Raw genomic sequence first — 72089 nt, 5'->3', positions numbered from 1 at the left:
GATGAAAAATGCTTTAGATTTACACAAAGCCAAATCTATAGGACGTGGGCCAATAAGTTACAAAAACAACCACTCAGGACAGGTTGCCTTAGCAACCTCATAGCAAAGTCCTATGACCCTGTAGCTATGCATCACCCTGTGCACTCTTATCCTTCAGGTAACCGAGGTGAAGGGACTGAGTTCTGTCCTGGTCGGCATGGTAACATGCAGGAGCGCTGATTTTTTCACATCGCGACCGCAGATGATGGTTGTCGACATTACAGAACTGGGAACCATTAAACTACAGCTAGAGGTGCTTTGGAAGTAAGTGCAGATGTGTTTGTGTTTAGAGGCCAATGAAGTATAAAGTAATGCAAATATTGATACTGTAGGTGTAACTACTTTAACATGTTGAGAAGAATGATGAATCATTTTGACTATGATTTATAGATATATCACAATGCATGTACCCCCAAAAACCTCTAGATCTCAGTCATTGTATCACAAAGAAAGAAAGAAAGCCAAGTCAATCCTTTAAAGGGGACATTTCACAAGACTTTTTTTTAAGATGTCAAATAAATCTTTGGTGTGCCCAGAGTATGTTTGTGAAGTTTTAGCTCAAAACATCATCTAGATAATTTATTACAGAATGTTAAAATTGCCCCATTTGTATGTGTGAGCAAATGTGTCGTTTTTGGGTGTGTCATTCATTTTAAATGCAAATGAGCTGATCTCTGCAATAAATGGCAGTGCAGTGGTTGGATAATGCAGATTAAGGGGCGGTATTGTCCCCTTCTGACATCACAAGGGGAGCCAAATTTCAATGACCTATTGCTTGTAGAGAATGGTTTACCAAAACTAAATTACTGGGTTGATCTTTTTCACATTTTCTAGATTGATAAAAGCACTGGGGACCCAATTATAGTACTTAAACATGGAAAAAGACAGATTTTCATGATATGTCCCCTCTTAATTCTGTCATTTACTTATCCTCTTACTAAACCTTAGGGACATTTGGGAGAAATAGTGAGAAACACTTGAGTTTGACAGCATTTGAAAAGAACAGCTAGGACTTCGTATCTTGTAAATCATATGAGTTTGAAACATGATGGTGAGTAAAATGATTTTAGGGTGAACCGTCTAGTGATGTAGTACTCGAGTCCGGACTTGTTTCTTCAAAAACTGGGTCTTGGACCACAGTGGGAGGAGAAAGACTCGTAATTTCAGACCGAGTCCTCGAGACCAACGCATTTTTTTATTTTCATATAAAAAAGCACACAACATAACAATAATAATAAAATGCAATGTTAACGGGCATTATTTGAAAATGACATCCCATGGTGCAATGCAAAGATACTGCCATCAGAGCCATTTATTTATTTCTAGAAAAATAGGCAGAAGATGATGCATGTGGTAGGGATTTTTTTAATGATAGTAAAAGCATAGTCCATATTAAGACGTTAAGACTGCTCCTTTAAACAATTCCCAATCTAGCTTAGTCTGTAGGCCTAACTGTTGATTATTAACTGGGGTGATATTAATCATGAATATGAAAACTGACATGTTTTTATGGTCTTGGTCTCGACTCCTAAAGGACTCAGTCTCGACTCAAACTTGCTTATCAAAGACTCGGTCTTGACCCTTCAAAGACGTTGTCTTGACCTGGACTCGGCATAGACGGTCTCGTCCCCATCACTAGAACCGTCCCTTTATTTTGCTTATTTTTGCATTAAATAAGAGATTTTGTGGATAGTTCAGAACATGCTTGCCTGTTAGGACTGTTAATGTTTCAACATCTGGAATGGACAGGCACATTTAAAAGGCTCTTTTTAAAACTCTTCACTGCATATTTGAAACCACTTTTCGTGTAATTGAGTAGAAACATTGAATAAACTACTATCAGCTCTATATCTCCCAAACACAACCCCCTGTGAGTGAGGCTCTGATATCAGCTAACACACACCAGCTGTGAGAGAGCAGCTGACTGAAGAGCGAGGGAGAGAGAGAGAGAGAGAGAGAGAGAGAGAGAGAGAGAGAGAGAGAGAGAGAGAGAGAGAAATGTCATATACTTTAGTATTTAGTCGAGTAAACTGTAGTAAAATTCTTTAAGACCATAGTGTTGTTAAACTTGCCTTACTTACTCACATTTACCATAGTAAATATTAAAGTATACTACAACATTTAGTCCAATTGTATATAGGTAATACTACAGAATAATATAGTATACTGTATATTGACAAACCCTACTGAAAAATCCATCTAAGACCAGCATAAGCTGGTAAGCTGGTGGTTTTAGCTAGTCTAGCTGTGTTTTGGTCACTTATTAAGCTGGTCTAGCTGGACTTAGCTGGTCAGGCTGAAAGACCAGCTGATCCACCAGCTTTGCCAGGCTGGGAGGACCAGCTTAGACCAGCTACTGCCACATTAAACCAGCTAAAACCAGCTAACAGCTTATACTGGTCTTTGCTGGATTTTTCAGTAGGGAAGTGTAGTAAACATAATAAACTACGGTATAATACAATTAACTGTGGTTTACTACAGTAAATGATTATACTATAGTACTATTTCATGTAGGGAGAGTGACAAAGAAAGTGTGACAGAAAGAAAAAGACACACACACACACACACACACACACACACACACACATAGGTAAGAGACAGAAAGTGGGCTATGAAATGTGTTTAATTTAGTGACGCTGTTAAACCAGGCAGTGAATAATCTTTTCCACCTGGACTGTGTAAAGACCAATGAAATATGATCTGTCTGTGTGTGCGTGCATGTGTGTGTTTCCTGTGGTTCTGTTAAACGTCTGATAGCAGCGTCGCTCTCTATTAACCAGTGACGAAAAACACAGACTGCCACTCGACACGTTGTGTTACTAAAGCCTGAGTGAGATTGTCACGTCATTTTTTACTACATGATGTAAACATTACAAACTACATGATTCACAAGGGCAAAACGAAACTACATTCAGATTTTCAGAAGGAATTGCAGTGCTTGCCTAATAATACAACAGCTTTGGTTTCGGTCTTGTTAGGTCATAAAGAGGATAATTCACCTAAAAAAGACAGACTGATCTCACGGAAAGTCGTGTTATAGTCAAGAAAAGTTGGATTAATTTATTGTTATCCATGACACGAAATTCAGCTTTGAATGTCTTTTTCGTGTCACGTGCACGAATTTCTATAAAAAAATTGTGTTTGTTGTACGACTTTCTTTTTTGTTTTTATTTTATGTATTGTTTTTTCCTATTTTCTTACCAATGTCCCTTGGGGTTGGGGATAAAATCACTTTCTCTAACCCCAACTCAAAACGAGTTTTAAAGGAACAGTACAGTATGTAAGAAATTTATATCAATTAATCATAAAATGGCCCTGATATGTCACTAGACATTAAGAAATCATTTTCATTTCAAATACTTATATCACTGGCAACAGCAGTCCGGCCAGGATATTGTCATTTAAAAAGTGGAGTTGCAGCCCTCAACTGATGTTTATGTTGTCATGTTGTGGATTGGCCACTAGTTGGGTGATTGCAGTACCAGTTTTAGCCACAAGTTTTGTTGTTGCAATACCAGTTTTGGCCACAATCCTACATACTGTTCCTTTAAAAGCGGAAGAAAAACATGTAGAAACCAATACATAAAAGTACATCCAAACCAAGCGACAATGATTTAAAAATGGGGGGCGGGTGAGAAAATAATACATAAAATGACACAAAAAGAAAGTCGTGCCATGGACGAAAGGCACGAAAAAAGCTGAATTTTCATGCCATGGACACGAAAAAATTAATCAAATTTTTCGTGACTATAACATGACTTTCCGTGAGATCATGTCGAAAACGAACAGCGTCAATGGTTTTGTGTCCATACAATGGAAGTCAGTCTCTTACGAAAATTAACCATGTTTTTTTTGGTAAAAGTGTAGTAACCGTGTTTTTTTGTTTGAACTGTAGTAAAACCATGGTTACATTTTCTTAAGGGTGTGGGCCATTGTTGTTTTGTTACAAGCGAACTATCTTCTTTTGCGTTCTGCAGCCAAAAAGAAACTTGTACATTGCAAAAAATTATTTTCAAGAAAAAAAATTCTTAGTATTTTTGTCTTGTTTTCAGTAAAAGTAAATTCTTAAATTAAGATGCTTTTTCTTGATGAGCAAAACGACCCAAGAAAATAAGTCTAGTTTCTAGATCAAAAATATCAAATTTAAGTGATTTTTTTCTTGAATTTAGTGTTTAAGAAAAATGTTCAAGATTTTTTTGATTACCCCATTGGCAGATTGTTTTGCTTGTTTTATGCACAAAATCACTTAAATTTGATATTTTTGGTCTATAAACTAGACTTATTTTCTTGGGTCGTTTTGCTTATCAAGAGAAAGCATCTTAATTTAAGATTTTTTTAGACATTTTTATTGAAAAAAAGACAAAAATACTAAGATTTTTTTTCTTGAAAATCATTTTTTTGCAGTGTATACAAGGAATGGCATGAAGGTCAATAAATGATGAAAGAATTTTTGGTTAATCGATTCCTTTAACTCGTGTCTTGTTTTATGTAATATAATGGGAATCTTGTCATAATGTTACGTCTTTGAAGGTGTAAAAGTTAAAGTAAATTAAATTAGTGTCAAAAATAATATTTAAAACACAAATGTTACTATTGGCGATGCCATTGAGAGTGAACTTCCTCCACACCCATGTCATGATGCCGCTGCAAAAGTTGGCGTGGTTTCTGAAAGGGCTTCGCCCATTACAATCCACAGACCAGACATTTTGAATATGTGAATATGAGTATGTGGATCGCCAAAGATATTAGATATAACAAGACTTAGCACAACTATTACTATAAATAGGGGACAATGCAACGCTCAATATGGCCGCTCTGGAGACAAAGTCCCGCCTTCCAGTTCAAGTGTGAAGTCATTTCAGAGAATTGTTTCTAAACACATTATAAATATTAGAAATGTATTGTTGACACACGCCAAGACTGTGAACTATCTAGTACAAAATTTTGAAGTTACAGTACACCGTTAAACAGTTTTTTCCCCACATTTCTGTCTTCAGAATTATTTGGAGCTAAAACAGTGGCTCGATGTCACACTGGAGCCACTGAGCATGGCCTCGCCTCTAACACAATGGCAAGCATCTAGGTTGATGGCTACCGAGTGGTGCGACTCTCCTAAAAGGACTTTGGCATTGCCCACTTTAGATATAACACAAAAAAAGGTCACCATTCAATATGCAAAAAGCAAGAAGACATTTACATTCACAATGTATACTAAATGTTTAGGGAGGTGTTAGGGTAAGGTTATGTTTAGGGTTGTGGGTGGAGTTATGTTTAGTTAAAGGTGGGGTTACACCTACTGTGTGGACTTTAGCTAAATCTAGGCGTTGTAGTTAAATCCAAACACAATGCATGATTTTATTGCTGACATCTCAAGGCAGTGTTTTTCAGATGTTTGTCTGTCATTCCCATACACAGTCTATCTTTCTCTTCCTTCAGTCCATTCGATAGCAGCGAGGTGAGGCCGATCGCAGCATCTGCCAGTCGCCAGTCCATACAGAGGAAAGGATCTGTATATAGCTGGACACCTCCCAACACACCCAGTTTCACAGAGAAATACTTCCTGGTAAGTACACACCCATACACTAAACAAAATACTTTAAAGCTGAAGTGTGTCATTTGTGAAAATAAACTCTGCAATTTGGTAAAAACAACTATTCCCAAAGAAATGAACCCATCTCATTGTTAGTATAAACAGTTCAGCCGTAAAATTACAGATTTGTCCAGTCTTTGTTAGTGTTTGACACTACACTATTCAGAAATTAAACTTAAGCTTATAGTTTATAGTTGCCATATTAAAATAAATATGTGTTTTAAATATTCAGGGTTGGATTTCCAGAAAACACACATATTGATGATAAAATGTATACCTTGAATGCACCATAAGTCATAAAAGTGTCTGTCAAATCAGCTTGATCTCACGGGAGTTTGTACGTATTTTACGAAGTGGCTAATTCGTATTAATTCTTACGAAGGGAATCGTACGAAAAAAACATATGATTATCAAAAACGAAAACAATAACGAAATCCCACCCTAACCCCAACATCACGGGCAAAAGCAAATTGTACAAAAATGTCGAACAAATTAGCCACCTCGTAAAAATACGTACGAATTGTCGTGAGATAGCGTTGGTCAAACGCATAAATGCAAAAAGGCAATTTCTTACTTAGTATTTTTGTCTTGTTTTCAGTAAAAATATCAAAAATTCTTAAATTGAGATGTATTAAGATGTATGCAAAATAACCTAAATAAGTTTAGTTTTTAGACAAAAAGATAAACTTTAAGTAAATTAGTGCTTAAAACAAGCACAAAATTTGCCAATGGAATAAGAAAATCTTTCTTTACATATTTTTGCTTGTTTTAAGCACTTAATTTTTATATTTTTTGTTTAAAAACTAGACTTATTTTCCGAGGTCATTTTGCTCATCAAGAAAATACATCTTAATTTAAGATTTTAAGATATTTTTACTGAAAACAAGACAAAAAACTAAGTAGGAAAGTGATTGTCAAGAAAAAAAAATCTTAGTATTTTTGTCTGGTTTTCGGTAAAAATATCTAAAAATCTTAAATTAAGATGTATTTTCTTGATGAGCAAAACGACCCAAGAAAATAAGTCTATTTTTTAGACCAACAATATCAAATTTAAGTGATTTTGTTTTGTGGATAAAGTAAGCAAAAAATCTACCAATGGGGTAAACAAAAAAAATCTTGAACATTTTTCTTAAACACTGAATTCACGAAAAACTCATGAAAAATTTGCTTACCCCATTGGCAGATTTTTTTGCTTGTTTTATGCACAAAATAACTTAAATTTTAAATTTTTGGTCTAAAAACTAAACTTATTTTCTTGAGTCGTTTTCCTCATCAAGAAAAAGCTATAATTTTTTAGATATTTTTACTGAAAACAAGACAAAAAATTTTTGCAGTGTGTTAACGTTTTGTTACTTTTTTTACTTTCTATCTGAAATGACATCACATGTTTCCATCTTTCTTTCATTCTAGTCTATGATGCGGCAGCTGCAGGATGCAGATGGCTCTTTCTCCATCGGCTCACGTGAATCTAGGGGCGTGTCTTTACTCAGTTACCTGGCTGACTCCACCCAGGCTCTCACACCTCCGGCTTACGAGAAGACAAACCACCTACCGCTCACGCCCCGCCAAGATACCAAGTTACAGGATCACTATCTACTGAAGACACCGCCTGAAGATGTACGAAATACAAAGTATTACGTCTATAATGTGATATATTTATGAAATAGGATATTGGCGAGGGAAAGGGTTAAAACATGTGTTGGTGACTTCATCAAAAAAAAAAATCAGTTTAGAGGTTGGGGCAAGTTATTACATTATTTGATTCAATATTTTCAATTTTTTTCTTTTGAAATAACTAATGAATGATTTATAATAAGATCAGGAACTTGCATTAAGAATAATCTGTATTGGTAGAGCATTGCATTAATAAAAGGTCATGGGTTCGATCCCCAGAGAACTTACATACTGATGAAATGTATACCTTAAATGTATTGTTTTGGATAAAAGTGACATTTTGCAATGTCAAAAATGTCTATACTTAATATCATAGAAAGAAAAAACATATTTCTGATGATACTTGTAGGCAGAGGAGAGCGTGGAATGGCCCTCGGAGACCGACACTGCTTCTGCCAGCCCTGCGGAGAGCAAGCGAGACTCCATCTTTCTCTTCCAGCGCTACAGCACGCCTGACATCCTCAGAAAAAACAAAGATGTTACCCCCAGTGCAAGTGAAGGAGACGCACCCTCGGCCCCGGATGAGACCGCAGAAGAGGAGACCTCTTTCAAACAGGAATCTGAGGAGAGACCCGTGGTGCAGGACAAAAGTTTAAGCAGAGCTCAGAGACGAGCTGTGACATTGAGAATTCGTTCACTGTTAGAAGATCTCGATTCAGTACTGCAGGATATGAGCGGTGAAGATACAGAGTTAAAGAAACTCGACCTGCAGCTACACCAGTTAAATAAGGTGTTAAAGGTAAGATATTGGCACTTTGAAAGTGTGCATTTTGAAAGCCATGACACTGCTATTAAATCTTTGTCTACTTGCCCCTTGTTTGTATTTTTGCTGGTGACAGAAGGACCTTGAACCTCCACTGATGCCCTCATGTGAAACACTAGCAGTAGAAGAAGAGGAAGTGCTGGGCAGTTTTGACTTCCTCTCAACAGATTTTAATGAAGATGAAGTCTCATGCATGGGGAGCGTCAGGCTCGGACACACCGGGTACGTCAGGAGTATGCAAATATCCATGCAATACATGCAATATTCATGCAATGTTAAATTACATGAAGGGGCGGCACAGTGGCTCATGGGTAGCATGGTTGCCCCACAGCAAGAAGGTCCCTGGTTTTGAGCCCCGGCTAGGGCAGAGGTGGCCTTTCTGTGTGTAGTTTGAATGTTTTTCTTCCTGTGTCAGCATGGGTTTACTCCAGGTCTTCTGGTTTCCTCCCACGGGCCAAAAAATGCAAGTTAGGGGAATTGGAGATACCAAATTGTCCCTCCCCAACCTGTGTATGGATTAACCGGTTCTCGCCATGAATATAGCCATAGATGCTGAAATGGTGTAAAGAATAAATAAAGAAGAAATTACATGAAGAGTCTGTGCGCCCTCTAGTGAATGAAATGAGATATTACAAATTAACTGCAAACGACACACCATAAGAGACAAAGATGAAATGATAAATGTTTTAATAATAATATATCACATAGCTGTGTACAACAAGCTGGACGAAGCATTGGGCAAATATTAAGTCAATGTACGATATTTTTTATTATTATTGCTCGTAATTGTTGAAACAAATTGTATCTACAAAGGTATATAAAGCCATTATTTGTTCATTGTTTTTCAGAATTAGTTCATTCAATGAGAGACGTATGGGTCTGCTATCACAAGAAAACATCTCACCTTTATCAGAAGACGTTAATGAAGGACGGATCAAACACACAGAGTATAATGTAGTAAAGTCATCACTCAGTACAGGAGTCTTTAGTTTAGATCAAGCCCTTGAAACCCACCTTAACATCTGTAAAGTGTTACTGGAGGTGAGGAATCTCTCAATCTTAAAGGGACCATAACGTGTAAATCTGACTTTTTTGGGTCCCAGTGCTTCTATAAACCTAGAAAACGTGAAAAAGATCAACCCAAATGTGAAAAAGTAGGTAGTTCAGATTTCGTCCTGTTTTGTGAGGTAGGCCAATTATAATAATACTGCCCCTTAATCTGCACTATCCAACCACGTCATTGCGATTTAGTGTAGAGAGAAAGAGAGAAAATAATTGACAGCACAAGTCCGTTTCAATTGCAACAAACCACCATCATTGCGATCAGTGTTTGCAGTTCATCAGCTCATTTGCATTTTTGAAGGACACAACCAAAAACGGCACATTTTTGCTCTGACCTACAAAATGGGAATTTTAACATGCTTTAATAAATTATCTTTGTGGTATTTTGAGCTAAAACTTCACATATGCACTCTGGGGACACCAAATATTTATTTTACATCTCATAACATGACCCATTTAAAAGAATGGAAATCTAGTGGTGCTTTATTAGGAAACTACAGATTTAAATCACTCTCCTATGTCCTAAAAGTATGTAATGTTTTTGTTATGGGAAAGTATGGACATTTGAGTACTGTAACACAGGTGGCACATACTAAATCTAATTTTGACAAGCATTTAGTACTGATAGTATTCGAATTGGGATGGAAACTCAGGGCCGTGCACAGACATTTTGGCCCAAACCAAAAAGGGGCACTAAAGGGGTGGCACAATTAAAATGGTTTTAATAAAATATTATAAATATGATGTGTTATAGACTGGTATCAACTAAGATAAGTGATTATGATGGAAAATGTACTTAATACGCTGTAAAAAAAAAAATCTGTAGAAATTACAGTGTTACTTGCAGCTGGTTGCCGGTAACTTAGCGTAGATTTAAATTTATGTTATTTACTGGCAACATTTTGTAAAGTTAAATGAACATTAGACATTTACAAGCCTTTGTCTTTACAGAGTAAAATTAAAATTACAGCATCAAGCAAAGCATTCTGGGAAACAAAATCTGAAGCAGAAAAAGGTTGATGATGATTTCTGGTTCCCAGAATGCTTTGCATGAGGCTGTTATTGTATAGTTTTATTCTGTAAAGATAAAGACTTGTTAAAATTAAATATTTATTTAACTTTGAACAAACTCTTGCCAGTAAATAACAAATTTAAATCTACGGTAAATTACCTGCAACCAGCTGCAAGAAACACTGTAATTTCTACAGAATTTTTTTACAGTGTAACAAAACACAAAATGGCATTGTTTAATAGAACGATCCCACAAACCAATATGTTATGATGCTTGTTCATGTTTGAATGCTCAAAAAATAATGTATACGCTGTTCAAAATAAATACCAAGCATATGTGGACAATTTTTGGTTATGAAACATTAGTGGTACATGGATATAAAAATGTACTACCTGTTTACATTGCTGTTTACACCTGTGCAAACTTGAGAGAAACTGTTTGAGACAAAATGACAAAATTGGTGCTTTTCGAGACGGTCTATCATTAGTTGCCATTTGGTTTAATGTTCACAATTTAAACGGGACATTTCACAAGACATTTTTAACATGTAATATAAATCTTTGGTGTCCCCAGAGTACATATGTGAAGTTTTAGCTCAAAATATCATATAGATAATTTATTATAACATGTTAAAATGGCCACTTTGTAGGTGCGAGCAAACATGTGCCATTTTTCGGTGTGTCCTTTAAAATGCAAATGAGCTGATCTCTGCACTAAATGGCAGTGCCGTGGTTGGATAGTGCAGATTAAGGGGCGGTATTATCCCCTTCTGACATCACAAGAGGAGCCATATTTCAATTATCTATTTTTTCACATGCTTGCAGAGAATGGTTTACCAAAACTAAGTTACTGGATTGTTATTTTTCACATTTTCTAGGTTTATAGAGGCACTGGGGACCAAATTATAGCCTTTAAACATGGAAAAAGTCAGATTTTCATGATGTGTCCCATTTAAAACATTCATACATTACATATGTGAAAGCACAATATGGCTTAATTCATTCTTCTGAATATAATTTCCTTAAAAATTGCATTTATTCACCAAACCATGTACTCTTTGTGTTCATAATTAGCGCTGACTATGTTATGTTCACATACAGGCACTGAAGTGCTCAAACTCTGATCTTGTGCACAAACATATCATGAAAGAGATGTCACGTCAAGTCGACATGCTGGAAAAAATCAGCAGTCTGTCTCAGGAGAAGACAGATGAGATTTCAGCAACCCAGTGTAGGTATCACAACAATCTGGGCATTCAATGAGCAGATCCAGTGTGGGTCCTAATAACTGAGATTTATAGAATGTGTTAATAACCACCCATGTATGTGTGTGGTTGTGTGTCAGTGTTATGCAGATCTATTAAGGGGATGGAGGTGTTTTGGCAGGAGTGTTGTGAGAATGATTCGCATTTCTGCTGCTCCGCTGATGATTTTATCAGGGCGCTGCGCAAACTTTACATCCACAAAGTCAAAGCCAAACAACCTGGACAGACAGATGCAGGTTTGTATTTTCTGTATAGTTTTCTGAGAAAACTGTAATTTACTGTAACTCAGTGTTATCCTGTTGTTTGTTAGTGTTCCTGTAGCCCAGTGGTACAGGATTGCATTAGCAGCGCAAAAGGTTTGTCAGCGTAATCCCAGTTAAAAACACACATAATGATAAAATGTACACCTTGCACCTTATAAATAGATTCGGATAAAACATTTTCCACAAATGCATAAATGTAAATGTTATCAACTTTTTAATGCAAGGTTTTTTCAAGGTTTAATGGAAGTTTTATAAAATAAAAGTAAAACTGATCCATAAAACTACTTAAACTCTCTTCATGAAGGTAGTTGTTTATTAAAACTTGTGCATATTAGCTAACACATAATACAAATTTTCCCAGATAATACACATACTGATAATTTTTTAGTTTTTAAATGTACTTTAAGTCACTTTAAATAAATGTGTCTTTCAAAAAAAAGTAAATTAGAGAAATTTTGAGAAATTTTCCCACCGATACGACAACCGATTATTCATGATATCTGCCGATAAAGATGGTTTGGTGGTTATATTAACTTGAATTAACAATACAATATTTTCTGAATGTTATTCATTCATTAATAGTATTAAACATAATTAACACCTTAACAGTCACACCCCTTATTGAGTGATGTGCACCTTTAAATGAATATAATTCTGGTATTTTTTTGTCTAGAAGTCTAATCTTGGTCTTGTTTTAAAGAAGACAATTTAAGCTTTATCACTAAAGTGTCTGGAGATGAAATTATTAACAGAAGAAAATAATAAATAAAAATAATGCAATAAATAATAAATAGAAATAATGCAATAACATATTAATTTGTAAAAATGTAAATGTTGCACGACAGAAATTAGGCTGCCTAATTATTAGTCACGACTATTCGTTTGCAGAATAAAAGTTTTGTTTAGATAATTATAATACACAGTGATAAACATCAACAGATATTATGTATCAATAAATACAAACACATGTATGTATAATTTTAAGGAAAAACATATATTGATATAATAAATATTTATATTTATATATGATATAAATTATCTATAATATACAAATGTTTATACATATGCAAATATTTCTTAAATATATACATGCATGTGCGTGCATTTATATACAGTATAGGCTACATAATTATTATACAAATTACGCACACATTTAATATGTAAACAAAAACTTTTATTCTGCAAACAATTAGTCGTGCCTAATCGTTAGGCAGCTCTAACAGAAATGCTGTCATGTTTCAATAAAATGTACATACAAAATATTACACAGTTAAGGCTACACTAGTGAATAATGATTATTATTAACATCATTAAACTTGTGATGAGTCTTTACATTATCTACTGAGCTCAAATTCATTGCATTTTCCTGTGCTCTTTTGATTGAGAGGATATTTGATTTTAAACAATCAAATAGCCGATACCGATTATGTGCCGATATATCGGTGCATCTCTAATGTCAATATAATATTCTGTTGAGTTATTGTTCAGTAATGTTGTTATTGTTTCTCTTGTAGTTTTCGGTCAGTTGCTTCATCAGGTTCAGTGCAGTTGTATGATGGTATCTGTAAACCTGTGCACTACAGACCGAGTGTCTGTGTTTCAGCTGCTAGTTTACCTCAACCGATGGAATATAACTGACTTTGGAGAGCACATCTCTCATCTCTCAAAAGAAGGTAACAACACAAACACTTCCTCTATCACAGATTACATAACCAACGTGAGATTTTTTAAGATAAGGTTCATGTCTTCTCTGATTGGTTTGCTTCAGTGTATCTCATAGCCTGTCTGGAGAGTCCCAAGAGGAGGCGAGCCCTAAAAAAGCTGAAGGGGAGGCGGATCTCCGAACTGCAGCCGACGAATCGCACCCTGCACCTTTTAGCCAAACTACAGACAGACGCCAATCACAAGGTTTCCTCAGCAGCTGCTTCTTGTCTCAGCAAGGCATCGCGATCCAAATCTTTTAAGACAAAGGTAAAGACAAAACCCACACATCCTGAGCATTATCTCATAACTAAATATAAGGAATTGTACAAATATCGAACTCGAAACTGTTTTATAGGCAGTGGTTCACTACACAGATCTGCTGAGAAACAGTGACACGCAGGTGCGGCGTGAGGCCTGTCTTGCTTTGAAATGTCTAAAGGTAAGAATAGGTTTTTATTGACGTGATTTTTCACCTTACACAACCATGGGTTTGTCAGCATCCTCAAATCCTAAAACTGTGATTTACAGCCTTAGAAAAGTGATCTCACTGATATCTGAGAATTGTTGAGAGGAAAAACATTAAAGGGGTCATGTGACGTTACTAAACATTATTTGTTCATTTGGTGTAATGTGTTTACACGGTTTAAGGTTCAAAAACGCATTATTTTTTTACATTACTACCCAGTCTCACAAGGTTTCGTGTCACGTAAATTTTTGATTATTTTTTCGTGATATTATCACAAATTTTCGCGTTTATTCGTGATCGTATAACAAATTCCTGTTTTCGTGTGATTATCACTTATTGGTTACTTAACTGCTTTTTCCTATTTTTAAACCATTGTCGCTTCGGTTTAGGGTTAGATTTGGTGCCTGCATTAGAATGTCACTTTATGTATTAGTTTATACTAATTTTTTTATATGTCGCCTGGCGTTAGGGTTAGAGACAGGTTTGGGTAGGGATGTCATTTTATGTAAATCTAACCCTAAACCGAAGCGACAATGGTAAGAAAATAGTACAAAACAGTACATGATAATCACACGAAAACAGGAATTTGTTATACGATCACAAAAAAAAACACGGATATTCGTGATAATATCACGAAAAAAGAATCAAAAATTTCGTGCGACTGGGCTGTACATTATTGTTGCTCCTCAATGCCCCTGACTTTTTAAAATGCGTCAATTTTTTTTTAAAGTTCATCGTTCTGAAAAGCGTGGCGGGCTCTGATTGGCCAGCTATCCAGTGCATTGTGATTGGCCGAATACCTCACGAAAATGTAACCATATTTGTAATATCAGTTTCCAAAGCAAATCGTCTCCACGAAATGCTTGCGGCTGCAACAATACTACATAATACTATAAAAGTTAGGTCTTCTTTCTTTACGAATTTATTTCAACGGTATTATGCAAATCTCACACAGTGAGGTAGATATGTGGGGGCGTGTTTAAATGAGGCATTTTTGGAAGGCATGGATGAGCCTTTTTTTGGGTTTAAAACTTTAATCTTTGCGACTTTACTGATCTTCTAAATGAACAAACAAAGGAAAACATGAAATCGCATCATACGACCCCTTAAATCCTACAGAATACATTTGTCCTATGGGCAGTATTTGTTTATCCTGTTTAACATTTAAATGCGGGGTCCATGATTTTTGAAAAACTTAGAAAAGACATTTTACCAAAACACACTTGTAGCCAATCGGCATTAAGGGGTGTGTCTACTAAACGACATCATTGCCTGGGTTGGGTATGGGGAGAGTCTATCAAATGAAGGTCCAGGTTCTATTGGGTTAGGGGCGTGTTTGTTTAGGTCATTTTAAATGTCAACATTGGCTTTCAGAGATCATGGACCCTGCCTTTAATACTGGATTCTTTCTAATCTTGCATTGCTTGACAAAATGTTATCCTGATATTGCTGTTGGCTTGATGTAGTGATGTTTTCATCCTACTTTTAAAGCAGTATAACAATAGCACTTTATAGTGAACAAATACAACAAACAAGTTGTAGTTTAAAAAAATACATCTAACGTTAGACCAATGACAGTGGATAAAAGTTTCATTCTGGTGTGAATTACTCCTTCAATCACAGCAAAATAACCTGCACCCAAGGTTTAATAAATCATGCTTTTGTGTTTATCTTTTATCTGATTCTTTGTTGGTTGAAATGAATGGTTTAGTTGAAATGGTTTGTCATTTGTATGTCTTAGGCTTCAGAGAGCGCAGAACAGGTGGCTGAACTGTGGCTGTCGACAGATGAAGACTTGAGAAACGCTGCTCGCGAGGCTGTGTTATCATTTGGTAACTGAATCTTAAACTATCACCAGATTCTATGCCACGTGATCACCATTAAAATGAGGCATCTTAATAATTTTACCTTCACTGCATTTCAATAAGTTGCACGAGAGTTCATTGTCAATTAAAGGCTCACTACGTAAGATTAATGTAAAAAAATATCCTAAATATATTAAGTTGTGTACTTTCATTATCCCAAAAGTTTCCAAGGATTTGTAAATCCAGAGAAATTCCTGTTTTAAATAATGTCTCGTCCCTTGTAATTGTCGCCTTGTAAAAGTAATTAGCCTTGTTGTTAAGCATTTTTGTTCCCCTAAGGAAAGTGGTCATGATCTAAAACTTACTCCAGATGTTAAAAATGTGATAAATCTGAGATTTTGAAGTTGTAGACATAAAACATTGATTTCAATGGTTACATTTTTGTGGAGCCCTCACAGACAGCAGAAGACTCTTGGCCGGATCTGCACCGAATCTGGGCCAATGTCACAACTAAATAACTCCCACTTGACGAAAGGTTTTAATTTAAACACGGTACTGACTAATCGCTTCTTCTCAGCCCTGTAATAACACATCAGCATACCGGTATTAGTAGAGATTCCAATACCTCAATTTGGTGCCAAAGCGACATGGGGGACTCTGCTAAATGACTCATTTCTTAATTTAATTTGATTCAGTGGGTATCATTATAGAACTTGTCTTTTCAAATTTACTTTTATGTGCTTATCTATTAAAATGTCTTAACTGTCATTTCTCATTTTTATTCTTACACTGTTTTTCATGTTTCTAAACAGGTAAGAAAGGCCACATTGCTTTCCAGCAAATGGACCGGATCTATGAGATACAGGAAGAGGCTTATAAGAATCTGGAAACTGAAATCACTATTTTATAGAAAGACAATAAGCTAAATTTCTATTAGCTGACTGCATAGCGTGGAGAGATGCAGGCCGATTTTGTTTGAACACATTTTCAGTGTCTACTCATATTGCTTGGTATTTAATGCATTATTATTATGATCATTTTGTGTATTTTTATGGGTGGAATATTTATAAAAAACTGTTTTGTATATTATATCTGTATCAAACCATTAAACATGTAAATATCACTTTAAGAGTATCTTATTGACAAAATATGATAACTACAATAGAAACCAGGTCAAATAACTTTACATCATTCACAGCTATTTCATCTTTACAGATTTTATTAGTTTGTATATTTCAGTGTCCCTCAATGTATTCATATTTCCTAAGTTAAAATTGAAAGCAATATTATAGGTTAAACAATAATTTAGAAAAAAGGTTTGTGAAGACTCATAGGGTTGGGAGTCGAAAATCAATTCCAATTCTGGAATCGGATCTGTACCATAAAGTTTAAATTCCTCATCAATTTCTGCATGCACATTTTAAGATAGCCTGGGTCTTTATAATTCACGTTATCTGTGAAGACCTTACCTGCAACAGTTTAATAAAAGATATTTGAATTTATTTTTTTATGTCACCTCTGCGTCACATAAGGCAAAAAAAAAATTATCCATGCAAAAATATTTTAAATATGTTTAAATATATGATAAATACATTTTGTAGAAAATTAAAGCTTAAATATTTTTTTACATTTGAAATATTTAGTTTAACCTTCATTTATTAACATACATTTCAAAATGTATTTCAAGGGCAACAAATACATTTCTAATTTTACAACCCATACAGCAAAAAATATATTTTCCTGGCCAAAGTGTAAAATTTTGTATAAAATGTGTATGTATAAAATGTAAAAAATATATTTTTGCAATTGAAAATATATTTCATTTTAACTTTTCAAACATGTTCTATTTACAGGTTTGTAGCATACAAAGTTTTACTTCCAATGCGATGTGAATATAAATGCTTCAAAATATATTTATTTTAAAAATATTTTTAAAAAATCAAGAAAATACATTGGTTAAAAATAAATTTTTGTAAACATATTTTTTTAATATATTTCAGCATTTTTTTGGGGGGGCAATTCTTTGCATATTTTGAAATTCATTTAAATTACGGTATATTTGAATTTTTTTTTTTTTTTATATATGGGGTTTACTCCTAGCTGATTTCTCATTTAGTTCTAATGAAAATTAACCATCGTTTAACTATGGTATTTGTAGCAAAACTACAGGAATCACAAATTTACAATTGTCTCATTATAGTAACCATAGTTTAACCATTATATTTGTAATAAAACTATGGTAACAAATGGTAATCAATCAGGGTTGTGTTTCCCAAAAACAATGTGAGCTAACTAAATTCATAAATTCCATTAAACTCTATTGGTAACTTGCGACTATAGTTGCTTTCGGGAAACATTGGTTACTACACTTTTAATATAGGCTAATAAAAAGGAAGTATTTCCCCAGTTATTTTCTTTGAAAAATACTGTTCATCAATATACTCTTGAATATTGATGACTTTTTACCAAATTGGTAAAAATCGAACAATACCCAACCCTAACCAACTTTCAAGTTAGTAACTATTATAATTTCCCAGCAAAAAAACAACCACCACCACCACTGGCTTCTTTAAAAGGGTTATATGACATTGCTAAAAAGAAAACTACTTTGTGATTTGGTGTAATGCATCAAGTTTAAGTGGTTTAGGGTTAAAAAAAAATTGTTTTCCATGTAATGCACATTATTGTTGCTCCTTTATGCCTCACCTTTTTTTTTACAAAGATAAGTTTTTCAGAAAAGTGAGTGTGCTCTGATTGGCCACCTATCCAGATGGAAATGATGTATCAGCTCCCAAAGCACAGCATCTCCACTGCTAGTTGTATCGTATCATACAAATTATGCACTTTTTGTGTTTTTCTCTGCTATTTCTCTCTAAAAAAATTCTTACACACACAGCAGAGCAGTTGAAATTTGATCATTAGAAACTTTATTGAATTAAAAGTTGTGACAGCATTTGAGCTAACGGTGCAATACAGATGCAAGAGATCATCAGACTTGACCGCCCTCTGCGGCATTAGCTCAATTAATATTTACCTCTGAGAAACGTTCATCTCACGTCTATCCTCTTAACACTTGAATTCATACTGATTATTGAAACATGAACAGAAACCCAAAATTGTAATATACAAATTTATACACACGCACACATTACCTCCTACCCTTTGGGGAAAAACAGCATCAAGAAATGAAAACAATTGTAGATAATAATTATGAAACCCTAAAGGCAACCCATGCAAACGTCAGATTCCTTAACCAAAGATGAGATACCACTGTGCCCCTGGCATTAGATTCAAGTCAGGGAATGAGGGTAGTTTGTTATGGGTTACAGCAGGACTGTGAAGCGGTTGTCAGCACGGATACAAAGAACTGAAATTTCCCAGCATTCCTGGTGGGTTTTCCCATTCACAGTCCAGATTGAGATCGCCCAGGGTCTGTGTATGAATGTCATTGGGGATTCTGAAGATCCAGTCTAAGTGCCCACAATATTCGGGTCGTGTGCGGAGTCGGGCAGTTGAGAATCGTGGCAGTGATACAGAAAGCAGTTTCCCCAGCAGCTGTAGCAGATGAGAAACAACGCCGCCAGGAAAACTAAGGCACAAATGGTACATGGCTTCCTCTCCAACAGGAAGCTAAGCAGGTAGAAGCCCATGAACATCGAGTGGTTAAACCACAGGGCTGGATTTAAGGGTTTGGGAATCAAGAGGACCGGGAGCAGCCACTGGAGGCAGTACATCGTCTCTGTGTGTGGGGTGGCCGGGATGAGCTCAGATAGAGGACAGGATGGCTGGTGTGACACTACACAATCACAAATCCCTTGTTTATCTGCAAGGGATTAGACTTGGTATTCAAATACCAGGGAAGGCCTTTAAAAACAAGATCAAGCATAGAGTCAGCTCATTAATAGTTTAAGCAGATAATTTCAAGTTTGACTTAAAAAAAAACTCGTAACCATATAAGGTGCCAGTTATTAAAGCAACAGGGTGTATTTTAGGAATTGTACGCAATGATGCTATTTTTAGTTCGTGGCCTCGAGTTCCAGATGACACGTAAAGCTGAACATTAAGCTAACCTGACAACCAATCCGACTTAAAAAAATAATACCATCACTTCAACTGATATACAACTGTTTTAAACACTAACAACTATTGACTGTTTGGTAGACCTTGAAGTAATTTTGGAAATATATACATATTTGTATTTGGTAAACATTGAAGTACCCAGGATGTAATAGGCATTATAAAATGCCACGTTTAACAAACATTAGACATACACAGTAGACAAACATTTATATTGCTGGCAACACTGTTTACACGATGCTTTGCCAATAAACTGCACAAATATCTACATATTTCATTATTTGGTAAGATATTGCCCTTAATTATAAACATAATAATGTAATTATATTTTAATTATATTACACCAAAATACAACACATAAACAATGATAACACAATACTTTTAGCCAATTGGCTGACCGGATATCTAGCATGCGTTAGCGTGTAGCTAAACGCTAGCAGCCAAATAAACATTCTGAGCGCAAATCTATAAACTTTTTAGTATGGCAAATATTTAAACATGACATTTTTAAAAATACTTGAATGAAATTGTTCCTACCTGCCATTATTTAAATTCAATCATGTTCACCCATATGTGCCATCGCCATTACTTGCTTTGCTTTAGGTGATTGCGTAGATTTCAGCAACTGTAAGGACCCCTTGTGCCCCGCGAATGCCTGATTAAAAATCTGAAACTTTTTTGCCGTCAAACATGTACATTTAATTAAAGATGTAAAGGACAATGTACATTAGTTGTATAAATATAAATATAATATAAATATAAAAAAATCCATACACAATATTGTTGATTATGCAACGTATGATTTTCTCATGAAAAATAGAGTCAGTCAAGTACTATCTCCTAAATTAGGCCTATTTAAGAAGTTTATTTCTAGGGAATTAATTTAGTTAGAAAATTTTTCACTAAGTGAAAGAGAGTACAAACTTTGTGAATTATATTCTTGGTGGCAAAATTAAGTTCAAAATAGGTTATATATATATTATAGGTTATATATTAAAAGTCCTTCAAAAATATTTCTGAATCCTCTTAAAAATTGCCACAACAGCATATGCTCAAAATAAATGTAAGATGCTTTCATTGGTTATATCAGTCTTGTTAAATATTTCATAATTTCATCAAGAATTAAAAACACAATGCACAAGGTTTAATGTACATGCACTGTAATGGTACTTTGTACTATTTAGATCTATAATGCCATTTAAAATGATTGAACAAGAATTTGTTGATTCTTTAAATTTCTCTTAATTTATTTGTTTTAATATAAAAGTAAAACACATTGAAGCTAATTGTTACATATCGAAGATCTTCCTGCATGGTCTCAACATTCGATACACAAACATTCTCTCATATGAATATGAATAAATGAATGATAAGGTAGTGTGAAATTTGCAAATATTAGTATTCCCTGTACAGATGGATGAAGAAACATAAATCTCTTGGCCTGAACCACTAAATAAATAATGCAGTCCATATGTTTCCATGGCAATCCCAATGCTTTATTAAACATTTCCAAGATTGTAATAATGCACTTTTGACTTCCAAAAACAATAAAGCCAGAGTGAATAAAGTCTGTTTTTGATTACAATTAAAACGTATTTCTGCACTTAAACTAGCATTTTAATGAATCATCTGATGGTGTTACCATAGCAACCATAAGCCAAGAAGGGCCACATGCATGGGCCAAAATCTGCATAGCATCTTTATAGCATTTTAGACTACATCTGGATTGTAATTGCATGCCATTTTCACCAAAAATGTAATATAGTTAACTAGATCTGCCAATAAAATACAAAGATGACACATAATGTAATCAGATTATATGTTAGGAGATCACTTTTAAACCTATAACCTATATGCCTCCATTTCTTTTATTTTTATCCATAATTTTTACTTGAATGGCACTGCTAATACATGATACATATTTTTACTATTAATATTGATGGATTACTATTAATTATATTTCCTAAGGATTTACTATTAAACATTCATTCATTTATTATTTATATAATATAATGCACACAGTAATGACACATTATTAAAAGGGTTTATCTATTTTTACTCTCTAATTATTTTTATTATACAAAACACATAATACAACAGTCAGCTAACCAATAAAACATCAGCATGAAGATCACATAGCCAGATCAATTCCTCAATGAGCAGTCTATGTTAACAGACACCAGTGTTTGTGAGGTTGATGTAGGGCAGTGGATTTTACAACTATACACAAACAAACTATACCATATGTGCACATGCAGCACTGGATTGTGTAGCTGAATTTATGACGAATAATCTGGCATGTGCGTTTGCGTTCAATGCTTAACATGAGTGTTTCGCGCATGGCTAAATCTTCCCCCGAGATCTCCGTGGAGAAGGTCTTCCTCCCAGCATCTCACCCTTACCATGATATCTGTGGAGCAATCGAGCCTGAAGGTAAGCAGCTCTTCTCTTGCTAATATTTATTGAACCTGTATCGATTCGTCTATTCTGCATTATTCGATTAAATCGCATCCTAAATGCCCCGGTTTACGTATTAGCCGACGCATGTTATGCATTATGCAAATTAAACCACAAAACGCTCGAGGTGTCGCAAGGTCAAAATAATAAAACAATTGGGTAGGTTACGCGTAAAAGTGTAACTAATATCGTCGATAGCGTAGGGTAGCAGTCTAGTTGCGCTCAGGCAATGAGATTTTACGCGTCTTGCTGACACGTTGATGTTATGCTGTATTCACAATTTCATCATTTCGGTTTAATATCTGTCTGATGAAATCAATTTTAGTTTTCAGATTTAACCCTAACTGAGCGCACAGCTGCCGCGCATTGACAATATGTGAAGTAAACGCGCGTATGGCATATGTAAATAAACACATTAATGCAGTATAAAACCCTCCTGAAAATACAACAGAAACCATCACAAAAAATCGAAGGGATTTAATGGTTATAATGGGAATTTGAAACTGTAATGGTGTTTTAACTGGTATGCTAATGTCTGGGTTCTGTTTGTGGGCTGTTATTAGATGGGAACCAACAGAATCCCACTGGTTGGCCCAAAGCATTACATACAGTACAAGACTGTTTTAATGGCTTAAATGGTAAATAGCTGATTTAAAAAGTAAACCAATGAAAGTTGTTGGTGTAGTTTTTTTTACCCATGGTTGAATAAAAGATGGAGAAACCCAACAGTTGGGTTTAAATTAACCTGCTGGGATGTTTAAAACCATGGTGGACATTTTCTAGGTGATTTGTGGCTGTGTCTATATTTTAACCAGCTGTGGATTCAAAATAACCCAGCAGGAACTGGCAATCTGACGAATAAATGTCCAATCTCTTCTCTTTCAGGTGAAACGAGAGCTATTTGATTCAAGATGAGTATACGCGCGCAGTGTCGATGGAGTTGAACGCCGTGGAGCTCCGTGATTTGGGGGATGGGAGCAGGAGAGAACCTCATCCGGACACTTCAGCACCGCGGACAGCGAACGGCATTGAAAACGCGTCGTTCGAGGATGAAGAACCCGGAACGAGGATCCGAGTCACGTCGGGAACATCCGGAGGAGATCCACCGCCTATACAGAGAGAAGTGCCATCCCCGCGCTCCGACGACGAACCCGAGCTCGAGTACAACGACCATTCGGTGGACTACGGTTTTATATGCGCGCTCGTGTTCCTCGTGAGCGGGATCATATTGGTCGTGATAGCCTACACGATCCCCAGAGAGGCCAAAGTGAACCCGGACCAAGTAACAGCGCGCCAGATGGAGAAGTTGGAGATGTATTACTCTCAGCTCGGTTCGCACCTCGACAAATGCATTATTGCTGGACTTGGCTTGCTGACTCTTGGAGGGATGCTTTTGTCTGTTTTGTTAATGGTGTCTATATGCAAGGGAGAACTGTATCGACGGAGAACGTTCGCCAGGAGACCCATGAAGTCGTATGGGTCCATCAATATGAGGATGAGGCAATTGGCGGAGGGTGATGGGAGGGACGCGCTCGTGGAGTGTGAACGAGGTGCTGACGCCGATGGCGCGCATGGTAACCGAGATCCTACGGGAGCGCAAAGCACGTAGCACAACACCGGATCACAAACGTAAGCTGTATTTCAGAAGGTAACATCAGTTCTTGCAAAGCAGCCAAGTTTGTTTGTGTTTAAGATATGTTTTGCAATGACTAAATTGTATTTTGGAAATTTTAGTCTTACGTTTCAAAGTAAAAAGTTTATAAAAACACTATTAAAATCAAGGTAACTTCTTTATTGGGATATACTAGTGGGCAAAAGTGATATGCAGGGGCCATATTTGTACAATATTTGCTTTAAATGTACCCTCAGTTATACTTTAGGATTTAGTAAAGTAAACTGTAGTACAATTCTTACTGTCATACTGTGGTGTTTTTGAAACTTAACATAGTAAATATTAAAGTAGGCCTATACTACAGTATTTACGAGTTCATCAGTTCTCTATAGTTAACCCTAGATAATATATATATACTTGTCAACATTTGAAGTGGACCAAAACCTTTCATAATAAAAGTTGTCTTTGTGTACCCGTTCTTGTCTTAGGACAACTTTTTGTGATCCACTTTAAAGGTGCAGTGTGTAATTTTTAGAAGGATCTCTTGACATAAATGCAAAATATTATACAAAACTATGATCAGAGGTGTATAAAGATCTTTCATAATGCACCGTTATGTTTTTATTACCTTAGATTGAGATGTTTTTAATCTACATACACTGAGGGTCCCCTTACATGGAAGTCGCCATTTTGTGCTGCCATGTTTCTACACAAGCCCTAAACGGACAAACTTTTTTACTAAGTTGTCTCCGACAATGACATGTTTGTCTGGTGGCGGCTAACGTAGCTCCTCTATGCGTTTCAAAAGCGAGGGGTGAGCAGTAGACTGAGCCGTTGGTTGCAATGTGCAACCTCACCACTAGATGCCGCAAAAATGTACACACTGCACCTTTAAATGTTGACCAGTGTAGTTAATAAATTATACAAATTGTATTATACAGTTTATTATAGTTAGGATGAAAAAGTATACTGCATATATCTTTAATGATATTTGAATAGGGCAAATATGTCAATTTTCCAAAGTTGGACATCACTTTTGGCCACTACTGGTCCCATAAAGAACTTTTGGATAAATAAGCAAGACAAAGTTCTTTGGGGGACCCAAATTCGTTCGTCTGTGTAAAGATTTTTTGAGCATCTTTATTTTAAGAAGTGTAAATAGCACATGAAGCTATAAGCAATGGTAAAGAAAAACACAAAGTATACTTATTACAATATTGCTGCCTTGCAAGGACTGATCATTTTAAAGGAAAACACCACCGTTTTTCAATATTTTACTATGTTCGTAACTCAACTTAGATGAATTAATACATACCTATCTTTTTTCAATGCGTGCACTTAATCTGTGTACACCGCGTCGTGAATGTGTTAGCATTTAGCCTAGCCCCATTCATTCCTTAGGATCCAAACAGGGATTCATTTAGAAGCCACCAAACACTTCCATGATTTCCATATTTTGCCACGTTTTATTTTGTGCCACCATACTTTGTGTAACTACTCATGTAACAGTCTTTAAATATGGAAAACATGGAAGTGTTTGGTGGCTTCTAATTTCATCCCTGTTTGGATCCTAAGGAATGAATGGGGCTAGGCTAAATGCTAACACATTCACAACGCGCTGTACAAAGATTAAGTGCATGCATTAAAAAAAGATAGGTATGTATTAATTCATCTAAGTTGAGGTAAGAACATAATAAAATATTAAAAAACTGTGGTGTTTTCCTTTAAGCTGTAGACAAACACTCAAAACAAAATGTGACAGAAAGCAAGCACAAAGGTCAGCCATCATAAAGCCGAACTAACACAACATGCTGCAATATAAACCACCATCAGCTACTTTACAAAACTTGAAACAAATGTCTGTATAATGTTTAATATCACTATGAGTTGAATATATGTAAACTATTATTATCCAAGGATTCAGTATGCCTTAAGATGTTACAAATGCTCATTATATATATATACACACATTTAGACTTATTTATTTGTAAACTATCTGTGTTTTGTATAGGACTTTGATGTATATTTAACAATTATTCATTACATCACCTCACATTTATGGAGTAGATGACAATGTAATATTACCAAGAGAACACACACAGACCTATGAATGCTTAACATTTGAAACAAAATATCTATTTTACAATGTCGGACATCACGGTGAGTTAGTAGATATGTGCTAAATAATAACACAAATGTGAATGTTTACTGTGCAATGCAATATATTTAGATTTCAGCAGAAAAAAAATATATTTCCATATCGATGTTCAGTTCTTAATGACACAACAGATACCAGATGCATTATATCTCTCAATACACACAGCAGAGGACAATATGGTTAGATTTGACATTCATGTGTACTTCATCCTTTATATAGCTGCTCGCACCACGACCTTTCTTCTGCTGACGTAGTTACATTTTAAAGGACACTATACAGCAGAAACATAAGAACCGCAGATGTATTGCATATCTAAAATGTAACACATGGCAATATTATATTTGTGGGTGCAATACACTCATGGTGTCTTGCTTTGTGTAGTTCAGGTTTTATAATGGCCAATGATGAAACTAAGAGTACACAAATATAAATAACACATTGCAGAAATAAGAGAAAGTATTGATAACAAATTTGCATTTGATTAACTTCAATCTGAAAGTGTTTGGGAGTCACTATGAAATAAATGATTTTTTTTTAAATTGTGCAAACAATAAAGAAAACTGCTTTAGGTTTATAGCTTAAAGACAAACAGCAGGGTCAAATTTCAGAAGGTTAAAATGATGATACAGCAACATTTGAGTTACACAAAAATGCAAAGCATGGTGTCAAAGTCAGAGAATGTTGTATTTGTGGGTTTCCAATACAATTATGAAAATAATAATATATACTGTCAAATCAATGCTGTTTATTTTCAAGAAAAAATAAGATTCTTTACATAATATAAGACAGCACATTGTTTAAACTTTGACTATATTGTCCTTATTAAATATTTGTTTTATAACTTCTAATATGGATTTAAACAAAATGTTATGTTCCACGTGCTGCCTGATGCAACTCTAATTCAAGTGCTGAAATAGGTTTTCTGTAAAGGATGTTTTGATATTACGTTTTTATTGCATCACAAAATTATGCTATATTAACCGTAAGATGTTGGTTATAGATTGATGTGATAGGCTAAAAAGGGAAAATGTGTGATGTTTTTGTGTAAAGTATTGTCTTGTAAGCACAGAGGACTTTGTACTGAGGACACTAAACGGTAATCGGGCAATTGCACCCAGTCTGCTGTACAGAAACTGAGTGTTGATACACGATCGCAGTAGTCATGCACAAGCCCCTAAATAAAATATTGCCACTGTATCAATAAAACAACCCTAGGTGTCTTGTTTATCAAATATTGAATAGTATACTGCAGTATGTGAAATATTTTTGTCACATGACCACACTGCATGCTCAATTTAGCAAGTTTCACCCAGTTTGCATTCAAATCCAGTAACAAATGTCTTAAATAAATGATTAAATAATGCAAGGAGGTAAACATCAAGACGATGAGACGAACCAGCCATTTGGTTAAATTAACACAGAAAATATGTATATTTGACCCAACAATGGGTTAAAACACCCCAGTATAGGTTAAATTACAACCTAAATGCTCCCTTTTGATCCAATGCTCGCTTTCAAAAAAATAACCCAGCATTTTTTTAAACATATGTGCTCTGTTGTATATTTTAACAAATAATATCCTATACAGAAAATTCACATACTATCCGCGATATACATGCTATATACTGAAAAACACGCAGCATGGTATTGTGCTGAAGAGCCATAAAAGTCACTGAGCACAATTACGGGGGTTTATGGTAGTTTTGGGAAAATAAAAAGCCCCTGCCCCTATTTATTACTGAATTAGCATCATAGTAAAATCTATGACGGTTAATCACGACAGTAAGATACAAAGACACACGTACACAATAAACTAGGCGATACAGACTGTTATACTTCTGCTTTTTGTTTTAAACTAAGAGGAGTACCGCGGTACTTTCATGAAAATCACTGCATTCTGGAGTGTTTGAACTGCATGTAAGCATTTCAAGTCTGTAACCTGTCTGTCAAAGGCAAGTGTGTCACCTTTTATACAGTTTCCATGCGTGAAATAAATCTTTTCGTTGACTGTTATTTACTTCTACTGTGTTTCATTTCGACTCAAATTACTCAACCTCACTGCACCAAGTCAACAGAAATATTTAAAGGGGACATGTCACAGGATTTTTTTAAGAGGTCAAGTAAATCTTTTGTGTCCTCAGAGTACATATGTAAAGTTTTACTTCAAAATACCCCACAGATCATTTATTATAACATGTTAAAATTGTCACTTTGTAGTTGGGGGGCAAAAATGTGTGTCTGCTGAAATGCAAACACTGATTGTCATAATGGTGGTTTGTTGAAATTGAAACTCAATTGTGCCGTTATTATTATTTCGCTCTCTCTCTCTATGCACTAAATGGCAGTGCTGTGGTTGGATAGTGCATATTAAGGGGTATTATTATAATAAGATCCCATTCTGACATCACAAGGGGGAGCCAGAGAATGGTTTACCAAAACTAAGTTACTGGGTTGATCTTTTTCACATTTTCTAGGTTGATAGAAACACTGGGGACCCAATTATAGCACTTAAACATGGAAAAAGTCAGATTTTCATGATATGTCCCCTTTAATCTATACACTTTACAATAAGGTTGTATTTGTTAACATTAGTTAATGCTTTAGTTACTACAATGAACAACACTTCTATAACTTTTGTGACCTTGGACCACAAAACCAGTCACGTTTTAAAAATTTATTTATACATGAAAGTTGTATAAATAAATAGAAAAATAAATAAGTTTTCCATTAATGTTTGGTTTGTTAGGACAGGAACATATTTGGCTGAGATTTATTATTTGAAAATTTGAGGGTGCAAAAAAAATTTTTATATTGAGAAAATCGCCTTTAAAGTTACTAATTACTAATAATAAATTTTTTTCATATTTACCTTAGTTAATTTACAAAATCTTCATGAAATGTGATTTTTACTTAATATTCTCATGATTTTGGCATTCAATTTTTTTATTTTGACACATACAGTACAATGTATTGTTGGCTATAAATAAACCCATGTGACTTATGACTGGATTTGTGGTCCAGGGTCACATTTATTAATCTCAGTTCATGTTCATTTTTAGCATTTATTTATACTTTTTTATGTTAGCTAATACATTTACCAATGTTAACAAATACAACCTTGTTGTAGTGTTACCTTAAATTATTAATACTCAGTGTAAAGTGGTTAAGTATTTTAAAACATTTTTTTAAGTATCTATACATTTTCGGTGAGAAATATATTTTTTTACTCCCCTACATTTTATATTCAAGTTCATTTGATGTGTAATGCAGTAAGTAAATCGAGTAAAAGTAACACATTTTTTACTTCAAAACAAAAAAGCGGGGTTATTTTCAACCCAGCATTGGGTCAAGAGACGAACCCAGCCATTGGGTTAAATTAACCCAGAAAAAGTTTATATTTGATCCAACAATGGGTTAAAACACCCCAGGCTTTTTTGTTGAAAAAACCCAGCATAAGTTAAACTAAAACCTGGGTCCCTTTTTCACCAAGAGAGTGTATAAATAAGAAAAGTACAAAAAATTGTATGTACTTAAGTATTAAAGGTAAAAACAACTTGAATTTATGAAATGAGTGAAAAGTGCAATGCTATGCATTGTAATGTAGTAAAGTTAAAGTTTGCCAAAGAAAAAACACTTAGTAGAGAGTAAAAATACGTTTTGACTACAATACTTTACAGACTTAAATAATGAACAGTTTTAGCAGACATGTAAAGTCAAATAAAGGTTCAGTTCTGTCCTAAAATGTAAAGGTACAGCTTTCTCTGTTACACCACACAGCTCTATACCCTCAAAATTCACTAAGCACGACTAAATAAATTGGCACTTTATTCTCACAGTGATGCGCGCTAGTTTAATCTGGTCACACTTAAAGGACACTGGAGAGCATCTTTATCTCCGGCTCTGTCGGCAGAGGACAGTCAAAATGTACCATGACTCACAGCGGCCATTACAACTATTGATTTCCATTACATCTGCTGGAGCCTTCAGCATGTTCCTCTTATTAAAGTGACCATCTCCAGTAGCTTCTCCGTTTCATCTATCGACACTGTAAAGGGAACCCGCAAACACGTCTGATAGTTATATAACAAAACACAACCCTCGTGAAAAAAGGGGAACAGCTATAACCTCTAAAATAATACACTTCAAATGAAAATAAAAACTTGTAAAGCCTTACATCAAATAAAGACCAAACAATTTCGCTGGAAGAAAATTTTTTTAATTTAATGAGTAAGTAGCAAAAAAAAAAAAAAAAGGAAATCCTGTTTCACTACAACACAACCCTATAATGTAAGTTTATTCAAACACAAAGTGCAATAATAATGTGAAGAAAAGCTTGTAAAAGTGTTTGGTTTTTCTTCTCTACATGAACATGTCGTCATAACCCGGTGGAGGCATGTGATCAGGGTCTGGCCTGGAAGAAGGAGCAAAACAAATGACATCAAGGCGATATAATCACAGTTTCATAGCTGAATTAAGCTCACTAACAAAAGATATGATGGATGGAAGAAAGATTATATGTTCAATGAGCAACTATTAAAGATCCATCCAAAAATTTAAATTAAATATGAAAATTAATTCTAGCACTACAGCAGAAGACATGTTGTGAAAGTATGTTGTAAGGAAAGCACTGACAGAAATAAAGACGTGTCTGTTGAATCTCAGTTAATTGAATATAAAGATCTTACCCTGGTCTGTGACGCCCGACTGGGCCGAATGGGTCAAAGCGGGCACCAGGAGGCACTGCGCCAGGAGGAAGGACTCCGGGAATACCGGACGACGGGTCAAACCCTGAGCGAGGAAACCCAGCACGCAATGGATCAACAATCATTCCTCCTGCCCTTCCACTGAAGGAAAAACCCCAGTATGAGAGTCAAGACCTAATAAATTATTCATTATGCAAGCTCAATGCTTTAAAGTGCACTCATTCATTTTAATTCTTAAATATTCTTTTCAGCTTTTATTTTTAAAGGTGCAGTAAGCCTTTTATTTTTATATGAAATGTTTCACACCTAATAAATATTATTACACATAATAATTTAACCCTGCCGGTGCCATTTTAGCCCAGCTGAAGTCATTTTTTTGTGATTTACTGTTTTCAATATAAAATGATCCTATACAATGTAAAGAAAATATTACCTTGATGTTTTAAATATTGATCACGTAAGGTCATGTCATGTCAAAGATTGAAATCAATGTGAAATAAAACTTTGATGCTCAAAATCATTATGAGACTTTAGCCTGTATTTCACAGACATGTTCACAAACTATTTAAAAAGCTTATATATATATATATATATATATATATATATATATATATATATATATATATATATATATATAAATATATATATATAGGGAGGAAATTAGAGTAAACCCACACACCTACTTGCAATATATATATATATATATATATATATATATATATATATATATATATATATATATATATATATATATATATATATAAAAAAAAAATTGTGCACCTTTAAGAAATGTCATGAAGACTAGCTGTGCAAGCTAGTGGTCAAAGAGACATAAATATTATTAGCATATCAAAAGATGCTCGTTTTGGTTTGATTATGGATTTCTTACCCAAAGGGATCAAGATCTGCCCCTCCTGCTGCGAATGGAGCCATGGGGTCGGGCCTACAAACAGAATACAGAATATACTGCTCTGAATGAAAAGAAATAAAGACTTTCTGGATGCCAGATAGTAAAGGATCATGTCCAAAGTTAATTCTTTAACTATACCTGTGGTTAGATCTGAACTGACTACTAAACACCTTAGTATCACCAGTAACTCAAATCTCTTGCGAATGTTTTTCCCCAAATGCAATTAAATACACAATGCAGTTTTGAATGGCATTCGTGTGGCTTAACTATCTATATACTTAAATAGGGGAACAAAATCATTACTTAATGCCACAAACAGTATAAATAACAGTATACATAAAATCACAGGGCTTCACAAATCTCTCAGAAGTGTAACATTCAACCCTTAAAGCTTATTTTTCTATTAAGGACTGCAAGTAAATAACTGTAATTGGGCATCTGAATAAAAAATAATGAAGTGCTTTACTATTTTTTTCTGCCTTTCTGCATTCATGGATAAGAACAATAATTATATTTAAGTATAAGACATACTTCTAAAGAGCTTACACATACTGGATTAAACATTACTGAAACATAAACAGATGATGTTGGTATATTGTTTGCTTAGGGCATCTGTAGCACAAATATTACATTGGGTGCTGGTCGAAAAAATTTGTTAGCACTGTACATATACTTGTAACAAGCAAATCTCTTATTCACTGTACTGTATCTACATAGTTATTTGGATGATAAAGGCGTAACTTTGACACTACTGAAACCAAATGTGCCAGCGTGACTCAGCCAAATGTTCCTAGGCTCTTTGACTTTAAACCGAGATACCTTTACGTGGCTGGAAGCAGAGGACGTTTAACTGAATTACCATCAGCCCTACAGTGAGTCGATAAATGGCTGACATCATAAAGAATCGGATAGGGGTGACCGCAAACCCAGGAAGAAGAATTAGGAGACAAACACCCAATTTCATCTCTGGGTTCCTGCCATGTCCTTACAGAGACCATTGCACTGCCTCTTTGCTTTCTCACTTTTATTATTTTTTTTTATTTTACTGAATTAATTCCAAAAATACAGATTTAAACGGTGTACGCATACTCTTATGCCTCTCCCAAACTAACTGAATTGAAATGAAATCTCTCATACAGTCTCTCTCTCTCTCTCAATGACAGTCACACAGCATCGCTCTGTCCCACAGTCTGCGGTGTCAGTCACACATTACCCACAATCCTCAGTGCCTCAAAAAACAGACACAGTACAGCAGTGAGAGCTCTCTCAGGACCCGCACTGCTAAATATTGAATAAGACAGAGGACACGAGCTGACGCCTAGACCACACACACAACAACTCTCTCTCAGATTACCAGAACACCCCATAGTGTCCTTCACACATATATACACACACGTAGTTCTGCCTCTGTCATTTAAATATGAACTTATAATGCACATGTATGCAAACCTAAATGCTGCATTAAAAAAAAACATTGATTGACAACTTCTACATCGACCAATGGCGTGAATTGGCAGCAGGACTTCCTGTGTGAAGCAAAGGGGACATTTGTCGGGTGCATCATCGTGGTTGTCTCATTTTAGGAAAAATACTGTATAAAAATAAAATATATTCCTTGTAATAATTGTAGATCATTCATACTTTGAAAGGTGACGATTGCACATAACCTGAAATAATAAACCTGCAGCTGACAGATGCAACCTCAGCCTTCGAAATGAGATGAAGCTAGAGTATTATTTTTAAAATTCAGTTCGGTTCAACTAGTGGCATAAACATTATACATTTTATTCTAAACTTCAAAGACATCTGTGTCCCGTTGACTGAATGGTTTCAGTGTAGTAATTTATTTGAACTTGTAATAAATTGCTATCAGAGTCACTGAAGTAAAAGTGTGGGATGAAGTTCTCAGAACAGAATACAGAGGTATTTTTCATTTAATGCAGAAAGAGAAGAAACAATCTCATAAAATCAATGTCTATTTCAGATGCTCATGAGCCCACCTGAGGCGGTAACCATAGAAACTGCAGCCCGCTTGAGTGCTTTCCATTACGATCGACAATAGCTGCGCTAGACAAAACTCAACCAAATATTACCCATTGAAATTCCTGAAATTGGCCCTTTTGAAAGTCACGGTATAATTTGCATGAGAAAGAACAGACGGATGGATAAATGAATAGATAGATGGATGGATATTCACCAGTCAGGTGGGTGTCTGGTCGGAGGGTTTCTGTGTGGTATTAGAAGAGGGTTGTTGTAAGGATCTCTTGAGTTTTGGGGTTTTTCACTCTCTCTCTTCTTCTCTTTCTTTTCTTGTCGCTCTTCCTTTTCAGGAGGCAGAAGTGAGGACTTCAGCTTTATCGCGAGTTCATCTGTGTTCTTAAACACGCTGAGGACAAAGCCATGCAAATATTATACAGATATTATGTTATACATAATAATCACTCTAAAATCCAGGCTAAAGTCCTAATGTCCTTACTCAGTCAATATTAAAGATATCAAGGTTATATTTCACAGAATATTCCTTACTTTAAAATTAAAAAAGCTGGGTTTCACCGACAGGGTGTCAATTATGAAAAAAAAATATTATTTTATAGCTGATTATAAACTATTGCATTGGTGACCATGAAAAGCAATTTTTTAAACACACCTTTCAAATGTCCTCAGATTGGCTTCATCTATGTAATCATTGACATTAAGCGTGAGGTCTGTTACTTTTTCTGTTGTTGAGTCCTGTGAAAAATAAAAAGCGTACAGTGTAAAAGTGAAAAACCATCCACTGTTTAGCTCTGTAATGACACACAGACACTGATGTAATGATTTATTACCATTAAATTGAAAATGAGAGTCGAGTCCACAGTAAAAGCTTTGAGCAATAAGCTGGATTTGTCATCATTTGATCTGTATCTGAGTGTATACAGCTCTTTGCTCTCATTCCAACCGGCAGGAAGAAGTTCTGACTTTTTCTCTTCCTTTCCGGCCTGTGTGAAGAAGCATTTATAACAATTTACAAAACATTTATTAAGGCTCTTAACATCTTACATACAACAAGAACTTTATTTTAAAGGAAAAGTTACCTTAAATGTAAAACCCATTAATTCACCCCAAAGACCAGTTTTAGATGGATGCATGCACTTTTTTGAGCTTTAAAAAATGGGGCACTATCCAATGCCATTATAAAGCTGAAAAGAACCGAGATGTTATTTATATACCTCCATCTGAGTTTTGAGAATTAATTCATATACCTAGGACGACTTGAGGGGGAGTAAAATATGGGCTCGTTTTCATTTTTTGGGTGAACTATAAATCCATTGCAAAGTTACTCTGCTGCTAAATGTCAATGCACAGTGCCCCAGTCTTACTTAAAAATCAATAAATCTCAATGCATTAGACACAAAAATTTCAAATCAAACACGCACATCTATAAAGTAAAACATTTCTTAGTAAAATTAAGTGCAATAGTGCACGTGGATCAGTTTATATGTCATTGCAAATGTATCTAAGGTAAAAATTGCATAACTTCAGACAAAGTCTTACTTTTAATGGCTATATTACACTTTATGACAATTAAGAAAACACGAATCATAATGTTAACGTGTGAGTGCTAGTGTTTCTACGAGAGTTTCATGAGTATGCAGTCATAAATCAAATAAGACTCACCTCATCTCCAATCCCCAGACATTTATAGCCGCTTTTCACTATTTCCCAGTGTACAAAACAAATCAAAGCATCTTGTGAACATGATATTGAGTTTGACACGCAGTTGAAAAGCGGTTCGAGTCCTGCCATTTTTAAAAACTGGGATGCAGAGGAGAAACGAAACCAAAACAAACAGACAGACAACTGCGTATCAACAACAATACAGCGCTATCTTAATGAAGTACATGACACATAAGCTCAACATTCGTCGTTAATATTAAATATTTAAAGAGTGTGAGAAAACTGTACGTTTTTTAAAGCTTAATACCCCAAAATGCTAGTTTCTAAAATTTTGTTGGTCATACTGTGATGGTCCGACGAGGAACATTATCCGGAGTGACAACTGGTGCCTGAACGATCGTTCCGTGTGACGTAAACACGATTGGTATTCTTAAAAAATATATTTTTAAAAAACAGCAGAATTTGTTTTTCATCTAGCAAAATAAATAAGGCTATTAATTTATTATTTAAAAAATAAATTGTTAGTAAACCACATGTTATTTTCTATTGGTCTAAATGTATCCAAAATATTGATTGGATGAACGTTTGGGTATTACGGTACCTAATAAGTATCTTTTTACAAATAAATTTAAAGAAATGTCATTAAGATACTACACAAATTGTACCCTGCAAAGCATTTTTTTAACCAGATTTATTGAAGATATCGATGTAAATTGTTCACATCCAAACAGTATCACATATTTCTGGCATTGTCAATACAAAGTGGCTATGGTGGGATGTTTGTAAATTTATAAATGTCAAAGTGTTGTACAACTTTCTTTGATGATATGAAAATGTAATATTTGGCTTATTGAATTATGATAAGAAGATGGAAAATAAGGCTTACATTATTAATCTCTTGATATTCACCGTTGTAAATTCAACAATCAGAAAACTCTTTTCGCTGTGGTACCTAAAGACAGATATTTATATTAGCACTACTAAGGAGAGTACAAACAAAAAAGCTGTTAAAACTGTGTATTTGTTGAACACATTTAAGTTATTGTGATGTAGCAAGGCCTTTTATTTTATTTTCTTTAACTTTATTTATTTTCATTATTATTATATTTTATTTATACATTGTAAATTGTTGAATCTATCTATTGTTGTATAGTCCAGTGGTTTTCAAACTGGGGGCCGGGGCCCCCAGGGGGGGGGGGCGCGAGATGGTGCCAGGGGGGCCCCAGTTTTATGACATTTTATAAAATACATTCATTTATCATGAATTCTGTGTAATTAAACCTAAAAAAAAATAATAAGCCAACTAACCAACTGCACTACTAGGTATAATTTTATATGTTTTGTTTAATTAAAATATTACATTTTAAAACGGGGGGCCACGAAAAAATGCACTGTACACAAGGGGGGCCGCACGCTGAAAAAGTTTGGGAACCACTGGTATAGTCTGTGATTTTTGTATTTTTTGTATATACCCTTGGCATTTATTAAGTGTTCGTGTGGTTCAAGCTGTAAAAGAAGAAGAATATATATATTTATTTATTATTTTGAATATTTTAACATGTTACAAGTATTTTGATGTGAAGATTTGTTATGACCTATAAATTGTCCCACATGACACCAATGAACTTAAGTGCTTTCTATAAACTCTAGTAAAATTTTGTATAATGTAGTATTTTATAGCAATTACTACTTAATGTTTACTACAGTATACAGTAGTCTCTAACTGATAACTAATTATCATATCATTGTGCACAATAATTTACTGCAGTTTACTATCTTAACTTTAGTACTGTTCAAAACACTAAAGTATCTACTAGAGTAATTTAACTATATTTTCTGCAATAAATGTACTTGATTATGTGGGATACCAACACAGGGGTTTTCAAACTGTATGATGCCAATGACCCCCAAATATGACGAACCTTTTGTGAGGCACCCCTACCAAACAAACAACTAGAAACAAACAGATTCAAAGGACAAACCTGGGATAAACAAGTCTGGGATGCATGTAGCAGGAAATGAGAAATAAACACCTAATAAAAACAAACATTTTCCTTGTCTTTTATTTCAGATTTTTTGGGGGACCCCAGGAAACACCTGGAGGCCCCCTAGGGGCCCTCAGACCCCAGTAAAAAAAAACCTGCCCTGATACATGAAGAGCTTCTGTATTAATATAGTCAGCAATGATGCATCATTTTTAAACATAATCACAGATGTACACCCTTTCAAAAAGAAACAGATGGCACCATGATATTACAATTTATATCCCTTTTTACATTGTACCATTGCAATACTGTGGTTTTTGGACATCTGCATCATGGAATATAACAATATAGTATAATGCATTTTACTATGGTACTGTCCAGTACTTTTGCCACAACACTTTTGATTTTGTCATGTATTTATCTGCTTTTTTTGCTTGCAGACTGAAAGACTCCTATATAAACGGGATCAGAGAGACAGGTCTAATAACATCAAATAAAACCTAAAGTCATTCCCATTAATCACACTGACATGCAATCGTTTTCTCTTTTTGGTGCCATGGAAATTATGTAAGAATGAAAGAATTTTCTCATTCTTTGTAGGACTTTTCCTGACATTCTTAAGCCAGGAGGATCGATAGCAAGCCCATCTGGTTTCACTCTTGATGCATTGAAAACACATTGCACAGAAGCGTCCGATGAGAGCAGAGCTTCCATCTCATCAATGCACCATATTCATTTACAGCACTGACAAAAGCCTGTGAACATCAAAGTCAAAATGTCCTTAATGTGTATAGACCTCACATATTCACAGACTATAGGATAACACAAGATATGGTCACATGACAACCTTAGATTGAAATATAACAATACAATTATACGATAAACTTGAGGAGGATTCACGATTGAAGTTGAAATTTTAGATTTTACATGCACATTTAACTTACAAATGATTAATGTCACTAAACACTCCAGGCACACATTCAAAAAATATATACACACAGTAAAAATGACATATATTTCAGTGTCTGGCAGGTGTGTCATTTGACTTCATCTGATGTCTCATTTATTAACAAACAGAAACAGGACCACAGTAGGGTCTTGTGGTTGGGCTTTTTTAATATTTCAATAACCTTGCACATAGTAAACACCCACTCAGAGTGTGTTTATATTCACTATAGGTCTTCTTCAGAGACCTATAAACCAGATTAAATAAATTCATGCCTTAAAGCCTTACAGATGTCTGATGGACAAGAAGCTATCCAAAGCACCCCTTTCTAAAAAATATGTGCTGACTTTAGACCACATGAGGTCTCATACCTCAAAGTTATAGGTTTGTCCACAAGTTTTGAACTCTTTGAGAATAAGGCCACCATGTGCAAAGGGTTTTCAGTTGATTACTTAATGAAGCCCAGACATGATGCATTATTCTCATGGAAAACAAGCTTTGTGCTTACACATCAAAGCTAGACTACTGTTGCCTCATGCAACTACTTTCACAAAAGAGTTGTGACAAGCTGCTAATCCGGATTTGAAACCGTATAAATCCAGGTCGGGTGCACTTTATAAATCAGGCACTTTTTTGCATACGTTACACACATATCTATTTTATATGTCAAACTTTATTATTTGACCATTAGTTTAATAACATCTGCAGAAGAGGCGGCAAAACCGCGCTATTCGCGCGTGGTTGGACGCTTGAACATCTTCATGCTGCGTTCACACCAGCCACGCTAGAGACGTCAAGCGGGAGTGATGTTAAGGCAAAGTAAAGACACGTTGACGCACGTCAGGCGTTTAGCGCGACGCTGTGCCTCATTCACGCTTCTAGTTCAAGAGAATGCCGCGATTTGAGCGTCGCCGCAGGAAGCGCGCAAGTTGAAAAATCTGAACTTTGGCGGAAAAAGGCGCCACGTTAACCAATCAGGAGCTTGCTCTAGTAGTGACGTGATTACAGGAAGCGAGCGGAGTCACAGAGGCCCCTCCCATGAAGCAAATTTCCGTGTGAATGTCTCGATGACTAGAATTTCACGCACGAATGAATCAAGTACACTCAAAATGTTCGAACTACGCGCGGTACACGCGAATTTGACGCCTCAAACATGTCTGGTGTCAACCCACAGTCAGTTTACTCGCTTCATTCGCGCGTGAAAGTCGCACGTGAAATTCTAGTCATCGAGAGCAAGCTCCTGATTGTTTAACATGGCGCGATTTTCCGGCAAAAGAAGTTCAGTTTTTCCCGCAGCAACGCTCAATTCGCGCAGAATGCCTATTCGCATCACTTGCGCTTGCCGCCTCTTTCGCAGCTGGTGTGAACGCCACTGTGACGTTACAGTTGAGATGTACACTGCCAACATGAAATTACACATTAAATTAAGTACTATGTTGTTACAATACTAAAAACTAAGTTGTGACTACTGAGTTAGCACTATATAGTTAATGCTATATTCTAGCATTTAGGCTGAATTTGTACTATTGAAGTTACAGTTACGTTTTGTACGTTTTGTAACAAGTCCTGTCAAAGGCTAAAATCAATGATTGAAATTAAACTTAGGATGTAAGAAGCTCACACCTCACTGACTTAATGAGGTGATGCCACTTCAGTCTGATAGCGTGTTTTGTTGCCCTTGTCCTGTTCAGCATGACACATCACAATACACAAACACATACAGAGCCCAGGTGCAGCATATGGTTTTCATTTGGGATGCCCTGCTGCTTTATATATCTGTGCTGAAGTCCTGAGCACTTGATGTTTTTCTTCTTTTCTCAGAGAATGTCTTCACGTCATCTCCAGACAGATTCGTGCTAGACTTTCTCCATATGTCAATCCATTATGTCAGTCAAGTTGAAGTGTGTAATAAAACTTAAGTAGTCTATAAACTGAAATAGTTAGTTTGGAAATGTCTGCCAGGTGCATAACATATAATCTATAGTCTTTATCAAACAAAATGTTTTAACATTTAGTCAAGCTACACTCGGTAGCACTTTAATAAATGTAAGATGCAGGGGCAACCTTCTGATCTTCTGATCATGAAGCCAACACGGAAGTGATTTAAACTGCATTTCATCGACGGGCCACTAGAGGCTGTCTCCAAAAACGAGTTAATCCCATAGACCCCCCCCCCCCATATTAAAATGCCGAACTCTACAGTAGAAAATAATATGTTTACAGCCTGGTAAAACAATTAAGCTAATTTTGCCCTTCATGACAACTGTAAGGGGGGTGAATTTTTTTGTAACTCATCCATTTAAATTATATTAACCCTTAAAGTTCTGCTTAATTAAGGGCATGGCCACTTGAGTGACGGGTGAACTGCCACTGCTGTCACTAATGTCGAGCTAGGTGGGCGTGGTTTAAGAAACCAGCCACCTCAGCTTCACCCACATCCCGCCTCTTTACCCATTTTTGGTGATGCACGGTGAAGCACTGCCAAGATGGCGACAGCAGGCTCCGCCTACTATTGGTTTCAAAAAAGCTCTTTACAAACCTATGGGTGACGTCACAGACACTACGTCCATATTTTTGACAGTCTATGGTTTTATCCAATTGTTTGGACACTTTCAGGGATCATTTAACTCAATTTTTGACCCAACGTTAGTTTTAAAGTAACCCAACATTTTTTACAGTGTATAGGAATGACAAAAAGCATACAAAATAAATCTCTTATGTTTTATCATCTGCAGGATATTCACCAAGTGCCTAGAATTTGCAACATCGTACTCATAAAGCATTTCATAAAGAGGTTTCTTTAGGTTTTACTCTGAGATTAATTTTAAACAATATTGAGGGAGTTGACATCTATTCTGAGCTCTTATTGGCTGCTGCTTTATCTTCATTAATATTAAGTAAAATTTCAGTTTGGCCCAATACACCGAAAATAATGCTGGGCTATTTTCAACCCAGCGTTGGGTCTAAAAGGGATCAACCCAACCCATTGGATTGCAATTTAACCTATGGTGTATTGGTTTAACCCAAAATGCTGGGTTGTTTTAACCCATTGTTGGGTGAAATATAAACATTTACTGGGTTAATTTACCCCAACGGCTAGGTTTGTTCCCTTTTGACCCAATGTGTTAAAAAACAACCCAGTGTATATTTTTGCCTACAATTTCAAACATTTTGGGGTGGTTTCCCAGACAGTGATTATACAAGTCCCAGACTAAAATGCAAAAAATGCACAAAAAAGACTTCTCATCCGAGGGGCACGAATTCAAAATATGTGTTTGGAGTGTCATTTGTGTCGCTCTTGTTTTCAAAATATGTGTTTGTTGCGTAATGTGAACCATGTGCATCACGTGTTTTGTCAAAATAAGTGCCTGCTGCACACGCGTCAAAACCGTTTATAATAAAAGAGACATTCACGTTCACAAAATACACGCAAGACACTCCCTTAACAGTAAACTCTGATTACGCATGAGATTATGCGAGTATCTGGCAAATGCGAGCATCTCTTTTATCATAAACCCTTTAGACGCGTCTGCAGCAGGCACTTGACAAGACAAGTGATGCACATAGGATCACTCGACGCACAGAACACATATTTTGAAATTACGAACCACATACATGATGGGTTACATACAGTACATGTTGTGACGAACTTCGAATCGAGCACCACTGCGTTTGAGGTGCCTTATTTTGAAACCTCATGCACTGTGCATCTTGAGACAAAACAATGGCACCGATATATGTTAATATACAGTATATCAGTGTCCTTATTTTGTCTCAAGATGCACATTACCAGTTTTTTTCGTAAGGTATGTTTGTAAAAACTACTTAAATGTCCTAATATAACTAAGGCCTAGTCCTGGATTAATTTACACCACATCAGGAAAACTGCCTCTTAATCACACACCTTCAGAATATTATTTTGTCTTTTTTTATTCTGTCTGCGAGCTCACCGCATTCTGAAATTGAATTCCTTGTAAAGAATGCATGCAATGCCGATTGCCGACTTATACTTTGGCAAAACAAGGATATCTTCTTTTCAAACAGCTGTCTGGTTGTCTGAGTAGTCTCATCAAAAACACATTATTATTCAAGATGAGCCACAAACAATGATCTCTATAAAAGCATGAAATCTCCTTTATGGCGATATTTAACGTCTTTTGGCAGAGACTGTGAAATCTGTTGTTTCTTTTAAGCTGTGTCGTTATCTGTTAACTGCCAGCACTGTTAGTCAATAGAGAAGAGTTAGTCTCCTTAGGTACATCCATAACAGTGTCAAAGGCAAGCAAAGGTTTGCAATCCAACAGACTGACATCACAACAGACGTTGAAATGAAGTAACACTGATTGAAAGAGAATGGAGCAGAGTTGTGTAGTGTGACTGGCGCATGGCGTGCCTCCGAATGGCCAGTATCTTACCCGACGCATCTGGTGCGCATTTGGTAGGACGTCATGACCGCAATGGCGCCATGCACTTTCAGGCCGGTTATAAAACACAGAGCAAAATCAAGATTTCACAATGATACTCAGCTGTCATCTCGCTATTTTGTTTGTGATTTTGTGCAGTGACCACCTGTAGCTTTGGGGTTACAAGCACACGGGTATTCATTTTATTTACTGGTAGATACAATGGTATTAGCTACTAAAGTATTTATGTGGCATAATAGATTTTTAGTGGTCTATATTAGTTTGATCAAACACTTTCTGATCACTTTGCTTTTCATTGCATTCATAATTAGTGGATCAGGATTAGCATGGATGATATCTTTCAAAGACTATTTAACAGGTAATAAAAAAAAATTATGAGCTGAGCATGACTATTTTATATTCTCTGCAGATATTTTTAATCCCTGCTATTAGTTAATAAAAATATGTCATTATTTTTTATGATAAAATGGGGAAAGAAAATGTCTTTATAAATGATGTTTCCATGCAAGCAAGACCAAAACAGACACACAAACACACTGAACCACATTGTAAACAGGTCTCTCTGTAATATTCAGAGGCAACGGTAGCTTAATTAACCACAAAATCTGTCTTCAGTGATTTGTTTGTTTATATCTCTTCATTTTCACTTTTATTTTCATTTAACTTTCATTATTTGTTAGGACAGATGTGCGGATGGCACACAAGACACATTTTTAAACATATGTACTTTCTTTTCCTCAGATCTCTAATGATAGCTTAAACTTTACAGTATAAGATAACATAAACAAGTCTAACCTCAGAGCTCTGGATATCATATAAGCATAGCAGCGCAACCACTGTGTGTTTAAAAAAAATAACCATCCAAATATAGAGAGATGGAAGAGTCGGGCTGAGTGTTATGGTTTGTGCTGATAGGTCAAAAGATGAACAAAATTTTTTGCCATATGAAAGCAGTTTAATGTAGGATGCAGATGGAAAACACGCAACCACATTTAAAAAAAATGTGAGGTAACCTTTAGCATTTATCATAGTAACTATATTATATAGTGTTCATGAAACCATATTAAATAGTAAAGTATACTATACTACAGTTTTGATACTACAGAATACTATACATGTAGTACACATTAACAAAAGTTTAGTAATTAGTATTTTACACTATTTATGCTACAGTATTTACTAGTTTACGTATTAACTATAGTTACATTTTAAAAAATAGATAGCCTACTTTTATTGCACAAAAGCAAAGATGTTTCTCCTACTGCACTTTTATTTTTAATAGTTTAATGCTAACAAAATTTAGCAATTGCTATAATATAAACAAAGTACTTCAGTGGTGTAAAATTAGCAATCAGCAAACTTCATAAGATCTGACAGAGGTTTATAGAGATCAGGTGACGTAGGTAGGATGAGCATCAGGTCGTTAAGGATGAGAGAGGGGAGGGCACGTGCTCTTTCTCACAGGCTTTGAGTCTTTAAGAGAGGCACATGTTACGGAACCTGTTGCTTGTCCAGATGCATTGGCAACTTTTGGCTCTGTCCCTGTTTTGCCAGATGATTATTTTGACGATAGCTGCGAGAAAACGAAGCGGTAAGAATATTTTAATCCATTCGCATCCGTGTTAGTTATTTTCTCTGTAAAGCAGATTACTTTGTTTGGAGTTTAGAGTTATTTGAAGAGAGAAAAAGCGAGAAATTATTTCCCTTGAATAAATGACATGCACAAGAAAAATGTGTAGTACATAAATGTGTGTTTATAAAACGATACTAAATGTGATTGGATGAGGCGCGCGTGAAGACGATGCGACACACCTGAAATCACTCATCATCATCATCATCATCATCATCATCAGTTTAATTATTATGGATATAATGTCGATTAATAATATTAATACGCTTGCAGCCTATACTGTAGAAATATAAAATAATATTTAAATAAACACACAAGAAAAAATTATATAGTATACTTCAGTATTTCTTAAAATAAATTGCAGTAAATTTTTTTAAATCTTACCATAATAAATATTGAAGTATATTACAATATTTACTACAGTTTATCAATTTACTACAGAATGCATACTAAATAATACTGCAGTAAACACATTGTAGTTATAACCCCTACACTATTTACTATAGTATTTTATGCAATTATGGGCATTGTTGCATTAACTTCACTCATTAACTCGATGCTTATTTGCTATAAAATATAAATGTATGCTATAGTTTAGATTTATAGTTAAAATTATTACGTTAATTAAATTATTAAGTTCTGTATTGTTCACTGAATTTTAAACATTTTTATAAATCACTTTAAGTAGGTTGGTATATTACCATTAAATAAGAGAAAATTGTTATGCAAACGTAAAATAGCAAACCAACAAAAATCATGTCACCTATTTTTCATGGCAAATTATTTTATATATTTCAAAACCGAAAACAATTAAAACAATATTTAAATATAGTTTAATTTTTTTTAAAAACTATATAAAAAAATTGTTTTAATTGTTTTCTATGGTTTATAAGAATATAGGACAACATAGACAGCATAACATTATTTTGTAGCAATCTATAGCATGATTTTGTTATTACCAATATTAATTTGTAAATGATGTGTCAAAAAATTCATTTTTTTAAAGGTAAGTGACGTCTTTATGAATAGCCTGTATAAATGAGTCAGGTATTGCATTTTATACACTAGTTTAACATTTACAGAAGAAAGACATGTGATTGATGCTGGGCTCTTTTCGGTCTTAAGTAGCATGATGTTGATGTATTGTGCAGCAGATGTTAATGCAGGTGCTTGCCCAGATTTTTTGCAGAACCTGATTGAAATAAAGATGGTAATAAATCCTCATAGATCAGTCAGTTTATTTATGATGTCTCAGAATAGTCACGGAATTGGAAGTTTTATGATTGTGAAATTTATTTAATCAGACTCACCCCTCAGTCAGTAAGGGTTCAAGTTCACAAAGGGAGTTCTGAATAATAGTGTCTTCCAAATACATAAATGGACCACAAAGCACGTTGGATATTTTGTAGAAATAGATTGCATGGGTCAAAATGATAGATTTTTCTTTTATGCCAAAAATCATTAGGATATTAAGATATTTAAGATATTTGTAAATTCCCTACCATCAATATATCAAAAATGCATTTATCATTAGTATTAAGTGTTGTTAAGAATTATATTTGGACAATTTTAAAGGCGATTTTCTCAATATTTAGATTTTTTTGCACCCTCAGATTTCAGATTTTTAAAGAGTTATATCTCGGCCAAATACTGTATCCCAACAAACCATACATCGATGGAAAGCTTTTTATTCAACTTAATCTTAATTTAAAAAAAAAATCTTATGACTGGTTTTGTGGTCCAGGGTCCCAAATGTAATCTTATTTCTTTTACATTTAATGTGGTTAAACATTTCAAGTATACACCAATCAAATAAAAAGATTTGTTTAATAGCCATTACTAGACAGACCTTAAAAAGCATTTTATGTAGTCTTGTAAAGTCCTGAACAGCTTTGAGTGCTTGGTAATCTTTTTTATTGCTCTTTGATGGGCCTGCTGTTAGTCTGGTCAGTCATGCCATGCCATGCCAAGTAAACTGTTTTTGTAAAACTAACAAACAAAATTATGAATAGCCCAAAAACAGTATACTTGCACAAAAAAACCTTTCCCAGTTTAATATTCTTCTCATTTTCCTTACTTACCTCACACTCATCCTGGAAGTGCCTGGTCCTCATTTTATATATGTCTTAATTCTTCCATATTTTCTAAATTGCATCTGATTGACAGCCATGTCCAAAAAGAAAACACAATGTTGAAACTTATTCTGAATCTCATCCGAGCCTACGGATGTTTTATTAACACAGCTGCGTTTCCCTTCATGTTGCTAATGAACGACAAAAAGACAGAAACCATCTGCTCATGTCTCCACCGGTTCGGGATGACAGAACGCAGACTGAAATGCGTCCAGTTTCGTCTTCATCCAGACGCAAACAGGCATGAGCTCTGTACGTTAGGAACAGAAAGATAGAAAGAGAGAATAAATAATGAAAACAATATCTTATTTACCCTCATGTCCAACCAAATTTCTTTTTTCCAAGGATGTTGCGGATGGTTGCCAAGGTGTTGCTATGCAGTTGCTAAGGTGTTCTGATGCTTATGATGCTTTCTGGTTGCTAGTCCACAGATATAAGCCGTGTTCCCCATTTTAATGTAAATCTATCCAGTGGTTTAGAAAGTTAGCAGCACACCTCTTCTCAGTAAGCCAGATATGAGAGATAATTTAGTAAAATAGTTTCTTGTTTTCTGATAATCATTCTTTTTTAACCATCAAAGAGAGCTGGCGACAGGATTGCAGGAGCTGTGTGGAGTGTTCGCAGGAAAATGGCTGTCTGCGCTGCTCTGAGCGCCTATTCCTGTTTCTTAACAGACAGGGCATGAGTCACCACGGCTCCTGTGTTCACTCCTGTCCCGCTGGACACTTTGGCCTTCGAGGGAAAGACGTCAATCGCTGCATGAGTGAGTCTACCCAAGACCTTACTTATAATATTTTAAAGGAATAGTTTAATCAAATATGAAAATTCTTCCATAATATGAAGAGTTTTGTTCCAAAATGCAATAAATCCATTTTGACTAATTTGGGTAAAAATGTGTTTTCTATACCAAGAAAGTAACAAGATGAAAACCATTATTTTTATTACAAACTTTCACATTGCATCTTTAGGTTATAATAACATTAAAAATTCAAATCCATAATTAGATTTTCAAAGATTTATTATAAAAACTGCTTATTTTTTCCACAAAATGCAATAAATCCATGTTTTTTTTTCAAAATGCTATGAACCTATTGAATCAATATATAAATGTGCATTCATCTTTGCCAAGTTATATTCATTTAGTTGACTAGTGGTTTACACTGATTAAACATTAATGGCATTAATCAAAACACTTACTTTGTCATATTAAGAACACTGTCATTGCTGACGTCATTTTTGGGATGTCGTCGCTAAACGTTTTTGACAGCGATCAGCTATAAAATGTTTTGGTCCTGCTCGATTTTTGTTGACTTTGAGTAAAATAATTGAACGTTTTTCATAAGATCCACTGGGGTCAATGTTTTAGCATGACAGGCATTTGTCGCGGTTTGGAAAAAAAGATAACATGTAAAATGTATATAATATGTAAAATATATTATAATAAAATGACTATTTAATAGGACCATCTGTTTTACTTTGACACCAACATTGTGGAGTTTGGGAATCACTATTCAAGAAAAAGATCATAAAACAATGAATATTCAATGAAATGTATATAGTTTTATAAAACTATACGCATGCAGCCATGCATTTTTATTTAAAATACTTTGATTTTATTTAATTTTTATTTAAATATATCAAAAAAAATATTTATCATTAGTAATATGTGTTACTAAGCTTCATTTAAAGATGATTTTCTCAATATTTAGATATTTTGCACCCTCAGATTCTAGATATCCCAGCCAAATATTGTCCTAACAAACCACAGATTAAGGGAAAGCTTATTTATTCAGGTTTCATATGATGTTTTCAAAAAATGGTTGGTTTTGTGGTCACACAAATATTTATTTATTATACCTTCACGTGTGTATTTCTCCCAGAATGCAAAGCTCCAGAATGTGAGAGATGCTTCAACAAAGATTTCTGCACCAAGTGCAACAGTGAATATTTGCTCTTCAAAGGCAAATGTTTCAAAAGCTGCCCAGAGGGGACTTTTCCCCAGTCCACAGACTGCATTGGTGAGTGCTTTACACATTCCCCGGCTCTTTTACACCATTAAGCTGTCATACCATGCTGTAGAAGCCCATCAATCATGTTTTATTTGAAGAAAACATTAGATGATGTTTACTCATTTGTGGCAATAAAGGGCAACATATAAAAGTTTTTGTGTACATATATCAGAGTAAGTAAACATACAAATATTCGATTATATCAATGCGTCATCACAGAAAACATAGTGTATATACATAGTAGAGCCTACTGTATATGGGTAATAAAAAGTATTATTTTCAGGGACATTTAACAGGGCATTTACTGTACATGTCATAAGAAAAACTGCAAATGCATTGGAATAAGTCTCTTTTTTCAGTATCATACTTTTATAACTTGCAAAGTTATTTTAAATTCTTTAATTTTTTTAGTTTTTACAATTATTTTGTAATTTAAGTTATATACAATTCATGTGATAGCATTGCTTAGATGATTTGGAGTTGAGAGAAGTTTATGAGAAATGAAAGTTTGTATTGAAATGTCTGTCCTATTTGTGAGTGTTTTTCCTTCTTTCCTTTCAAAACTTTCAAAGTAAAATCTGATATGTCATTTGTGTTGTATATTTGTAACAGTGTGTTCTCTATATCTACCTACACCAGAAGGATGTATGTTTGATCACATTGGCTCCTGGGGCGAATGGAGTCTTTGCCAACACAACGGTAGGAGCTGTGGTGTCCGATGGGGGCAACAGAGTAGGACCCGTGGGCTGTCCAGACAAATGCCCGAAAAGACGGAAACACCGTGTCCTGATCAGTCTGAAAGCAGAAAGTGCCGGATGAAGAAAAAGTGTCCAAAAGGTGAGATGGTTTTAAACTGATAGTGAGGTGAAGAAAATTACCCATCCATAAATACGCTGGTGTAGGTTTCAGTAATTGTAATTTTTGCTGCAACAACAACGGTCGCAGCTCATGCTATAGACCAGGGGTGCCAAAACTTTTCCCTCCAAATCTGATTGAGAACCATGGGCCAAAAGTAAATGTTGCTGTGTTATATTAAAATTAAAGTTGGCCGGATTTTCCTAATTTATACTTTTTTAATATTTAAAAAATAAATAAGCAAACATTACTCCGTTTAGGGATAACTAATGCAGTTTTATTTTCAAAGATAATGTTGTAAAAAAGGAAACAATTTTGCCCATCATTTTTCAATTTCCTTTTGTCTGTGTGCCACTGCCTCGACCTTATTATCTGTTAGTACCCGAGTTTGTTGAATTTCATGATGCATAAAATACACCTTCAAGTATGCATGTAGCCTACATAAAAAATATTGACATTAATTCCTTGTATTTAATTTCAATATGCATTTTTGTAATGTACAAATAAAACAAAAAATTTTACATTTTAGAAAATGTTTAATTAAAAATATGAACCTCTGTGTCTATGAGGTTTTTCATATCTCATGTGGCATGAAGTGTCAAATTAAATGTCATTTCGTGCCAACTGTCGTGCCAACCTAGTTTTAGCATGTCTGCTATACACTTTCAATACTACTTCCACTTGCGGAGCAGCACACATTGATCAGCGTATGACATCAAAGACCCAACACTGCTCCACTTGAACGCCCTTGTAATACTCGTAAAAACAACACGGAGATGACAGAATGAGGATGGATGTTACACTGGTTAGAATGACAAATTTCATTTGTAAAACATTTGGGGTAATGTACTTACACATGTGAACAAAATATACAACATTACGCTAGTGGCATTGGGATTTTTTTATGCCAAAATAAACATGTATTTTTGTTATTTTAACTTAATAAATTTAGTTAAACAATTTAAACTTGTTTTTATACGTTATTACCATTTATCACAAGTCAAAACTTAAAATAGTAGGTTGAATTGACTTTATACTGATCTTATACTTGTCAAGAAACAGTAAAATCTCATTCTTTTCCCAACTTGTCCAAAGAAAACCGGTTAATTTGAGTAATTGGTTTATATGAAATGGCCGTGATTTTTAAGGTAATTTTGCCGAAATGGAATACAGAAATCTTTGTGCAGGCATTTTAGTAACAAGTGACAAAAACGCTGAAGTTAAATTAAAACAACCTATAATCTAAATCCGAGTGATGTGTAGCTCCTCTTATTCCATGCACACTGCATACTTTTGGTATGTAGTATGGTAGTATGATATTCTGGACCGTTCAGATACATAGAATAACAATGGAAATGACTAGGATAGAAGTTGATGGGCATAACGCAATGTTTTTAGATGCCATCCAGATTTTTGCGTTACACATGGGTGCCATTAAGAGCAGCTTAAAGCGACAAGAGAAAAGATCAGATTATCTTAATGTTTCCAGATATTTGATCTTCTGATAATGATAATCACTGCAAACAAATGATTTCCAGTGTCATCCGTTAATGTCAGAAGTTCAAAGTCAGATTGTTTGGATCTTGTGTTTCTCTGTGTAAATCGCGCTCAACCAGCTGCCACTAGAGAAATGAAATCGAGACGTCTGATGTGGAAACTACAGTGGGTTATTGGGGGATATTGAGTAAAACAAAAACTCACGTCACTTTGTTTTTGTTTGCCACAATTGAAATGAAATGCTGTTTATTAAATGTTTCAACTATCATGAGTTTCTAACAATTTCATATTTAGGATATCAAGTGGCCAGTACAGTAGGAAGTACAGTATTTGTTGATATGGTATAACAATAAAAAAATTGTTGGGGGCGGGCAATTATATTTGGTTTCTTTCGGTATACCTTGCTTTTCTTTGGGCCAAAATATGGAAATCATTTAGTTGCATGCACTGTACAGTACACTGTAAAAATCCTTGTTGCGCTTAAATAGTTTAATCAACTTGAATTTACAACTTTAATTCACCTTTCTTGACTAGTGAGTAGTTGTTATAAATTATAAAAATAAAGTTGAAATAGCTTAAGTTATTTAAATTTTAATTGCATAATTTATAGCAACTCTTTACTAGTCAAGAATGTTGAAATTATTTGTAATTTTAAATCGTTTAAACTTAAATATTATGTGCACAAGGAATTTTTACAGTGTAGAGAGTATATCTTATTTTGACAATAAAAAAATTAAATCAGTAAACATGCAAAGATTAACATTTGATTTGACTGAAATGATTTGTTATAAACAAGAGTGAACAAAAAATATGCAGAAATATCTTTGTTGCGTATGAATGTGATATCATCTTTTAATAAGGCAGTCAATCTTGCCAACTCATATTCTTTTAATCACTAAAATAAAATTTTGCAATACAAAAATCACAGCAATCAAAACATTTTATGTAACCCAGAAGCGCGTGGAAAAAACCCAGTTTGTGTAAAATTGTCCCATGCAATGTTTATTCAATGTCACCGTCAACCTGATAAACTACAGTCACAAAAACATTTAAGATAATAGACAGACGATCATAAGCGGTCCAAGTGCACTTTGCTTCCTGCCGTACCTTTGTGATTTGTCTCTGAAGTTGACACCTCAAAGTTTTGATTGTGATCGATGAGAACCCCATGAATTGATTTAGTACCAGATTGTCCTCCAGATTAACAAAAAATCATTTCCTTGCTTCTCCTTTAACCTCAAGAGCTAATAAAAATCAGACATCGCATCTCAGGTGCGATCGCTTCTGAAATCTCACCGGTGTTCACTGACATAACCTCGCTGCCCTAAACTCACCTGTCTGAATCATAAACCGCAAATCTCAGATCTTGGGAAAGTTCACCCAAAAATGAAAATTCTGTCATCATTTACTCACTCTCATGTTGTTACAATCCCATAAAAATTTCTTTGTTCTGATGAACACAAAGATATTTTTAGGAATGTTTGTAACCAATCCGTTTGTGGACCCCATTCACTTCCACAGTATTTTTTTTTCCAACCTGATCTTACGAATTTCCGTTTTATAGTCACGGAATATTTTGCCCATTTATCCGTGTCATTGTCATGGATCTCCGCATTTTTCCGTGTCCATACCACAGACTTTCTTTTCCGTGTCAGTTTCACGTATTGGTTACTCAAATGTTTTTCCAATTTTTGCGTGGTTTTGGGGTTAGAAACACTTTCTTTAACATAAAATGACATCCTAACCCAAACCCAACTCTAACCCTAACGTCAGGCGACAATTGTTTAAAAATCCGAAAAAAAAATAGTATAAACCAATAGTTAAAGTGACATCCTAACCCAAACCCCAAATCTAACCCAAAACCCATGCGAAAATGGTTTAAAAATAGGAAAAACAATTGAGCAACCAATACGTGAAACTGACAAAAAGAAAGTCTGTGGTATGGACACGGAAAAATGTGGAGATCCGTGACAATGACACAGAAAAATTAGCAAAATATTTCGTGACTATACCACGAAAATTCATGAGATCAGGTTGGAATAAAGAATACTATGGAAGTAAATGGGGTCCACGAATGCTTTGGTTGCAAACATTTCTTAAAATATCTTCCTTTTTGTTCATCAGAACAAAGAAATTAAAACGGGTTTGTAACAAGAAAGTGAGCAAATGATGACAGAATGTTCATTTTTGGGTGAACTATCCCTTTAACAAAGCTGATTTATCTTCTTTAGGTTATTAACTTAGCTAGTTATTAAAGTTTATAAGTTTTAAATATTGTTTTTCTCTTACAAAATTGCATTGATTACCCTTTAGAAGTCCTTTATTATGCCCATGCAGCCGTGTGGATTACATCTGTGAAGGATGGATGCATTTTCTTGAGCTTTAAAATCAAAAGCACCATTTACTACCATTGTAAAGGTTGAAAGAGCCAGAAATTATTTTTAATATAACTATGATTGTGTTCGTCTGAAAAAAAGATAATCAAATACTCAAATGATCAAATAATGAAAGATGGCTTGAGGGTGATAAAAGCATGAGGTAATTTTTCATTTTTGGATGAACAATCCCTTTAAAGAGTGAGGTAGTGAGCAATGAAGGCTTCATCTAGAAGATTTGTGGCAGTAAACATTGACTTTATACTGCAAAAATGACTTTCTTACTTAGTATTTTTTTCTTGTTTTCAGTAGAAATATCTAAAATTCTTAAATCAGGATGTATTTTCTTGATGAGCAAAATTACCTAAGAAAATCTGTCTAGATTTTAGACAACCAATATACAAATTCACGATTTTCTTAAACACTTAATTCAAGAATAATTTAGATATTTTTTCTTGTTTTAAGCACAATTTCACCTAATATTTATGTTTTAATTTTTCTAATCAAGATAATACATTTTTAGATATTTCTACTGAAAACAAGACAAAAATACGAAGTAAGAATGATTTTCAAGAAAAAAATGTTCTTAGTATTTTTGTATAGTTTTTAGTAAAAATATATAAAAATTCTTAAATTAAGATGTATGTTCTTGAAAAAATCTGCCAATGGGGTGAGAAAAAAAATCTTAAACATTTTTCTTAAACACTAAATTCAAGAAAAATTCAGGAAAAATTTGCTTCCCCTATTGGCAGATTTTTTTGCTTGTTTTATGCACAAAATCACATAATTTTATATTTTTGGTCTAAACACTAGACTTATTTTCTTGGGTTGTTTTGCTCATCAAGAAAATCATCTTAATTTAAGAATTGTAGATATTTTTACTGAAAACAAGACAAAAATACTAAGAATTTTTTTTCTGGAAAATAGTTTTTTTTTTGCAGTATGTGCATCTACATTCTTTGAGAAATTCAGGCTAAAGAGAAAATATAAAGGACAGACAGAGAAGATAAGCTAATGAATTGTAATGATGAATGTAGAGAAGTTGTAGGAAGTTTTTATTTCAGATCGCAGACTCGATCTTTAGGCTATAATAAATGTTTACTCCAGTTTTATGATGGCTTTATTACATCCCCTAAACCAACAAACATGGATTACGATTCGGTTTTTGCTAACAAGAAGTGGTGAATAAGCGTCCACCTCCGCACATTATTTGCTCTGCTTTTACTCCGGGATATGTTTTTCAGCTCTGTTTTTGAGCAGGACAGTACATACCACCCTGAAGGTCCTCTGCTGTTGATTTTAAAACGTAAAGTCAAACCAGACATGAACGTTTCAAGGTTCAGAGCCTTGCGATGCGTGACAGTGAAACATTGAGCACCACATGCTGACGCAGGGATACATACACATCCTGACTTCTCTTCCAGGATGCTGAATTATTCGTCAACAAAACCCTCTTCAACAAACCATCAGTAATCCGTTCAAGAACACTTGGGGGTCACTTTCTGGTTTTTATAAAGAATATATTATACAGTATTATAGGTTTGAAGGTCAATACTTCAATGCTATTAATCAATCAGTCTGTCTGTCCCTCCGTCTGTCTATCTGCAGTACATTGAGAAAGTATTCAGACTCTCTTCACTTTGCAATATCAGGCTGCAACATTACAAATTTGAACAATCGCTTAATTATTTTTTTTCATGAATCTACACTCTGTATCCCATAATTATTAAAAAACTAAATATCACATTTTCATAAGTATTCATAAGTTTGCATACCTGGATTGGAGGATTTTCTGCTATTTTTCTTTGCAAAACCTCAGGTTGGATGGGGACCGTCGTTGGACAAGTATCTTCAGGTTTCTCTCCAGAGATGTTTGATAGGGTTCAAATCAGGGCAAATCACAGAGTTGTTTCATGTTGGAGGCCATGTCGGGGGTCATGAGTTCTGATATCTCCATTTAGCTTTCCTGAACCCCCCCAGAGCATGATGCTGGCACCACCATGCTTCACTGTTGAGATGGTATTGGGCAGGTGATGAACAGTGCCTGGTTTCACATTGTTTAGAATTGAGACCAAACTGTTTAATCTTGGTTTCATCAGACCAGAGAATCATCTTCTTCACGGTCTGAGAGTCCTTCAGGTGCTTTGCACTGAGGAGAAGAGCGGATTGGTGAAGGACTGCAGTGATGGTTGTCCTTCTGAAACGCTGTCCCATCTCCATACAGGATCTCAAGAGCTTGGTCACCTCTCTTACTACCCTTCTCCCTGATTGCTCAGTTTGGCCTATGGTATCCGTCCATACATCTAGTATATATCTACAGTATCCACCCATCCATCCATTTATTTATAGTGTCTATCTAAAGTATTCATATATATCCATCCATCCATCCACCCAACTATCTATCTAGTATCTATCTACAGTAGGGGTGTCCACTCCTGCTCCTGGAGGGCCGGTGTCTCTGCAGAGTTTTATTCTAACCCTAACAAACACACCTGATCCAGCTAATCAGGGTCTTACTAGGCAGACTAGATACTTTGAGGCAGGTGTGTTGAGGGAAGTTTTAGCTAAACTCTGCAGGACACAGGCCCTCCAGGACCGACTTTAGACACCCCTGATCTACAGCATCCATCCATCCATCCATCCATCCATCATCTATCTACAGAATCCATCAATCCATCCATCCATCCATCCATCCATCTAGTATCTATCTACAGTATCCATCCACCCAGTATCTATCTACAGTATCCATCCATCTATATATCCATCTATCTAGTATCTATCTACAGGATCCACCCATCCATCCATCCCTCCAGTATATATCTACAGTATCTACCCACCTATCCATCCATTTATTTATAGTGTCTATCTAAAGTATCCATCCATTCATCCATCCTTCATCTATCTACAGAATCCATCGATCTATTTAGTATCTATCTACAGTATCCATCCATCCATCCATCCAACCATGCATCATCTATCTACAGAATCCATCCATTCATCCATCCATCCATCCATCCATCCAGTATATATCTACAGTATCTATCTACAGTATCCACCCACCTATCCATCCATCTAGTATCTATCTACAGTATCCATCCATCCGACCATCCATCATCTATCTACAGAATCCATTCATCCATCATCTATCTACAGTATCCATCCATCCATCCATCCATCAATCCATCCATCCATCTATCTAGTATCTATCTACAGTATCAATCCATCCATCCATCCATTCATCCCACCATCTCTCTATTTAGTATCTGTCTACTGTATCCATCCATTCAACCATCCATCTTCTATCTACAGAATCCATCCATCCATCCATCCATTCCTCCATTCAACCATCATCTATCTACGGAATCCATCCATCCATCCATCCATCCATCCATCCATCCATCTAGTATCTATCTACAGTATCCATCCATTCATCCATCCATCTGTCTACGATCTATCTACAGTATCCATCCATCCATTATCTATCTACAGAAACCATCCATCCATCCATCTATCTACAGTATCCATCCATCCATCCATCATCTATCTACAGAATCCATCCATCCATCCATCCATCCATTCATCCATCATCTGTCTAAAGTACACCATCCATCCATCCATCCATCCATCCATCCATCCATCCATCCATCCATCCATCCATCCATCCAACCATCATCTATGTACAGAATCCATTCATCCATCATCTATCTACAGTATCCATCCATCCATCAATCAATCCATCCATCCATCTATCTAGTATCTATCTACAGTATCAATCCATCCATCTCTCTATTTAGTATCTGTCTACTGTATCCATCCATTCAACCATCCATCTTCTATCTACAGAATCCATCCATCCATCCATTCCTCCATTCAACCATCATCTATCTACGGAATCCATCCATCCATCCATCCATCCATCCATCTAGTATCTATCTACAGTATCCATCCATTCATCCATCCATCCATCCATCTGTCTACTATCTATCTACAGTATCCATCCATCCATCCATTATCTATCTACAGAAACCAACCATCCATCCATCTATCTACAGTATCCATCCATCCATCCATCATCTATCTACAGAATCCATCCATCCATCCATCCATCCATCCATCCATCCATCCATCCATCCATCCATCCATCCATCCATCCATCCATCCATCCATCCATCCATCCATCCATCCATCCATCCATCCATCCATCCATCCATCCATCCATCCATCCATCCATCCATCCATCCATCCATCCATCCATCCATCCATCCATCTAAAGTACACCATCCATCCATCCATCCATCCATCCAACCATCATCTATCTACAGAATCCATCCATCCATCCATTTATCCATCATCTGTCTAAAGTACACTATCCATCCATCCATCCATCCATCCATCCAACCATCATCTATCTACAGAATCCATCCATCCATCTATCCATCCATCCAGTATCTTTCTACAGTATCCACCTACCTATCCATCCATATATTTATAGTGTCTATCTAAAGTATCCATCCATCCATCATCTATCTACAGTATCCACACATCCACCAATCCATCCATCTAGTATCTGATTGGTTGAGAAATGTTCCACGGGTATGCATTACTGTTTGAGAAACACACCCTTAAATTGTCAAATGTTTTAAAATAACCACCATGTCTTAGGAATGTCTGTGGTAAATGTCTTATAAGCGGAATAATTGATTCCGGTCCTTTGAATTATTTAAAAATATAATTATGGCATTACCACCGTAGGTGTGCATTATTTTCAATGGCCCGTCATCAATTATTCCTTACATCAAGGGTGGGGAACCTTGGTCCTGGAGGGTCATTGTCCTGCAGTGTTTAGTTTCAACCCTAATTAAACACACCTGAAAAATCTAATTAAAGTTTTCAGGATTACTTGGAAAGAAATGCAGGTGTGTTTGATTAGGGTTGGAAGTAAACTCTGCAGGACAGTGGCCCTCCAGGACCCAGGGTTCCCCACTCCTGCCCTACATAGTATCACAGTATCCATTCATTACAAAGCCACCAGCTTTAATAGTTATTTTTGGTATGTTATTCTTATATGTGTGCATATACTTTAATGAGATTTTGCAAGCGAATCTAAATCGTTCACTTTCTCTTAAACACATATATAAAGTTTCACATCAAATCTTTTCCTAATAAAAATGACCCTTGGGTTAAAAAAAGATGTGACAAACACACTGAAGTGATCAAACTAAATTCTTAACACAGAGACCTCATAAAGAAAGCATATGGTGTCCGCTGCATATATTTTCAAAATCATGGCCTTATGGAAATGTTTTTATCTTGACAGATAGACGAAAGAATGAAAGAAGAGAAGAAAGAAGGAAGTTGAAGAAGAAATTAAAGCTGTCCGGGAACAGAACGGTCACAGATCCCCCGTGGAGCGTATAAAGGGTCGACCCAACAGGACAGAGTCACAGTGTTATGTTTTATTAATTTATAATATATACTGTTTGTTTTATAAGCAATGTTTATATTTTTGTATAGATGTATGTTCATTCTTACATGATTATTTGATGAGACTTGACTTGCTTTTGTTGCAGTTGTATAAAGTTTTGTTTTGATTGTATGTATGGCACACATCGTAACCTTATGCATTATTACATTTCGACAAGTTGTGGGGGGTTTACCAAACACTGCCGCATGGATTCAATCCAATGCAGTTTGGTTTAACAAAGGCAAAGTCTATTTTGGGACACGACAATGTACATTTCTATCTTACGAATACAGCTACAATATATCACAATATCGCCTCTGGCTTCTTTTCCAACCACATACTGTCTTTGTATTTGCACTGCTTAAGTGATTGTATTAAGAGTAAAAATGTAAAATTGTCAAAAGCAATGCCAGGGTCACAAAATTGGACTAAATTTATTAACCCTGTCACATTTACTAACTATCGAGCGATGTGATTGGCTGTGATGCGTGACCCAACCAGTCTTTATTTGCATGGAAATTAGTTTTTTTTGCATACTTTAGCAAGTAAAATTTCAATATTTTTTCAATCCTCAAACGTAACATTAAACTCAGGCACAGATCATCATTTTTTATTTGAAGCTGATTATGATCCCCTTGTGAAAATGAGAATGTACTTCATTACGCTCTTTGTGTTTTCAGATGGATGGGAACTTATTGATTTTGATGTGATTTATTTGCTTTTCTTGTGTGTTGATTTCCACAGCACTCTCTCAGGATGCCAAATTGTTTTTACTGGAAAAATCGCAGTTAAACGGAAATGTTTTCATAATCAATTGTCCCCAAAAGAAACATTTACTTTGACGGTTATGAAAACGATACAGATGAGAAAGGAGTGTTTCGTGTAATTAAATGAAGATGTCAGGTGATCAGAGAATAAAAGCTTGTTTTAGGGATACCAGCTGTTATATGTTGCTTTTGATGCATTTCATATGTGTTGAACAAAACTGAGAGCGGATTTAACCCATTTGGAAATTACGTTGAAGAACAATAAAGTTAAACTCGTTTCACAAAAACTGGACCTGAAACTCCCTAAAATTTTTATTTTGGGTCAATAAAAGAAGGGGAAATTAATTTGAGCACCTCAACAAAGTTTATTATTTTCTATTTATTTTATGTAAGGTTTGCAATGTTTAAGATTTGTTTAAAAAAGGCAACTCTACATAAAAAGAAATGTAAAAGGGTTACAATTTTATTAGTATACACAAGGTATTTTGTGATTTCTGAAATGTTTGATGATTTGTTCTCTTAACCCCTTCAGACCTGATTTTTCGTGTGTTTAATCAATCAGCTTTTTATTGGTTTGAACCACAAAAGGTGATGTCCATTCCAGTGGACGCAGGGTCTGAAGGGGTTAAATCCATTATGTACCCCATTGTAAAGAAACCGCAGGGTTAGGTGGGGATGTTAGATTGAAATGTTTTTCATGCTTTCATTCTGGCTTGTATATTGTTGATATTAATAATAATAAATAAATAAAAGAAATTTTAACTCATAGCCCTACCATTTGTGTGTTTAATGTTTCGAAAGTAATTAATTTGTACCCTACTTGGGCCCTTTAAAATGACTACAGTTGACTCCTGTGCAGCATGAAGTTAACACAACTTGAGTATGCAAGTCAATTCAACCTATGATTTTAAGTTTTGACTTGTGATAAGTTTACATAACGTATAAAAAGAAGTTGAAATGTTGTGTTTAACTTAATTTGTTACGTTAAAGTAAAATGAAAAATTTAACATAAAGTGACATAAAAAAATCACACTGTAAAAATGATATCAAATTAACATATATTTGTTAAGTTAAAGTAACACACACACACACACACACACACACACACACACACACACACACACACACACACACACACACACACACACACACACACACACACACACACACACACACACACACACACACACACACACACACACACACACACACATATATATAAGCTTTTACAGTGATAAAAACTGGTAACTAAGGTTAACATTTGCCATTACATGATCTTCTGAACAAAATGAAACTGTGACATGAAGAGCATGAGTTTAAACTAATAAATATGAGCCACAGAACACATATTTGTACTTCGCAAAATAATATAAGATTTAAAACAAATACTGTAATGGAGAAATTAAATTTATAGTTCATTGCTAAATTGCATTGTTTCAGTACACCACTAGATGGCAGTATTCACCTGATATATACATGAAAAGGCCCATAGGATGATTTCTGTTCTTGGAAATGAACTTGGACGCATCACATGTGGTGCTTTCACGACTGAAAACAGGCATCAGGATGAGAGGTCATCTGCTCAGCGCAGGGTCACAAGCCCCCAATGAAACATCTCAACAAATCTTAAACATCTCTGTGGGAGTCTAAGAGAAAATATGGCAAATACAATGTGAAGTAACACATATGTGATGTGTTGTGAGTTTTACACTGCGCAAACAGCATCCAACCTGACACATGTCTCCTAATGAATTAAAACAATATTTTATGCTTAAGAGTTAAAGGTCTGTATACTGTAAAAAAGTAGGTTACCTGGTTGCCTTAAAATTTTGAGTTTATTCAACTTAAATGTATTAGTTGACACAACATTTTTTGAAGCCAATAGGCCCATTTGAGATGAGCAAATTCTGCACAGAATCCATCACTGGTGATCGCCACGAGATACCACAAAAAATTATTGCGATGGCAAGGTGGGCTTGTCGGATTCTGCAGGCGGGCGCAGTTGCTCTCCATCAACTGCGTGGCGAAAAGCACGACACAGCTTAATACTCATTGGCCCGGGAATGTCAGCTAATGAATATTTTGTATTACCACTAGACATCCCAACATTTAGCATTTTCCAGTAATGAACAATTCACCTACTTTGATTCTCCTTATACACATCTTCATGTAAATGCATTTATTGGTATTTCAGTTGCATCTGAAGAGTTTGGTTCCAAAACGCAATGAACACCAATAAACGCCACTCCCCCTTTTCTACAAAATGCAATAAATCCGCTCCACAAATTACAGCGCACCATTTCACGCAATGTAAACAAACAATGGCGGTGCGTTGAGTACACAGAGTCCTAGTTTTCCTCATCTACTTTGTACTTCGTGATCAACAAACAAACAAAAACGAAATAATACTGTACCTTAATGGCATTGATAAACCTGTGGTTTTCTGTGACGGGAAAGAAGCCATCAACATCTAATAATTTAAGCGTAAGGCACTCGGGAGACGATCGCTTGTTCTCCCGACAGCATCTAGCTTCTCTCGTGCTAATACATTGACCCCAGGGGATCTTATGAAAAACTTTCCATAATTTTACTCAAAGTCAACGAAAATCTCAGCTGATCGCTGTGAAAAATGGTAAGCGACGACGTCAAGTATAACCGCAGCAATGACAGTGTTCCTAATATGACAAAGTAAGTGTTTTGATTAATGCCATTAATGTTTATTTTTTTAATCAGCGTGTACAACTGTTCAACTAAATTAATATAAAATGGCAAAAATGAATGCAAATTTATACATTGATTGAATAGATTTATAGAATTTTGAAAAAAATTTGTCATGGGATTATTGCATTTTGGGGAAATCATCGTGTCACATTCTTGGTATAGAAAACACGTTTTTACCCAAATCTGTCAAAATGAAACTCTTCATCTATTTTATTTGCGATAAAATATGTGAACTGCCTCTGCCTCTGCTGACGTTTTTGGTCGACTGGACTGCGAGCTTGGTTAACTGTCTGACTTAAAAGCTCCTTTCTTACTCCTTTTTACACACACCTTTTTTGGTGTTAACTAATATTTAAGTTGAATTAACTCAAATGTATGATTTTTTTTACAGTGTAAAAAATATTTGTGGTTCAACTTAATAAGTTACCTGGTTTCCTTAAAATTAATTATTAATTAACTCTTTAAAAAATATTTTGTGTTGTGTCAACTAATATTTGTTAAGTTGAATTAACTCAAATTTTAATGCAGCCAGGTAACTTACTTTTTTAAGTTGAAACAACTTTTTACAGTGACATTTGCAATCAAAACTTAAAAAAATAAATTTACATTTTCCTAAATCCCTGATGATATAATATAAAAAAATCTCAGTCTGTACATGCATTATGTGACAAGTTTATGGGAGACAACAGACTTTATATGTTTTTGTGAATTAAAATGCACAAAACAAAAGCAATAATACTCAACAAATGAATAAAAAGAATGTCTCTTTAAAGAACATTTCATGTATTTATTTTATTTAAATTTTGTATGTACATTTATTAAGAAGAAACAACATTATGGATGTGACATTTCTGAAAATTCCACTTACTAAACTATAATAATAAAAAAGCTTTTTGGGGTAAAAACCTTACTTTTCATGACAAGGTTGACATTTGCATGAATTGTAAATTTTTATCTTCAGTTATTTGTTTACACTCTTATAAAACAAAGGTGCTTAAAAAAGGTTTTTCACAGCGATGCCATGGCAGAAGTTTCTTTATGCAGTCGTTTAGCCAAAAATGCTTTTTCTATGGCATCGTTAAGCACCTTTAATTGTAGAAGTGTAGTTATTTGTCATTTTTAACAAATAACAATATTTTTAAGTGATTTAGCTACAGTCGAGTTAATGAATTACATGGAGTTGAACCCATCCAGCATTACTAGCTTCATTAACCATTGAGCTCACTCATTGAGTTCATTAAGTTGCTCTGGACTAATTCATTTTTTCCTGAAACTTCCTCATCATATCTATCTGAGCTTCAACCTTCTGTTTGCACAACCAGCTCAACGTTTTAAACAATGGACATCATCACCCTTTGCTTTCAGAAACTATAGACATATACAAGATTTGAAGTGCCGTCACTTTCATTTGTCTATAAGTTGCGTTTACACAGGTGTCTCCATGTTCATTTAAATAGATTGAATGCTTGTAACCTTTTAACCCTTCATCACACACTCACACACCATGTGTTAACTTTCAACAAATAGTGCTATTAATAGTCGCCTTAATATATGAGGTATGGGACCTTCTTTTCTCTTTGCCATATTTGTGAACATGAGTTATTTAATAATTAAATAAGAATTCTTTAACTTATTAAAGTGTGTGGTTGAATTATATTTTCTTGATATTATAGTTTGAAAAAGTAATAATTTACTACAGGTCACTGTGTAAATTGTTAATAATGATACTATCAGAATTTACTTTAACTCTTTCCCCGCCAGCAATTAAAAAAAGTTGCCAGCCAGTTTTTTCTTTAAATATATAAACATACTTTATATCAAATGAAAGATCAGACACGCTCTTTAGATTAGTTTGTCCCATGGTGTATGAATATAAAATGGCTCGTTCTAAGGTGATAAAAACATAAGTTCATTTTGTAAGGTCTTTATACACAACTGATAATGTAGTTATGAATATTATATTGCATTTTGGTCCCACACTGCATCTTTAAATGAAATGATAAAAAAAGTTAAAGGCACATGCATGCATACAAAAACATAGAGATTTATGTTGGGAAATGTGGAAAAGTCATTTTAAAATATGTTAAAGGAATAGTCTACTCATTTTCAATATTAAAATATGTTATTACCTTAACTAAGAACTGTTGAATCATCCCTCTATCATCTGTGTGTGTGCACGTAAGCGCTGGAGCGCGCTGCGACGCTACGATAGCATTTAGCTTAGCCCCATTCATTCAATGCTGCCATTTAGAGATAAAGTTAGAAGTGACTAAACACATCAACGTTTTTCCTATTTAAGACGAGTAGTTATACGAGCAAGTTTGGTGGTACAAAATAAAACGTAGCGCTTTTCTAAGCGGATTTAAAAGAGTAACTATATTTTATGGCGTAATAGCACTTTTGGGAGTACTTCGACTTGGCGCAGTAACACCCTCCCTCTCCCATTATGAGAGTAAGAAGGGGAGCGGACTTTTCAGGCGAGTCGAAGTACTCCCAAAAGTGCTATTACGCCATAAAATATAGTTCCTCTTTTAAATCCGCTTAGAAAAGCGCTACGTTTTATTTTGTACCACCAAACTTGCTCGTATAACTACTCGTCTTAAATAGGAAAAACGTTGATGTGTTTGGTCACTTCTAACTTTATCTCTAAATGGCAGCATTGAATGAATGGGGCTAAGCTAAATGCTATCGTAGCGTCGCAGCGCGCTCCAGCGCTTACGTGCACACACACAGATGATAGAGGGATGATTCAACAGTTCTTAGTTAAGGTAATAACATATTTTAATATTGAAAATGAGTAGACTATTCCTTTAATATACACATTGAGATCATGTCGCCTTTGCATGTGGAAAATTGAGCAAAAGTGCACATGTAAGTATACAGACACACAACAATAACACAAAGCCTCTATCCAACTCCGAGAACGTGCACATTGGCTAATCACCATCATTGCTCACTCGTGTATTGCTTTTAGGGTGACTGTTTTCCCATTGTCAAAATGCAAAGTGCGAAACAACCCTTGTGGGACAGTCTCAGCTTTGACCTGAACAGACATCAATTGCGTGGTGCCCTGTTTAGGGTTACGGCGGTTGAGTTTGTCTCTGTGTTTGGTGTTTGTGTGAGAGAATGCAGTTGACAGCATCATTCTGTGCTGTAGTCTGTAAATTACATCTCTCCAGGGAGCTGTGCTCTTAACTGCAGGAAGTTTCCTACTCAAACCAGGATTAATGAGGGAAGTTTAAAAACTACACAGACCCCGGACCCTAAGAAACTCTGACCGGAGTTAAACGGGGCCCTTTAAACCTCACACACACTCCCCTGTAAAAAGTCTCATGATCTGAATTTTAACATTACAGTATTACACACTCTATACAATGCTTACAGTAATGATGTTTAGTGTCATTTTGGGTTAGTTTAGTTTTTTAATTAAAATGTATTACTTGTATTACTACCATCAGAAAAAAATAAAAAAAGGTCCCTAGCCATCACTGGGGTGGTACCTTTACAAAAAGTACACCTTTGCACCTAAAGAGTTCATTTTACACAGCAAAAAATTCTTATATATACTTAGTATTTTGTCTTGTTTTTAGTAAAAATATCTAAAAAACTTAAGAAACTTTTGCGTGCTCACGTGAAACTTTTGCGTGCTCACGTGAAACTTTTGCGTGCTCACTTGAAACTTTTGCGTGCTCACGTGAAACTTTCGCATGCTCACACAAAACCTTCATGTGCAGAATTTTTTTTTATAAGTTTACTTTCGCGTACGCACATGAAACTTTCCCTTTCACGTACGCACGCAAAAGTTTCACGCACGCAAAAGTTTCACGTGAGCACGCAAAACTTTATTTAATTTTTGCTCCATGTCTCCTTAGGGGCTCTGTAATTTTGTGCATAAAACAAGCAAAAAATCTGCCAATAAAGCTAATTTTTTTTTTCTTGAATTTAGTGTTTAAGAAAAAATGTCAAGATTATTTTGCTTGTTTTATGCACAAAATCACTTAAATTTGATATTTTTGGTCCCTAGCCATCACCGGGGTGGTACCTTTACAAAAAGTACACCTTTGCAGAGTTCATTTTACACTGCAAAAAATTATTTTCAAGAAAAGATGTTCTTAGTATTTTTGTCTTGTCTTTAGTAAAAATATCAAAAAATTCTTAAGTTACGATGCTTTTTCTTGATGAGCAAAACGACCCAAGAAAATTAGTCTAGTTTTTTGACCAAAAATATCAAATTTAAGTGATTTTGTACCAAGCCCCTAAGGTGACATTGGAGTAAAAAAATCTAAAGTTTAGTTTCATGTGAAACTTTCGCGTGCTCACGTGAAACTTTTGCGTGCTCACTTGAAACTTTTGCGTGCTCACTTGAAACTTTTGCGTGCTCACGTGAAACTTCCGCGTGCTAACACGAAACCTTCATGTGCAGAATTTTTTTTAATAAGTTTACTTTCGTGTGCGCACATGAAACTTTTGCTTTCACGTACGCACGTGATAGTTTCACGCGCGCATGCAAAAGTTTCACGTGAGCACGCAAAACTAAAATTTTTGCTCCATGTCTCCTTAGGGGCTCGATAAATTTGTGCATAAAACAAGCAAAAAAATCTGCCAATATGGTAAGCTAATTTTTTTTTTTCTTGAATTTAGTGTTTAAGAAAAATTTTCAAGATTATTTTGCTTGTTTTATGCACAAAATCACTTAAATTTGATATTTTTGGTCCCTAGCCATCACCGGGGTGGTACCTTTACAAAAAGTACACCTTTGCACCTAAAGAGTTCATTTTACACAGCAAAAATTATTATATATACTTAGTATTTTGTCTTGTTTTTAGTAAAAATATCTAAAAAACTTAAGAAACTTTTGCGTGCTCACGTGAAACTTTTGCGTGCTCACTTGAAACTTTTGCGTGCTCACGTGAAACTTTCGCGTGCTCACACGAAACCTTCATGTGCAGAATTTTTTTTTATAAGTTTACTTTCGCGTACGCACATGAAACTTTCGCTTTCACGTACGCACGCAAAAGTTTCACGCACGCAAAAGTTTCACGTGAGCACGCAAAACTAAACTTTATTTAATTTTTGCTCCATGTCTCCTTAGGGGCTCGGTAATTTTGTGCATAAAACAAGCAAAAAATTTGCCAATATGGTAAGCTAATTTTTTTTTTCTTGAATGTAGTGTTTAAGAAAAAATTTCAAGATTATTTTGCTTGTTTTATGCACAAAATCACTTAAATTTGATATTTTTGGTCCCTTGTCATCACCGGGGTGGTACCTTTACAAAAAGTACACCTTTGCAGAGTTCATTTTACACTGCAAAAAATTATTTTCAAGAAAAGATGTTCTTAGTATTTTTGTCTTGTTTTTAGTAAAAATATCAAAAAATTCTTAAATTAAGATGCTTTTTCTTGATGAGCAAAACGACCCAAGAAAATTATTCTAGTTTTTTGACCAAAATAATCAAATTTAAGTGATTTTGTACCAAGCCCCTAAGGTGACATTGGAGTAAAAAAATCTAAAGTCTAGTTTCATGTGAAACTTTCGCGTGCTCACGTGAAACTTTTGCGTGCTCACTTGAAACTTTTGCGTGCTCACGTGAAACTTCCGCGTGCTCACACGAAACTTTCATGTGCAGAATTTTTTTTAATAAGTTTACTTTCGTGTGCGCACATGAAACTTTTGCTTTCACGTACGCACGTGATAGTTTCACGCGCGCATGCAAAAGTTTCACGTGAGCACGCAAAACTAAAATTTTTGCTCCATGTCTCCTTAGGGGCTCGATAAATTTGTGCATAAAACAAGCAAAAAAATCTGCCAATATGGTAAGCTAATTTTTTTTTTCTTGAATTTAGTGTTTAAGAAAAATTTTCAAGATTATTTTGCTTGTTTTATGCACAAAATCACTTAAATTTGATATTTTTGGTCCCTAGCCATCACCGGGGTGGTACCTTTACAAAAAGTACACCTTTGCACCTAAAGAGTTCATTTTACACAGCAAAAATTATTATATATACTTAGTATTTTGTCTTGTTTTTAGTAAAAATATCTAAAAAACTTAAGAAACTTTTGCGTGCTCACGTGAAACTTTTGCGTGCTCACTTGAAACTTTTGCGTGCTCACGTGAAACTTTCGCGTGCTCACACGAAACCTTCATGTGCAGAATTTTTTTTTATAAGTTTACTTTCGCGTACGCACATGAAACTTTCGCTTTCACGTACGCACGCAAAAGTTTCACGCACGCAAAAGTTTCACGTGAGCACGCAAAACTAAACTTTATTTAATTTTTGCTCCATGTCTCCTTAGGGGCTCGGTAATTTTGTGCATAAAACAAGCAAAAAATTTGCCAATATGGTAAGCTAATTTTTTTTTTCTTGAATGTAGTGTTTAAGAAAAAATTTCAAGATTATTTTGCTTGTTTTATGCACAAAATCACTTAAATTTGATATTTTTGGTCCCTTGTCATCACCGGGGTGGTACCTTTACAAAAAGTACACCTTTGCAGAGTTCATTTTACACTGCAAAAAATTATTTTCAAGAAAAGATGTTCTTAGTATTTTTGTCTTGTTTTTAGTAAAAATATCAAAAAATTCTTAAATTAAGATGCTTTTTCTTGATGAGCAAAACGACCCAAGAAAATTATTCTAGTTTTTTGACCAAAATAATCAAATTTAAGTGATTTTGTACCAAGCCCCTAAGGTGACATTGGAGTAAAAAAATCTAAAGTCTAGTTTCATGTGAAACTTTCGCGTGCTCACGTGAAACTTTTGCGTGCTCACTTGAAACTTTTGCGTGCTCACTTGAAACTTTTGCGTGCTCACGTGAAACTTCCGCGTGCTCACACGAAACTTTCATGTGCAGAATTTTTTTTAATAAGTTTACTTTCGTGTGCGCACATGAAACTTTTGCTTTCACGTACGCACGTGATAGTTTCACGCGCGCACGCAAAAGTTTCACGTGAGCACGCAAAACTAAAATTTTTGCTCCATGTCTCCTTAGGGGCTCGATAAATTTGTGCATAAAACAAGCAAAAAAATCTGCCAATATGGTAAGCTAATTTTTTTTTTTTTTTTGTGTTTAAGAAAAATTTTCAAGATTATTTTGCTTGTTTTATGCACAAAATCACTTAAATTTGATATTTTTTGTCTTAAGACTAGACTACTTTTCTTGGGTCATTTTGCTCATCAAGAAAAAGCATCTTAATTTTCAGAATTTTTAGATATTTTTACTGAAAACAAGACAAAAATACTAAGATTTTTTTTTCTTGAAAATAATTTTTTGCAGTTTAGTACCTAATTGGTGCCAAACATACACATATCTGTACCTTAATGGTACATATAATTACCTTTTAAAGAGTACCCAAATCCAGAAACATTACATTTACAAATGCCTGCTCTTACATTACAAGTTGAATATCAGTGAGAAGCTTTCTCATGACTTTCCAGAAAGTATTTTAGTCCGTCCAAATTCACAGTAGTACATGCTTGGCTGATTGCCCGGTTCAAATCCTATAAAACGTGTTGATATCCTTGATATAAATATTTCTACCATTAACTCATCCCCATCACTTCATTTACATCAGACAACATTCAGACAATCACGACTGTTCCTAAACTTGCCCCGCCCAGTCGCCATGAGATCATTCCCATAAAATCCAATTTCTGCTTTTTCTACAGTCCTGTATGCTCTCCATGAAAGGCAAGACCAAAAATAATAAAGAAATGGGATTTAAAGAGGTTGCATCTGTTCAGATAGACATGTTAAGTCTTTGCCATTTAAAGAGCCCATATTTAGCAAAATCCACTTTTACGGTGTTTAGATAAATGTGTGTTCCCAGTGTCTGAACACAAAAAGACACACTCTCTTTCTTTTTAATCCCCATTAAACCAAAGTAGGCTCCTTATTCATGCTGTTTGGATTTTCTTGTTAATGTGATGTCATACAAACAAAGCCCCGCCCACGGCCACTGACTGACTGGTTAATTTTACCCAAGTGCTTTTGTAAATGTCCTTGATTATTACACCAGAATGAGAGTATAGTTCCTAGCCAGATCTGCCTAGAAAATCACAACTTTAAATTTTCCGTCGGACTTAGTACACGATGCAACTACAGAAGATTCAAGTTTCAAATGGGAAAAATATCCAAACTCTTTAGTTATTTTTAAGTGTGATGCTAATGGTCTAATCAGATTCAATGCATTATGCTAAGCTATGCTAAAAGTGGTAACGTCAGACCCAGAGATCGGCTGAATGGATTCAAAAACGGTAAAAATCAAATATTTAACTTTAGAGAAGCTGGAAAATGAGCATATTTTTTTAAAAAAGTGGAGTGTCCCTTTAACAATGTCTGTATGATTGATGACTTAAGTAAATTTTTATTTTACAGGATTTACAGTAGAAACGCCCCAAGTGAGTGAAAGTCAAACAAAACTAATATAAACTAAGCATATAAACTTATATAAACTCCTGCTACTGGGAATTACTTGGGTACTGCATTTTAATTTTTACCACAACCTGTTTTTACATGGATACAGAGGGGATTTTCATCTGCACATGGGGATTAGATTCAGACATCTGGTTTATTAATAAACCGTAATTGAAACCGAAGCCAACCGCAGAACTACTGAGCAAAGATAAAATCTCTTAGACTGTAGTTTGTGTAAGTTATATAACAGCTGTTATAAACTGCTGCTGAAATTTTGTTTTGATATGCAAATGAAATGTCATTTTGCTTGAACTTCACTTCACATGTGCTCGGTTTATTATACATAGAAAGTATGGACATGGTATTGTATTATCAGAGCCGGCGCCAGACCATAACTAACAGGGGGCACTCGGCTTCCAACGGGGGGCACGCAATAGCAACAATAACTAGCAAAAACAAGACATTAAAACAACAAATACAGCAAGCACACACTCATACAACTGGTACAGACTGTAAGCTCATTTCCCGTATAAAGTGCAAAAGACCACAAACTATGCGTAAAACTATTGAACTTCGACCGCGGCGTGAGCGCATGCTGAGCTCCGCTGCGCTCGCGCTTCCTCGACGCAACAACAAACCGCCCTCGCGCGGCGCAAGCCATTGAAATGAATGGGTTTCATAGCGCAGCGCACAACGCGTCCTAGCTTTAAACAAGCCGCTTTACCATAATCACGTCGTAATGCTGTTAACGTTCTATAGCCACACTTCACATTTAAGCTTACGTAATTTAAAACAACGCTAACTTACCTTTGAAATAGCTGAAGACGGCGTGTAAGAACATTAAACTTCCTTAAAACAGTGTCCTGTAGATTTGTAAATTCCACCTCGACCTCTAATCTCTGAGTTTGAGCAGTCTGTGTTTGCATGAAGATGAAGCAGGCGGTGCTGGTTCGTTCTAAAATGTTCTAATATCCATATTTTACACGATCCATTAAATGCCGCGAAAAAACAAGTTGCTAGTAAGTCACAAATATGCTAAAGACGTAAGACGCATGAGACGCGGCAATACATCCAATCAGAGAAACTGGTCTATTTTAATTAAAGAAAACATATATCAACTATATTTTCCTCATTTGATTACATTACAAGTCATGAAACATTCAATGTTTAATTTATTTTAATTATTCTTGATATATATTAAAGTAATAAAAAACTTTGTAGGGGGGCACAACAACCTGTTCGGGGGGGCACTGCCCGCGAATGCCCCCCCTTGACGCCAGCCCTGTCTATTATCATAGATAGATAGATAGATAGATAGATAGATAGATAGATAGATAGATAGATTACTAATACTGCACTCCTGCAGATAGCTGAGGCACAATGTTAAGATTGATTGCTTTTCATTTAAACTGTTTATATTTTCTCTCTTGGTATATACACATTTTTGGGAGACCCATTACTTAAGGTCATTCCCTAAACCTTAAACACATTTCTCGCTGGCTCAGTTGCAAATCTGGTCCATGTTGCCAGCTCCGAGGAATCGGTCACTCCAAGGGAAACAAAGCTCGTACAGGACGTGTTTACGAGTGTTTCTGATTTCGTAGAAACTGAGTCCAATCTTGTAAGAAAAACATAGATAAGATAGGATTTACGCAG

The 72089-nt window shown here is 35.2% G+C and overlaps 5 protein-coding genes across 9 annotated transcripts in view; 3 read left to right on the top strand and 2 right to left on the bottom strand.

Annotated features, from left to right (window-relative positions):
* Positions 1 to 16764, top strand: part of ripor3 (RIPOR family member 3) — a 55475-nt gene extending 38711 nt beyond the window's left edge. For 3 of the 4 annotated variants that reach the window (XM_065279594.2, XM_065279595.2, XM_065279597.2), the window contains 13 exons: positions 158 to 303; positions 5476 to 5602; positions 7040 to 7246; positions 7653 to 8042; positions 8143 to 8288; positions 8915 to 9107; positions 11241 to 11370; positions 11485 to 11640; positions 13182 to 13340; positions 13436 to 13638; positions 13727 to 13810; positions 15579 to 15669; positions 16455 to 16764. In XM_065279594.2, coding sequence (XP_065135666.2) covers positions 158 to 303; positions 5476 to 5602; positions 7040 to 7246; positions 7653 to 8042; positions 8143 to 8288; positions 8915 to 9107; positions 11241 to 11370; positions 11485 to 11640; positions 13182 to 13340; positions 13436 to 13638; positions 13727 to 13810; positions 15579 to 15669; positions 16455 to 16552 — 2130 coding nt within the window. In that variant the 3' untranslated portion in view covers positions 16553 to 16764. The remainder of the gene's footprint in view (positions 1 to 157; positions 304 to 5475; positions 5603 to 7039; positions 7247 to 7652; positions 8043 to 8142; positions 8289 to 8914; positions 9108 to 11240; positions 11371 to 11484; positions 11641 to 13181; positions 13341 to 13435; positions 13639 to 13726; positions 13811 to 15578; positions 15670 to 16454) is intronic. The other variant, XM_065279596.2, reaches the window with a different exon arrangement.
* A 1782-nt stretch (positions 16765 to 18546) lies between these two features.
* blcap (bladder cancer associated protein) lies at positions 18547 to 20366 on the bottom strand. Of its 2 annotated transcripts, none has more exons than XM_065279592.2 (2): positions 20257 to 20366; positions 18547 to 19506 (listed from the first exon to the last, which is right to left on the bottom strand). In XM_065279592.2, exon 2 carries the CDS (start codon positions 19374 to 19376, stop codon positions 19113 to 19115), a length of 264 nt encoding a protein of 87 aa, XP_065135664.1. In that variant the 5' UTR covers positions 19377 to 19506; positions 20257 to 20366; the 3' UTR covers positions 18547 to 19112. The 2 variants fall into 2 exon arrangements, with proteins under 2 accessions (XP_065135664.1, XP_065135665.1); XM_065279593.2 differs by having other exon boundaries at positions 20261 to 20366.
* A 1180-nt stretch (positions 20367 to 21546) lies between these two features.
* tmem74b (transmembrane protein 74B) lies at positions 21547 to 25108 on the top strand. Its single transcript, XM_065279401.2, has 2 exons — positions 21547 to 22152; positions 23062 to 25108. Exon 2 carries the CDS (start codon positions 23111 to 23113, stop codon positions 23783 to 23785), a length of 675 nt encoding a protein of 224 aa, XP_065135473.1. The 5' UTR covers positions 21547 to 22152; positions 23062 to 23110; the 3' UTR covers positions 23786 to 25108.
* Positions 25109 to 30146: 5038 nt separating this feature from the next.
* On the bottom strand, positions 30147 to 35611 carry psmf1 (proteasome inhibitor subunit 1). The gene is made up of 8 exons (XM_065279591.2): positions 35524 to 35611; positions 35217 to 35354; positions 34385 to 34537; positions 34207 to 34289; positions 33757 to 33945; positions 31539 to 31592; positions 30632 to 30790; positions 30147 to 30357 (listed from the first exon to the last, which is right to left on the bottom strand). Exons 2-8 carry the CDS (start codon positions 35343 to 35345, stop codon positions 30306 to 30308), a joined length of 819 nt encoding a protein of 272 aa, XP_065135663.2. The 5' UTR covers positions 35346 to 35354; positions 35524 to 35611; the 3' UTR covers positions 30147 to 30305.
* An 8403-nt stretch (positions 35612 to 44014) lies between these two features.
* On the top strand, positions 44015 to 60066 carry rspo4 (R-spondin 4). The gene is made up of 5 exons (XM_065279399.2): positions 44015 to 44162; positions 46914 to 47096; positions 48214 to 48351; positions 48982 to 49179; positions 58387 to 60066. Exons 1-5 carry the CDS (start codon positions 44060 to 44062, stop codon positions 58485 to 58487), a joined length of 723 nt encoding a protein of 240 aa, XP_065135471.2. The 5' UTR covers positions 44015 to 44059; the 3' UTR covers positions 58488 to 60066.
* Positions 60067 to 72089: the final 12023 nt, after the last annotated feature.

The sequence above is a fragment of the Paramisgurnus dabryanus genome, chromosome 7 (genome assembly GCF_030506205.2).
Source record: "Paramisgurnus dabryanus chromosome 7, PD_genome_1.1, whole genome shotgun sequence".
In the NCBI taxonomy this organism is placed as follows: domain Eukaryota; kingdom Metazoa; phylum Chordata; class Actinopteri; order Cypriniformes; family Cobitidae; genus Paramisgurnus; species Paramisgurnus dabryanus.
This window is presented reverse-complemented; position numbering and strand designations above follow the sequence as displayed.

Bases quoted from the DNA above. Each gene is read 5' to 3' on its own strand.
- blcap (XM_065279592.2), bottom strand. From the start codon at position 19,376: ATGTACTGCCTCCAGTGGCTGCTCCCGGTCCTCTTGATTCCCAAACCC.
- tmem74b (XM_065279401.2), top strand. From the start codon at position 23,111: ATGGAGTTGAACGCCGTGGAGCTCCGTGATTTGGGGGATGGGAGCAGG.
- psmf1 (XM_065279591.2), bottom strand. From the start codon at position 35,345: ATGGCAGGACTCGAACCGCTTTTCAACTGCGTGTCAAACTCAATATCA. The intron at 34,538-35,216 runs GTGAGTCTTATT...TTCTTCACACAG, and splicing joins GTCTGGGGATTGGAGATGAG to GCCGGAAAGGAAGAGAAAAA. The intron at 33,946-34,206 runs GTGTGTTTAAAA...CTTTGTCCTCAG, and splicing joins AATCTGAGGACATTTGAAAG to CGTGTTTAAGAACACAGATG.
- rspo4 (XM_065279399.2), top strand. From the start codon at position 44,060: ATGTTACGGAACCTGTTGCTTGTCCAGATGCATTGGCAACTTTTGGCT. The intron at 48,352-48,981 runs GTGAGTGCTTTA...TACCTACACCAG, and splicing joins CCAGTCCACAGACTGCATTG to AAGGATGTATGTTTGATCAC. The intron at 49,180-58,386 runs GTGAGATGGTTT...TTATCTTGACAG, and splicing joins GAAGAAAAAGTGTCCAAAAG to ATAGACGAAAGAATGAAAGA.